The 72,089-nt window shown below is 42.7% G+C and overlaps 1 long non-coding RNA gene across 3 annotated transcripts; it reads right to left on the bottom strand.

Moving 5' to 3' along the window:
* Nucleotides 1-52,246: 52,246 nt before the first annotated feature.
* LOC310848422 lies at nucleotides 52,247-65,653 on the bottom strand. 3 transcript variants are annotated; one of them, XR_014566353.1, is made up of 3 exons: nucleotides 65,324-65,653; nucleotides 56,058-56,820; nucleotides 52,247-53,166 (listed from the first exon to the last, which is right to left on the bottom strand). It is a non-coding gene; the product is annotated as an uncharacterized lncRNA (long non-coding RNA). The 3 variants fall into 3 exon arrangements; XR_014566352.1 differs by having other exon boundaries at nucleotides 52,247-56,820; XR_014566354.1 differs by having other exon boundaries at nucleotides 52,247-56,817.
* Nucleotides 65,654-72,089: the final 6,436 nt, after the last annotated feature.

The following is a 72,089-nucleotide window of genomic DNA, read 5'->3' as shown; positions in this document are numbered from 1 at the left end:
TTTTGCCTACCTGGTAGCAATCATAACAGCTTTGTGAGGTTAGGCATTGTTTGCATGGAGGGGTGGTTGTAGCCTTCAACTGCGCCTCCTCAGTAAGGATATCCCATTAAAGGGATCTAGTGGTGTGGATTCTGTCTGAAGCCCAGACGTGGGCTAGGGCCATGTCACAACCCCTAAGGGGAACCTTCAGAGTGTCCCTTTTTGATTTAAGTCACAGGGCTCCCCCTATTGGTGGTTTACCCTTAGTTGGACTCCCTGCAGATGGTCTGGAGTCGTGATACAACCTGGCTTCACCCAATGCCTAAGCCAAATTGCTCATATCTGTAACCAATAAAGTTGTGGCCTATTTGAACCCATAAACCAGAATAACCGTGTCTGTGTGTTTATTGTCCATTAGGGAACTGTGGGTCATGGGGGCCTTGGCACGCAAGCGTGTCTTTAGGCTGGTGTGACTAATGCAATCTTCCCAATTGCTCTTACCTACAGGATGGCTTTTCCGCTCTGAAAATTCTCACCAGTGCGATTTTTTTCTAGAAAAAGAGGTGCCTGAACTTACCATGATCACCTCCCTTGCTCTCTTATAATGGTAATGGTGCCCACCTGAGGGGTGCAGGAAAGGAGTTCCGGTGAGTCCCAGCTGAAAAAAAGCCCTGCTTGTGAGAGAGGTGGAGATATTTCTCAGAAAATGCAAATTTAGATTTAATCCAATTACTGGTAGAGGATGCTTGCCAGAGGTTGCTTTATTGCTAGTTCCTTAGAATTAATTAATACTTGAACTGAGGTGTAAATGTTGATATTTGCATTAGATGTGGTGAGGGATCTGGGGACTAAGATACAAACAGTCATGTTATTGCTGTTGAAATGGGATAATTCCTGGCACTGCCCACTTTTATGCAGAAGATACACCGTGGCTTCCTCTAGTTCCTTGCAATGGTGCTGCATTAATTGCTCAGAGCATTTTGGAGCATGTGCAGAGTTCCTAGTGAACCAAGCTTCCCAGTAACAACTGTTCCGTAGCTTTTCCAGGTTGGGCAAGTGTCTCTGGGTGGTGATGACTGTTGAGAGAAGGTTTTAAGCGTGAGTTGGAAATAAAAGGACCATAGCTAGGCTGAGCTGGCTCTTCTTCCCACTAACATTTTGCTAGATTTTTCTCAGTGTTTTGTCAAATCGCAGTTTAAGAAACATCACTTTTGCCTTTGTCTTGAATAATGCTATGTTCAGTTACACCTGTCTGCACCACCTAAGCCAAGTCTTCTGCAAGGTGTTGAAAAGCTGTGAAGGTTCTTTTAAGAACACATCCCTAACAGCACATAGCATGGCTGAAAAGGTTGTGTAGATGGCAGTAGGAAGGCTGCAAACTTTTCTGGTCCTCTTCTGTTTCTTCAATGATTTGCTCAAGATCATGGACATTTACTTTCACTAAAATGAAAGAGCTGCCACTGGATTTCCTCTGCCACTGGAGAGTTTTTCCAGAGCTGCCACTGGATTTCATCTGAAACAAAATTTGGGGAGAATGTGGAGGCTCTTGCTCCAGCGAAATAGCTAAGGAAACCCTAGAAAGTTATTATTAGACTGGTGTCATATCTCAAAGGAGGTTTCATATGCCATGGTTTTGTTTTGGTAAAAGATGAGATGCTTCTACTCATACAGTGGTACCTCGGGTTAAGTACTTAATTCGTTCTGGAGGTCCGTACTGAACCTGAAAATGTTCTTAACCTGAAGCACCACTTTAGCTAATGGGGTCTCCTGCTGCTGCTGCGCCGCCGGAGCACGATTTCTGTTCTCATCCTGAAGCAAAGTTCTTAACCTGAAGCACTATTTCTGAGTTAGTGGAGTCGGTAACCTGAAGCGTATGTAACCTGAAGCATATGTAACCCAAGGTACCACTGTATATTGATAAAAATGTTGTGGGTTCCTGCACAAAAAGGCTCTCATGGACATGGGGGTGGGTGAAGAGGGGCTGACATTCCATACTAGTGAGAACCATGGCTTTTTTTCAGTCCAAACTCACTGGAACTCAGTTCTGGTACCTCTCAGGTAGGCCCCACTGCCATTATAAAAGAACAAAGGGGGGTGTTCATAGTGAGTTCCAGCACCTCTTTTTCTAGAAAAAATAGGACTGCTCACAAGAAACACCCTCATTCACCTGGCTTCTCATTTTGGTCACCTTATACTCTCCTTGCCACTCTGTGAAGGAAAACAGTACCTGTGTCCTTGTTATCATTTAATGCCTTTCCTTAACAAGATCATTCTTTGTGCTACAGTGAACACAGAACAGGAAAATTCTTTTCTATAATTTGGTACCTCTTAGCGAGTGGCGCCGTGGTCTAAACCACTGAGCCCCTTGGGCTTGCCGATAGGAAGGTCGGCAGTTTGAATCCCCATGATGGGGTGAGCTCCCATTGCTCTGTCCCAGCTCCTGCCAACCTAGCAGTTCAAAAGCATGCCAGTGTGAGTAGATAAATAGGTATCACTGCAGAGGGAAGGGAAACAAAATTTCTGTGCCCTCTGGTTTCCACCACGGTTTTCTGTCGCACCAGAAGTGGTTTAGTCCTGCTGGCCACATGACCCACAAATCTGTCTGTGGACAAATGCCGGCTCCCTCGGCTTGAAAGTGAGATGAGTGCCGCAACCCCATAGTCGCCTTTGACTAGACTTAACCACCCAGAGGACCTTTACCTTTTTACCTTTACCTCTCAGTATGGCTGAGACAAATCCCAGATTCTAAACCAAACTGAAATTGGTGCAGAGCAGGTCAATACAGCTCAGGTGTGAACATGGACCACTGGTACCAAATCATATGGGAAACATCCTTACTAGAATAGCTAACCAACAGACTGAAACTAACACAGGGACAAATTAAAGAGGATGACTTCACCCCAGTGTGGGTCCCATTCATTACAAACACAGCCCAACAAGACAACAAGAAGAACTTACCAAGAGCATATGAATCTATATGGCTTACTTGACCCAACAACCCCCTTCTCACATAAGCAAACAAAACTCGCTGCAGTCAACTATAGGCCCTGGGCACCCCAACCTCTTCCAATGCCAATGAAAACTACTACTACTACTACTACTACTACTACTACTACTAATAATAATAATAATAATAATTTATCTATACCCCGCCCATCTAGCTGAGTTTCCCCAGCCACTCTGGGCGGCTCCCAATCAAGTGTTAAAAACAGTACAGCATTAAATATTAAAAACTTCCCTGAGGGAGGGTGTTCCACAGGGTGGGCGTCACTACCAGGAAGGCCCTCTGCCTTGTTCCCTGTAACCTCACTTCTTGCAATGAGGGAACCGCCAGAAGGGCCTCGGCACTGGATCTCAGTGTCTGGGCTGAACGATAATAAATGAATAGAAAGAGAACCTACCTACATGAGGCTGACAGAGAAACCTCACACATATACCATGTAAAAGACTGAAAGTTCACTACCCACCTGTTCTCTCCCCACTCTTTCCCCATAACTCTCTTTTCCCCCAACCTCATTTTGTATACATGCCAAATAGAACTGATCTGTAGAAAGAACTTTATGATCCGCAAGTAGAGACGATGCGTGTACTTTTGTAACCCCACAAATTCTTTAATAAAAAAACCATTTAAAAAATACAGCTCTGGACCAGTCTGAAGTGGGTCACATCGATCTGGAGCTCAGAATACTTTCTGAGAAAGTCAGATGTCCTGTCAAACAGTGTTGTCACAGATCCACATTCCTATCCCAAAGCTAATATCCCCAGAGAAGAATTGACTGTTAAACCATGCTGTGAATTGTAGCTCTAGGAGAGGAATAGTTGTCTCCTAACAACTTTCAGCACCCTTAACAAACCACAGCTCCCAGAATTCTTTGTGGGAAGCGATGAATGTCTGAAGTGATGCTTTAAATGCATGGTGTTCATGAGCCCTAAATCTGGTAACACTCAAATGGAAAACTGATGATGATGAATCTAAAGGTGCATTAATATTCACTTGCTTTCATAATAAGGACAAAGGAGTTTTGAATTTCTTTATACATTTGCACAATCCGAGTTACTGCAAAGAGGCTCCAGCGATGAAAACCCCAGAACAATACCTGCCCATGATTACCACAAAAGAGACCTAATTGAATAAACACTAATGATTCTAATTAGTGCCACAGAGAGCTTTGACTTCATGCATGTTTAATTCCAAATGCAAGGGTTTAGAAATGCTGAGAGAGATTAGTAAATGCCAATACAGGGATATTTTAATGAATCTTGGCTAATCCTGGAGTAATCAGAACACACGAGCTCCAAAAAGTTAAAAGGGAAAGGGGGAGAACATCAGAAAGTAATAACAATGCATAGTTTGAACCAACCATAAATTAATCATAATTTTCAAAGCAAAGAAAATTCTTTTCAACCATCATCAAGAGATTTAATGCCATTGCTTTGGGATGTGCAAAAGGTTTGGGATTGAAGTCTCAAAGCTTTATTTCCTTCTTCTTAATTGTAAATAACATGTGATAAGTCATTGCATCTCTTAAACAGCAATCTGCTTTGCACAAACCAACTTGTTTTATAAATGCTGACAAACACAAATCATTCCTATGAAATTCCACAAATCATTCCTATGCTAAAAACACAAATATTATCTGTGAACATCTGGGTTCCCACACTCAAGTTGTAGACAGTAGACCGCAACTGTAGCATATGATATGCACATCAGAGACTGCTTCAAATTCCACTGTGTCTCCTAGTATAGTCAAATCTCTTCTTACGTCCGCCTCCGCTTGCATCCATTTCGCCCAACGTCCACAGCAAACCTAGAAGTAACTGGCAAGTTTTTCACCGCCTGCGCATGCACAGGAGTGGCAATAAACATCTGTGCAGAGCAGAAGTGGTATCGCTGCCCGCACCTACGCACAACGGCGCCTCTCCCAGTGACCCATTTGGACCTCTGGACGGACCTCCAGAATGGATATGGCTGCAGGTAGAGGTTCCACTGTATTTGCTTGGAGTTATGGAAAATGTATCTGCATTACCTGACCTATGATTTGTCTCTTGATCACACCAGACTGTGACAGAGAGGCAGAACCCCACCACTGTGATGTTATGTGACGATGGTATTGTTTTTACTCTGTTGAAAGTCTCACTCTTCCTAAAGAAAAAATAAATCAATACCAGGTATGCTCTGTGTCATTTATGTTTTGCCTGTGGAGCTCATTCTCTGCTGTCTGAATGCAGCTGCTACACCTTCCCTGGTCTGTCAGCACTGTAAGAAAACCTGTGGTGCTATCATCTCACAGAAGGAATTATTTTTGCCCTAGCTAGTGGATTGCTTTTTATGTAACTCAGTAGTCATTATCGTTTCCATTATACCCTTAAGTGAAAGAGGTACTTTACAATGAGAGAATGTGACCAGCAAGAGAAGTATCATTTTAGCAACTGGTTTTTGAGGAATATTAAATAATAAATGCCTTTTCAAAAGGTGGCTTCAGCATGTGTGCACAATGCGTGCACACATACTGGTGGAAAAAGTATCTGTATTAAGCAATTAATTTGTCTTCCTGTTGAAAGAAATATCATTTCAAGAGGCAAAAGGAAATGTTTACGCTGCAATATCTGGAGGGAATCGTAATATGCAGTGAGATTCATACATTGGCTCAGATCTAAGAAAATATGGGTTAATCCAGAAAAAGTCAGTGACAGCTAATCCCCACTGAAGTCAATCAGACATAAGCACACACTATGGTTCCACCCCAATCAATGCATGGTTATTAGAATGTAAGGTAAGGGTAAAAGGTAAAGGACCCTTGGACGGCTAAGTCCAGTAGGGTAGCGGTGGTCATCTCACTTTCAGGCCAAGGGAGCTGGCATTTGTCCACAGACAGCTTTCTGGGTCATGTGGCCAGCATGACTAAACTGCTTCTGGCACAACGGAACACCATGACGGAAACCAGAGGGCATGGAAATGCCATTTACCTTCCTGCTGCAGTGGTACCTATTTATCTCCTTGCACTGGCATGCTTTCAACCTGCTAGGTTGGCAGGAGGTGGGACAGAGCAACAGGAGCTCACCCCATCACAAAGCTTTGAACCGCCGACCTTCTGATATATAACTATGTTCACAGCAGTTCCCTGCATACATCAGGTTTGGGGAGCATCTTACTCTAAACAGAGCAGGGGCAAGAGGGGGCAATCCCCTTGGCTGGCACCTACACTAGCAGCGTGCCAGACACAAGGGAGGTAACATGGCCCACGTGCCTTCAGCTCTTTCAGGGAAAGCTCCACTGCTGCCCAACAGTCCCTCTCACTGTCGCTTTCTGTCCTGTGATTTCTGCCTCTGCCTCCTGCCTCCTCTCTCTTTTGTCTGTGCTCTGTGTTTCTTCTTTCCTTCGATCATTGCTCACTGCTCTCCCGTCATCTTTGCCACTCGTCTTTGTCACTCATCACTCGTCTTCTGTCTTCTGTGCTGCTGCTCCTGTTGCTCCTTGGCCAAATGTGGTGCTGAGGGCAGCACAGGTAGCTTTATATGGGGTAGGAGAAGACCAGAGTAAAGACTGCTGCACTCCGGTCGGCTCTCATGATCTCCATCCCCCAGGTCTGGCCAGATTGGCCCAAATTCATAAAGTGGTTGGTGGGAACTCCTGGTGTGCCCTGCGGCCGCCCCAGGAATTTACCAATGGCAGGCTACCTAATGGACATTGCTCTGAGGTATCATGGAGTCAGATGCGATGGGTTGCAACCACTGCCCATTATTCACCACACACACTCATTTTAGCCCTTTTGAACATTTGCTCCCCCCAAAAAAATATCTTAAATACAATACAGCTCAACAATATTACAGTGGTACGTCAGGTTACATACGCTTCAGGTTACATATGCTTCAGGTTACAGACTCTGCTAACCCAGAAATAATGCTTCAGGTTAAGTACTTTGCTTCAGGATGAGAACAGAAATCATGCTCTGGCGGTGCGGCAGCAGCAGGAGGCCCCATTAGCTAAAGTAGTGCTTCAGGTTAAATACAGTTTCAGGTTAAGTACGGACCTCCGGAACCAATTAAGTGCTTAATCTGAGGTACCACTGTATTCTCCTTTCAATCTATATCTTATCCAAATTAACCTCCCTCCACCCCTCTTCTGGCTTCTCTACATTGCTCTTACTTAAGCGTGATTACTATATATACATACTATAAATGTCTATAATTCCTTAATAAATTTTTGTATTATACTTTAGTCATACATTCCTTATTATATTACAGCATTACATCTTGTAGTCTAACCAAATGTTTACAATAAACGTTATGAGTTTTATTTCAGTCCTGTGAGTTTCTTTATTTATGTACAGTTTCCTCTAAGTATACCATAAATTTGGAGCATTCTTTTTGGAATTTCTCATCATCCTGCTGTCGGATTCTTCCAGTCAGCCTTGCTATTTCCACATACTCCAATACTTTCTGTTGCCATTCTTCAGTTGTCAGAATATCCTGTTGTTTTCATCTCTGTGTGAGGAGTAGCCAGTGTGGTGTAGTGGTTAAGAGCGGTAGCCTCGTAATCTGGAGAACCAGGTTCGAGTCTCCACTCCTCCACATGCAGCTGCTGGGTGACCTTGGGCCAGTCACACTTCTTTGAAGTCTCTCAGCCCCACTCACCTCACAGAGTGTTTGTTGTGGGGGAGGAAGGGAAAGGAGAATGTTAGCCGCTTTGAGACTCCTTAAAGGGAGTGAAAGGCGGGATATCAAATCCAAACTCTCTTCTTCTTCTTCTTCTTCTTCTTCTTCTTCTTCTTCTTCTTCTTCTTCTTCTGTTCCCTTTTGCAAAGGGTTTGACTTGCAACTAAGTTATAGTTTGTACCCCACTAGTATATCACTTCCGTAAGAAAAGCCTGCAGGATCAGGCCAATGGCCTGTCTAGTCCACCATCCACTCAGATACCTGTGGCAAACCCTGAAGTAGCACCTTCTTGTGGTTTTCAGCAACTGGTATTCTGGAACATTGCTGCCTCTGACAGTGGAGGCAGAACATCACAATGGCTAGCAACATTGTCTTCCAAGCATTTGTCCAATCCTTTTTTAAAGCCATCCAAGTTGGCAGCGATCACTACCTCCTGTCGGAGAAAGTTCCATAGTTTAATCATGGACTGCATGGAAAAGTACTTTCTTTTATCTGTCCCAAATCTTCCAGCGTTCAACTTTATTGGATTCCCACAAGTTCAAGCATTGTTGTTAGGGTTTCTTTATCCACTCTCTCTGTACTACGCATAATTTTCTAAACTAAGGTTACCAAGAATTGATGCTTTTGAATTATGGTGCTGGAGGAGACTCTTGAGAGTCCCATGGACTGCAAGAAGATCAAACCTGTCCATTCTTAAGGAAATCAGCCCTGAGTGCTCACTGGAAGGACAGATCCTGAAGCTGAGACTCCAATATTTTGGCCACCTCATGAGAAGAGAAGACTCCCTGGAAAAGACCCTGATGTTGGGATAGATTGAGGGCACAAGGAGAAGGGGACGACAAAGGACAAGATGGTTGGATAGTGTTCTCAGAGCTACCAGCATGAGTTTGACCAAACTGCAGGAGGCAGTGGAACACAGGAGTGCCTGGCGTGCTCTGGTCCATGGGGTCATGAAGACTCGGACACGACTAAACGACTAAACAACAACAAGGTTACCAGACGTCCCCGTTTCCCAGGGACAGTCCCCGGATTTATAAGTCAGTCCCCATACAAACTCCATTGTATGAAAAGTGTCCCCTCATTCATTGAAAATATCTGGTAACCTTATCCTAAACTTCTGTCATGTCACTTCTCACTTGCCTTTTCTCTAAACCAGAAGATCCCAAACACTGCAACCTTTCCCCAGAGGGAGTTGCTCTATCATTTTGGTTGCTCTTTTTCTGAGCTTTTTCCCAACTTTAAAAGATCTTCCCCCTGCCCACAAAGGGATGCCACCCTTTCTGTGAGCAGCAGATGCAAGACTGCTATCCCAACATTCAAATATTCAACCTTCAAAGTAATTGTTAGTGGGAGCTGTTTATGAAGTGCCTTTATGGGCTGCCCTGCAAAGCAGTTTTAGGCCTTTATTTATATCCATAGCTTTCACATACTATAAAATTACCTAATTATAAACTCCATCCTCAGTGCATGAATAACGGCATGTTTCACCTGAGGCTTGGCTGCTGCCAAATCTGATATAGTTTAATATAGCGCTTTTTTTTTTTTTACTGTCATATTTAGAAACTGCATGACCCTTCTATCTTATGGCTCCATTCTGCATGGCAGCTTCCACACAAATTGTACTCTTAATATGACTGCAAATAAATAAGGCAGGAAATGATCCTTCTCCCTTTTTTATCTCTGTGAAGAGTCTCATTAAAGCTAATTGAACTGTTTGCATGTGTGAGAGCTGGATAGGTGAGTGGGGACTGCCTGTCTAGGATGGCAATTTCAAAACCTGTGATTAAAAAAAAAAAAAAAAAAGCCCACAGGAGTAAATGCTTAATTAAGAGCCAGAAAGGCAAGGAGGTGAATGATCCTTTGGTTCTCTTTCCTTATTCACACAAATGACTCTTTAGTAAATCACCTGAACTCTATATTCCTTGTATCTTAATCCTGTAGGTATAACTGCTTTAGGTTCCTTTGGGGCTAAAAAGCAGCGTACAAATATATTCTTGCCCATGCAAAACAAGTAAATGCAAGAATGATGCAGCTTTTAAATACAGCTGTCCAAAATTAGTTTTGTTTTGTTTTTAAAGCCATTGGGTTTGTTTTTAAAAGAGATGCTGGTCACAAGCCAACACAAATTTGAATCCATTGGGTTGGCGTGAGTATAGTATGGGAAGAGGTTTTCTCCTGAGTCAGGCCATTCATTCGTCTAGTTCAGTGTTTCCCAAAGTGGGTGATACCATCTCCATCGGGGCACTGGAACAATCCATGGGTCTTAATAAGGTTACCAGATTTATTTTCAATGAATCCGGGGACACTTTTCAACTTCAATGGATTTTGTATGGGGAGTGATTTGTAAATCTGGGGACTGTCCCCAGGAAACGGGGACATCTGGTAACCTTATTTAGCCTTGGGTGCAATGGGGGGGGGGGGGCTTGAATAAAAATAAGTGGTGGTGGAAGCATAAAGAAAGGAAAAACGAGAAGGAAAATTTGAAAAAAAAACCCAAACCTGTTTATACATGTTTCATCTGTTGTGTAATGATGCTTACCGTCAGGTTGGGCACCATTGCGGGATGGTAACAACGCCTCTCCTGGATCCTGCAGTCATATTAGAGGCGAGGGGTTTTCCCCAGGCTTGGGTGAAGTTCTTCCTAAAGTTGAGTCAGAACCTCTTTTCTTGTAATATGAAATCATTGGTTTGAGCAGGATAAAGCAAGTTTGCTCCATCTTCCATGTGATAGCCCTTTAGATATTTGATTGCTATCAGAGCTCCTCTTATCCAGTCTAAATGTACCCAGATCCCTTAATCGTTCCTCATAAGGCTTGAGTCTAAGACCCTTGATAAACTTGGTCACCACCCTCTGCACACACTTCAGCTTGTCAATATGCTTCTTAAATTGGGGTGTCCATGCTCAAACAGTCTTGTCCTGGTGAGCACCTGGCCACTAAATTTTGCACTAGATACAGTTTCTAAACCATCTTCAAAGGCACACCCATTTACAATGCATTACAGTGATCTAATGGCATTGTTGCTTGTTCTGTAAGCAATGGCATTCTGCTTGAATGTTTGATCCTAGTACCACCTGCTAAACAGCAGCTATAAGAAAAGCCATGCCTACTTTAAAAAACTTTGTAAAAGTTAAGGATTTAATTCTGGCTATTGATAAAATGGAATCCAAATTAAAAATCAAATAAGTACCTGGTGACGAGAGCCAGTTTGGTTTAAGATCATTTTTCTTATGCTTTAATCGGCTGATCTATCATTAATGGGGCCTAGAGGGGACTTCTTCATATAGCTGCATCAAATTGTTATTAAAGCAGGAATTGTATAATTAAAGGTGACTGTTCTCCTTTTGCTCCTTACCTTTTACCAAAGGAATTCTATTTTCATTGGACTCATTGAATGATTAAATGCATTTATCAGAGCCATAAGAGGAGTTGAACACATGCCCAGACATGTTTTTCTTGGCAGAAAATGCATTAAATAAGGACCTTCTTGTTGGTTATAAGCAAAGGCACATTTACGGTAGCAAAAATGCATGGAAATTATTAACTGTTGATGTACCATTCTGCTTTTAAAATCTTTGCAAATTGTTACAGTGATGTGCTGAAATCACTAAAATGTGCATTATATGAAGGCCACCAAGGAGCTTCAGATGTTGCTGGGATGGAAAGAAGGGCATCTCCCAAAGATCTTAAAACCCGAGTAGGCTCTTATTAGATCATAGTGGACAGCTGACATAACCTGGTGCCAGGTTGTCCACTTTGAATTGTGCTTGGAAATACAGTGGAAGCCAGTAAAACTGTTGTGACATGACAGTCACATGCATCCTATCACTGGTCTTGGTGTCTTCAGAGTTCTGAACCTTTGAAAACTCTGCAGTGTAGAGTTGTAGAGTGAATTACAATAGTCCAAATGAGATGTAATGGTAATGATGTTGTGTGTCACCATGGGCAGATCTGACATTTCTAGGGACAAGTGCTCCTGGCTAGTGCTGAGCCTTGAACATTTAGTTTCTGTGCTAAATCCAGGAGCACATAAACCCAAACAGCAAACTTGAGTCATCATGGGGAATCCAAATTGAGCGTATCAGTGCCTGCCTGTACCATGTCATGTGTCAGGGACCGGGCAGAGGAGGAATGGTGGAGACCACCTGCCCAGCCTGACCCTTCCAGAGAAGAAGAAGACAGTTCAGAATTACAACAGGGGTTTGAGGGAGATCACAGCTCAGAGACAGATGAGGGGGAAAGCTGGGAAATAATGGGAGAGGAGGAGGAAGAAGAAGCACCAGGGGGCAACAGCTGATGGACACAGTGTCTTTACAAAGCATTCCAGACCCCCCCACTCTCCCAGACCCCAACAAGCATTGAAAGTAGGAGAGCAAGAGCTCAAAAGCAGAGGGCATTTTTCAGCACCCGTAACAATGACACATGAGGAAGTGGGAGAGACGGAGGATGTGGAGACTCACTCGGGACAACACCATTATTCCAAGAGGCTGTGTTCCAAGGCTCTCTCTGAATATTGAATACAAAGCAGTTGGTAAGGACTTTTCCTTGTCTTGTCCATTCCTGGCATCCTGCCTTGGGGGTTGGTTCCTCTGCCGCCTGACACATCCGCTGCTTGGCTCAGTAGTCTTCAGGCAAAGCTATGACAAGGTACAGGGGTTGTATACATATTTTGAGCCCACCATAGTGGCCCTCTGTCATACTTTAGGCTTTTCAAGCTGAAATATACTCAGACTCGCAAAGTGATTTCATGCTCTTTATTCAGCTCATAGTGGTGATGAGGAATGAATGAAAGTCCCCTCAAAGTATCTGCTTTATATACATTATTTACACAATGGGCTGCACATGATTGGCTAATTCCGGAATTCTACTGTAAGCCAATCAGGTTGTGGATTCACTTCTATCTGGAGCATGATTGGGTGGTTCCTGCTAACCAATCATACTGCTGCATTGTTCTAGGACCAATCAGACTACTGCATTCTGAATCCTATTGTTCTAGGACCAATCAGACTGCTGCCTTTTGGAGCCTATTGTTCTAGGACCAATCAGGCTGCTGCAGTTTGGATCCTATTCAACTCAGTACATAACACCCCTCCCCTCTAAGTTCCAGTCCTGCCCAGGAGGTCGCATTCATAGTCCTCAAGGTACGCCGGCGGCCTACGTGTGCGTTGCGGCCTGGGGTGTTCCCTGGTCCGGGGTTCAGGTTCTGGCTCGTGTTCCAAGGATGCTGGCTGTGATGGGGCTGTTTGGTCTGGCGCAACCGGCTCGCTCAGTCGTGGTTCTGGTTCCGGTGTCCTTTCGGCCTCATGGGTCCTCTCTGTATTTACTGATTCTGCCTCTCCTGCTTGCCCCTGCTGCTCTATGGGCCTCACTGCCCCACTGTTCCCTTGGGACTCCTCTGACCTGTCCTCCTCCTCCTGGTTTTCTCCTGGGAATCGTTGCCGTATCTGGTCGCAGTGGCGGCGCCAGCATTGCCCCCCATCTGTTAGCACCTCGTACGACACGGGGCCAGTGACCCTGGTGACTGTGGCGGGTACCCATGCAGGGCCTGCCCCAAAATTCTTTGCGTACACTGGGTCCTGGGCCTCGAAGGTCCGGGGGTTCCTGCCTCCCCCCCCCACTACCTCATCCTGAGCTCTGTCGGGGTGAAGGCGGTCCAATCTGATTGCAAGGTGCTGACCCATTAGTAGTTCAGCGGGGCTCCGGCCAGTCGTTGAGCTGGGGGTGCTGTGCTGTGCTAGAAGGAATGTGGCAAGGTGGTACTCCCAATCCCCTTGCGTCATGCGGCGAAGGGTGTCCTTGGTGGTCCGCATCATGCGTTCTGCTTGGCCATTGGTGGCCGGGTGGAATGGCGCCGAACGGATGTGGCGGATGGCGTTCTGCACTGTGAAGGTTTGAAATTCTCCTGATGTAAATGCAGTCCCGTTGTCTGAGACGAGAGTGTCAGGGAGCCCGTGGGTTGCAAACAGCCTGCGTAGTACCCGGATGGCTGCGGACGTAGAAGTGGACGGTACCAGTGCGACTTCCAGCCATTTGGTGTAGGAGTCCACCACTATGAAGAATGTTTTCCCCTGAAAGAGGCCAGCGAAGTCCACATGCAGGCGTGACCATGGTGCTCGGGCGGACTCCCAGGACTGGACTGGGGCCCTTGGGGGATCTGGGCGGGATTCTTGGCAGGCCTGGCAGTGTTTGACCCAGGCCTCTATCTCTCCGTCGATCCCCGGCCACCACACATAACTCCTGCCAAGGGTCTTCATTCTTACTACCCCTGGGTGTGTCTTGTGTAGGGCTGTGAAGACCCTTTTGCGGAGGGGCTGGGGAACAACGACCCTGCTTCCCCATAACAGGCACCCCTTGTGGGCCGACAGTTCATGTTTGCGGGTTGTGTAGCCGGCGAATTCTGGCCCGGGGCTGCTGCTGGGCCATCCCCTCCACACCCAGTCCAGGACCCGGGAGATGACCCTATCTTTCTTGGAATGGTGTGCAACTTCTTGTGCCTGAATGGGGTGGTCGGGAAGCAGCTCCAGGCTCATAACCTCTTGTGCAGGTGCTGGGTTGGGGCCTGTTTCTGGTAGTGGTAGCCTGCTGAGGGCGTCCGCCTTTCCAGGGCGGTGAATCAGTGCATACTGGTAGCTGGCAAGGAAAATTGACCACCTGAGGACGCGAGGAGACAGCACTTGGGGGGGTCTGCTTTTCGTGGGCAAACAAGCCAAGCAACGGCTTGTGGTCAGTCACCACGGTGAAGGGCCGCCCGTACAAGAAATCATGGAATTTTTTTACTCCCTTCACGATTGCCAGACCCTCCTTGTCGATTTGCGAGTAGTTCCGCTCGGTTTCGTTGTGTCTGGGAAAAGTATGCCACCGGTACCTCTCTTCCATCTGAGAGTTGGTGTCCCAGGACAGCGCCGATGCCATAGGGCAAGGCGTCGCATGCTAGCACCACCGGCAGCCTCTCGTCAAAGTGTGCCAAGACCGAGTTTGAGACAAGCAAGTCTTTGACTGCCTGGAATGCGGCCTCCTGGCGCTGGCCCCACACCCAAGGGGCCCGCTTGTCCAGGAGTCTGTGTAGGGGCTCCGCTACCGCCGCCTTGTGGGGAAGGAAGGAATGGTAAAAGTTCAATAGTCCCAAGAAGGCCTGAAGTTCAGTCTTGTTCTTGGGCGCTGGGGCATCACAAATGGCCCGTACCTTGTCCCCAGTCGCGTGGACCCCTTCTGCGTCCACCATAAATCCCAGAAAGTCCACTTTAGGCACTCCTAGTAGACATTTTTCCCGCTTCACCTTGAGACCCGCCATCTGGAAACGGTGCAGAACGGTGCGGAGGCAGTCCTCAAACTCCTCTGGTGTGGGCCCGGCAATCAACACATCATCGAAGAAGGGGGTGACACCAGGAATCCCTTTAAGGAGAGAGTCCATTAGATTCTGGAATATGCCTGGTGCCACGCTGACACCAAATTGCAGCCGCTTTACCCTGAACGCTCCTCTGTGCATCACAATCGTCTGTGCCTCTGCTGTGGCCTCATCTACTGGCAGCTGTTGATATGCTTGGGCCAAGTCCAGCTTGCCAAAAATTTTCGACCCAGCCAGGGTGGCAAGGACATGGCTGACCACTGGCACTGGGTATGCATGGGCCGTGAGGGCCTTGTTTCTGGTACATTTGTAGTCTGCGCAGATGCGGACTGAACCATTAGGCTTGACGGGTGTGACGATTGGGGTTTCCCAGGGGGCATTAGGCACCGGCTCCAGCACTCCTTGCTCCACGAGTCGGTCCAATTCCTCGTCTATACGGGGTTTCAGGGCGAACGGGACCCGGCGGGCCTTGAGCCTGACCAGTCGTACTGTGGGGTCAAGCTGTAGAGCAATGGGGGGGCCCGTATACTGTCCCAATTTCCCATCAAAAACCCACAGAAATTCCTTGCATATGGCGTCCACATCCACTTGTAAGCTCATGTGGTTCACCCCGGTGACGGCTAGCCCCAGTGGTCCAAACCATGCCAATCCCAGTAAGCTAATGTAGGGGCCCTTGACCAAAAGCAAGTCCAGTTGCCACGTTCGCCCTCGGTATTGCACCCTGAAGGTCCCCACCCCCATTGTGGGGACCTTACATTTCTGGAAGTCCCGGAGGGTGAATGGGGCCGGCCTGAGTTTGGGACCCCCAGTAGGACACAGTTTCCTTAAGGTCCTTGCCGAGATTATGGATAGAGTTGAACCCGTGTCAAGCTCCATGCGGCATGGGGCCCCCTCTATCTGTACCTCTACATAGAGATCAGGAGATTATCAAAAAGGCCCAGAAAGTTTTGAAGGACTATTTTGAGATAAATTTGAACACTACAGTGGAAAAAAGAACCGTCTGGGACGCAAGTAAAGCGGTTATGAGGGGGTTTCTGATACAACAGAACACTATAAAGAAAAGATCACAAAATGAGAAAAAAGATAAGATTTTGGAGAAAATTAAAGAATGTGAGAAGAAGTTAAGATCGAAACTGAAGTCAAAAGAGATTTTGAAAGAAATTAAATTTCATCAAGCACAATACTCCAAATTGATAAACCAGGAGGTGGAGTGGAAAGTTAAGTTAATGAAACAAAGATCATTTGATTCGGCAAATAAATGTGGAAAACTGCTAGCATGGCAGTTGAAAAAGAGGCAAAAATTAAACATGATCACCAACCTAGAGATTGAAGGAAGAAGTGTTCAGAGCCCTGTGGAGATAAGGAAGTGCTTCCAGAGATATTTTAAACAATTATACACTCAAGGGCTGCAAAATGAGGCTGAGATAGAACAATTTTTGATAAAAAATGGATTACCAAGATTGTCTCAAGAAAACAGATCAATCCTGAACTATAAAATAACACTACAAGAGATTGAAGTTGCCATTCAGAACATTGTTGTTGTTGTTTAGTCGTGTCCGACTCTTCATGACCCCATGGACCAGAGAACGCCAGGCACCTCTGTCCTCCACTGCCTCCCGCAGTTTGGTCAAACTCATGCTGGTAACCTCGAAAACACCATCCAACCATCTCGTCCTCTGCCTTCCCCTTCTCCTTGTGCCCTCCATCTTTCCCAACATCAGGGTCTTCTACAGGGAGTCTTCTCTTCTCATGAGGTGGCCAAAGTACTGGAGCCTCAGCTTCATAATCTGTCCTTCCAGTGAGCACTCAGGGTTGATTTCCTTCAGTATGGAGAGGTTTGATCTTCTTGCAGTCCATGGGACTCTCAAGAGTCTCCTCCAGCACCATAATTCAAAAGCATCAATTCTTCGGCGATCAGCCTTCTTTATGGTCCAGCTCTCACTTCCATACATCACTACTGGGAAAACCATAGCTTTAACTATACAAACCTTTGTTGGCAAGGTGATGTCTCTACTTCTCAAGATGCTGTCTAGGCCTGTCATTGCCCTTCTCCCAAGAAGCAGGCGTCTTTTAATTTCGTGGCTGCTGTCACCATCTGCAGTGATCATTGAGCCCAAGAAAGTAAAATCTCTCACTACCTCCATTTCTTCCCCTTCTATTTGCCAGGAGGTGATGGGACCAGTGGCCATGATCTTCGTTTTTTTGATGTTGAGCTTCAGACCATATTTTGCGCTCTCCTCTTTCACCCTCATTAAAAGGTTCTTCAATTCCTCCTCACTTTCTGCCATCAAGGTTGTGTCATCTGCATATCTGAGGTTGTTGATATTTCTTCCGGCAATCTTAATTCCGGCTAGGGATTCATCCAGCCCAGCCTTTCGCATGATGAATTCTGCATATAAGTTAAATAAGCAGGGAGACAAAATACAGCCTTGTCGTACTCCTTTCCCAATTTTGAACCAATCAGTTGTTCCATATCTAGTTCTAACTGTAGCTTCTTGTCCCACATAGAGATTTCTCAGGAGACAGATGAGGTGATCTGGCACTCCCATTTCTTTAAGAACTTGCCATAGTTTGCCGTGGTCGACACAGTCAAAGGCTTTTGCATAGTCAATGAAGCAGAAGTAGATGTCTTTCTGGAACTCTCTAGCTTTCTCCATAATCCAGCGCATGTTTGCAATTTGGTCTCTGGTTCCTCTGCCTCTTCTAAATCCAGCTTGCACTTCTGGGAGTTCTCGGTTCACATCCTGCTTGAGCCTTCCTTGTAGAATTTTAAGCATAACCTTGCTAGCGTGTGAAATGAGTGCAATTGTGCGGTAGTTGGAGCATTCTTTGGCACTGCCCTTCTTTGGGATTGGGATGTAGACTGATCTTCTCCAATCTTCTGGCCACTGCTGAGTTTTCCAAACTTGTTGGCATATTGAGTGTAGCACCTTAACAGCATCATCTTTTAAAATTTTAAATAGTTCAGCTGGAATACCATCACTTCCACTGGCCTTGTTATTTGCAGTGCTTTCTAAGGCCCATTTGACTTCACTTTCCAGGATGTCTGGCTCAAGGTCAGCAACCACACTACCTGGGGTATACGAGACATCCATTTCTTTCTGGTATAATTCCTCTGTGTATTCTTGCCACCTCTTCTTGATGTCTTCTGCTTCTGTTAGGTCCTTTCCACTTTTGTCCTTTATTATGGAAATCTTTGTACCCCTTCATGGATCACTGCCTTGCCGTGGCGACGGGGCTTGAAGAACTCAGAGAAGCTATGAACTATGCCGAGCAGGGCACCCAAGATGAACAGGTCATAGTGGAGAGTTTTGACCAAACGTGATCCACCTGGAGGAGGAACCGGCAAGCCACTCCAGTATCCCTGCCAAGAAAACTCCATGGACAAAGACAACAGGCATTCAGAACATGCAATTAGGCAAATCCCCAGGGCCTGATGGGCTTACCTCCAAATATTATAAGACACTGAAAGATCACTTGATACACCCACTAATGGAGGTTTGCAATGAGATTATGGAGGGGAAGAGGGCAGCGGAAACGTGGAAAGAAGCTTTCATCACATTGATACCTAAATCATAATTGGAAAAGACACAACTTAAGAATTACCGCCCCATTTCCCTTCTCAATGTGGATTACAAAATTTTTGCAGACATTTTAGCAAATAGGTTTAAAAAGGTTTTAAATGATGTGATTCACAAAGATCAGGCAGGCTTTCTCCCAGGAAGACATTTGTTTGCTAACACAATAAACATTATCGACATCTTGGAACTTCTGCAAACAAATATTAACACAAGAGCAGTGCTAATATTTATAGATGCGGAGAAGGCCTTTGACAACATTTCTTGGAAGTTTATGAAGAAAAACCTGGAAGGGATGGGAGTGGGACGGGGATTTGAAAATGGGATTGATGCAATTTATTCAGATCAAAAGGCTAAATTGATAGTTAACAATATGGTGACAGAAGAGTTTAAAATTGAAAAAGGAACACGACAAGGTTGCCCTATTTCCCCTCTGTTATTTATTTCGGTCCTGGAGGTGCTCCTAAATATGATTCGAGGGGACCGGTTGGTGGAAGGAATTCAGGTCGGAGCGAAACAGTACAAACTTAAAGCTTTTGCAGATGACCTAGTTCTGACCCTACAGGAGCCAGAATCCAGTATGAAAAGGGCATTACAACTGATTCAAGAGTTTGGTCGGGTGGCGGGATTCAAATTAAACAAACAAAAAACTAAAGTTTTGGGGGGGGGAAATTGACGATTTCAGAGTCAGAGAGGTTTCAGAAAGAGACAGAGTTAAATGTGGTGAAAAAAGTTAAATACCTAGGGGTGAACATAACAGCAAAAAATCTGAGTCTATTTAAGGATAATTATGAAAAGTGTTGGCTAGAAATTAAGAGAGACTTAGAAAGTTGGTCAAGATTGAAACTTTCCTTGTTGGGCCGAATCGCTGCTATAAAAATGAATGTATTGCCAAGGATGCTGTTTCTTTTTCAGACTTTACAGATTGTGGACAAAATGGAATGTTTCGGGAGGTGGCAAAGAGATATTTCTAAATTTGTCTGGCAGGGCAAAAAGCCCAGAATTAAGTTTAAAATACTAACTGATGCCAAAGAAAGAGGGGGGGTTTGCCCTGCCAGACTTAAGGTTGTATTATGAATCAGCAGCTTTCTGCTGGCTGAAAGATTGGCTGCTTCTTGAAAACGCTGATGTTTTAGATTTGGAAGGATTTATTAATGCTTTTGGTTGGCATGCATATCTGTGGTATGACAAGGTTAAGATCCATAAGAACTTCAAGAACCATGTTGTCAGGAAAGCAGTGTTCAATGTCTGGACAAAATATAAAGACTTATTAGAAAACAAGACTCCGAGGTGGTTATCACCTATGGAAGCGAAAGCAGTGAAAAGACCCAATATGGAGGTCAGATGGCCAAAGTATTGGGAAATATTAGAAAGAGATGGAGACAACTGGAGACTGCAGAGTTTGGAGAGACTAAAAGATAAAGTGCGAGATTGGCTACACTATGCTCAGATTAAAGAGGTTTTTAAATTGGATAAAAAGTTAGGATTCCAGGTGGAAAAATCGAAATTGGAAACAGAATTGTTAGAACCTAAGACTAAATTACTTTCACGAATGTATAACTTGCTGCTGAGGTGGAATACACAGGATGAAATGGTTAAATCAGCTATGATAAAGTGGGCACAGGACATTGGGTATAATATTATGTTTGTTGACTGGGAAAAGTTATGGACCACCGGTATGAAGTTTACGGCATGTACAGTGGTGCCTCGCAAGACGAAATTAATTCGTTCCGCAAGTCTTTTCGTCTTGCGAGTTTTTCGTCTTGCGAAGCACGGTTTCCCATAGGAACGCATTAAAAATCAATTAATGCGTTCCTATGGAAACCGCCTTCAGACCAGGTCCGGGGACAGTCTGTCCCCCGACCTCCTCTGAAGGTTGGCGGGGGGCGAAAGTCTTTGCTTCCCCCCCTGCCTTCCCGGGACAGCGGAGACTTCTCCGCTGTCCCGGGGCGATCTTAAAATGCTGGCAGGCGGCAGCGAAGGCTTCGCTGCCGCCCGCCAGCATTTTAAAAACCCCGGGACAGCGGAGGACTTCTCTGCTGTCCGGGGCGATCGTAAAATGCTGGCGGGCGGCAGCGAAGCCTTCGCTGCCGCCCGCCAGCATTTTAAAAACCCCGGGACAGCGGAGGACTTCTCTGCTGTCCGGGGCGATCGTAAAATGCTGGCAGGCGGCAGCGCTGCTGCCCGACAGCATTTTAAAATCGCCCCGGGACAGCGGAGGAATTTTCCGCTGTCCCGGGGCGATTTAAAAGCCCCCAGGAAGGCAGGCAGGGGGCACAAAGACTTTTGCTCCCCCCGCCTGCCTTCAAAAGCCATCCGGGATAGCGGGAAGCGCTTCCCTGCTATCCCGGACTGCTTTTAAAATGCTGGTGGTGGGGAGCAAAGCCTTTCGACCCCCGCCGGCCTTCCTGGACCTCTTCTGAAGGCCGGAGGGGGGGGAAAGGCTTTGCTCCCCACCGCCAGCATTTAAAAGAGGTCCCCGGAGATTTCCCTATGGGCTTTCTTCTTGCGAAGCAAGCCCATAGGGAAATTCGTTTTGCGAAGCGCCTCCAAAAACGGAAAACCCTTTCGTCTAGCGGGTTTTTCGTCTTGCAAGGCATTCGTCTTGCGGGGCACCACTGTAATGCCTTGAAAGAAAATATTATGAAAATGATATATAGGTGGTACTTGACCCCAGTCAAGTTAGCAAAAATATATCACCTGTCAGACAATAAGTGTTGGAAATGTAAGGAAACTGAAGGAACGCTCTTCCACCTCTGGTGGACCTGCCCCAAGGTTAAGGCCTTCTGGGAAATGATATATAATGAGCTGAAAAAGGTATTTAGGTATACCTTTCCCAAGAAACCAGAGGCCTTCCTTTTGGGCATTGTCGACCAGAGGGTGTTAAAGAATGATCGAACATTATTTATGTATGCAACAGCAGCAGCAAGGATACTCGTCGCTAAGTATTGGAAAACTCAAGATTTGCCCACGCTGGAAGAATGGCAGATGCAACTGATGGACTATATGGAACTTGCAGAAATGACTGGCAGAATCCGAGACCTGGGAGAGCAAGACGTGGAAGAGGACTGGAAGAAATTTAAGGACTATTTACAAAAACATTGTAAACTATATGAGTGCTAAGAAGGATGAGAGATTTGAAAACAACAGGATCCATAAAGTTAGTTGATAAGACTATGAGAATGAGTGAATTTTATGAGAAAAATAAATTTGGAATAAATATTGTGTTAAAATTAGGTTTTAAGACCTAGATAAAAATATTCAAAGTTAGGGACAAAATATTGGAAATGTGTATAATAAGAATTGAAACAAGGTGATAAATTGCTGGCTAAAGTTTTTATGAATGTGGAACGTAAGAGCGGGAGGGGTGAGGAAGTCCAAAGGATGAAGAAAAGATGGATACTACAGGATGTTAAATTTTATGTTTGCTTTTTTTCTGTCTATTATCTGTTTACTCTGTCTTTTTTCTATTGTATTAAAAAACTCTTAATAAAAAAAATTATATAAAAAAATATATATATATCTGTACCTCTACATAAATTTTCTCTGCGTTGGGGTGGGGCAACTGGTATACCTGGAAGTCCGTGAGCTCCGTCGAGTTGCCTTGGTGCGTTGGGCCCCGGGACCTGGGGCTCTTGAATTGGTCATCTGATGCCTGGCGTCGGGTGGGCCGAGCCCGACACACCCGGGCGATGTGTCCCAATTTTCTGCACTGCCTGCAATCTGCGTTGCGGAAACCGCAGGTCCTCCTCCCGTGACTTTCTCCACAGCTTGCGCAGTTCCCTCCTTCTCGTCGAGGCAGCTGTGGTATGTGGGCTTCTTGAGTGCGCTGCTGTACTCGGTGCACCTCCTCCCTGTTGGATCCTGAGTCGTCGGTGAGGTCTTTGGTTGACCCTCGGTTGGGACGGCTGGCTCGGCCGTGCCTCTTGCGTCGACCTCTCGGCAGCTTCCGTTGCCAGGGCCTCCTCCAGAGCGACCTGGAACGTTAGGTTCTTCTTAGCGTAGAGGCGTCGTTGCAGCTTCTCATCCTTCAGGCCACCGACAAGGCGGTCACGAAGCATGTTTTCCTGCTCTGAGAAGTTGCAGAACTGGGCAGCTTGGCGGAGAGAGGTCACAAACCCAGTTATGGTTTCCCCAGGGGCTTGCCGCTTTGCGTAGAAGGCATTTCGACGAGCCACCACTGAGGGCTGTGGCGAAAAGTGCCCCTTCAGCTGTTCCATTATTGTTTTGTATGGAACAGTAGCGATGTCTTCAGGTGCAATGAGAGCCCGGGCGATTTCAAACTTCTCCTCTCCTCAGACGCTGAAGAATATTGCCCTCTTCTTGGCGTCTTCTTCATCGGTGATCCCTTTGGCTTCTAGGAGGAAGGTGAAACGGGAGGCGTACGCTTCCCAGTCTCCAGATGCTGGGTTGAACGGCGAGAAGCTGCTGTCGGTTGCCATTCTGAGTTCCTTGTGTCCCGGAGCTGAAGCTTGGATACACAGTGTGAGGCAGCGGTGCGGCAGGTGGCGGTGCTGCGGTGCTGTGTGTGGCAGTCAGCTCAGCGGGATCCCACCTTCGTCGCCAGTGAAATATACTCAGAGTCGCAAAGTGATTTCATGCTCTTTATTCAGCTAATAGTGGTGAGGAAGAATGAATGAAAGTCCCCTCAAAGTATCTGCTTTATATACATTATTTACACAATGGGCTGCACATGATTGGCTAATTCAGGAATTCTACTGTAAGCCAATCAGGTTGTGGATTCACTTCTATCTGGAGCATGATTGGGTGGTTCCTGCTAACCAATCATACTGCTGCATTGTTCTAGGACCAATCAGACTGCTGCATTCTGAATCCTATTGTTCTAGGACCAATCAGACTGCTGCCTTTTGGAGCCTATTGTTCTAGGACCAATCAGACTGCTGCAGTTTGGATCCTATTCAACTCAGTACATAACACAAGCATAGCCACCACAGTTGTCACTTTTGAATTACGTCCATTCTCCTTTCAAAGTGCCCTGTTTCCCCCATATTTATCTCCAATATACTGCTCGGCTTCACACTTTTGCTTGGTAGTGGTCAGACTAATGTACTAATATTTTATATATATGCAACAACACAATAATTTCTGAGGCCTCTGTGGGAATTAGCTGCTGCTCAACCATTCAAGTTAATGGAAGTTGCATGTCAGCTCCACATGCGTTACACTGAGTGTTTACTCCTATAATTGCACCTGCTATCAACATTATTACACCACTTAGTGTTTTGTGACTCAAAGTGCTAGACTAAACTGGGTGATATATTTAGGGCTCTGACATATCTTTCTCTGACTGATGCCCAAGTAGTGAAAACAGGCAATTATCTACCAAGAAGAGAAGCTTCATGAGATTGAATTAAACTACTTACTCTTGTTGCTGGAGAAATAGCTGGGTTAAACTTTGACAAAGCAGCATAGGCAATTTTGGATAACAGTTCTCTCAGCTGCTAAGGCACAACTCTGAACTTTGCTCTGTTCAAAACATCATTTTCATAACAACCATACTGCCTTACAGAGTGACCTTTCCAGATGTATTCAAGCAACCACACAGAACTCCAGGTGTTTAGGAGTGCTGAAACTTTTAATATTTATTTAGAAACCTTCTGAATTAATGCCTTTTTCATGGAAAGAAAATGGTACTGATGCACCTGCACACATGCTTACCGGTGACCTGCTGGACATGTAGCTATTGCAAAGTTCTCACTCAGAAGCCTTTGGGTCTCTGTTTGGGTGCCCCATATGAATTGTTGCAGCCTGAATGGTCACTGGATCCTGCAGGATGGGAAGGACTGGGGGGGGGAAGGAGGGGGGTCCTGATCCAGTCAAGCTTTGCTCAAGAATTCTGTTCTTCCTAAGCTCTGGTTTTCCTGTATCCTTGAATTTTCTTCTGTCCTTACTTGCTTCTCACCCAGTGGAGGATGGTGTCCATTAGGACTGGCAGGGAGGGCAACAGTAGATGGAACCAGAGGTAATGACTGGTGGAGCTAGAGCTAACGATTGAGGGAACCATCTAATTGTAGTTTTGTCCCCATCCTCCTTCCCACTGAGTTCCATAAAGGCAACATTGAGACTGGCTAACAGCCAGTGATACCCCCTAGACTTGTCATAGGTCAGGAGGTAGGCAGGTGGGGGCTGGCTCAGGGCAGTTTGGTGGGGCAGCATCTCACTTGCCTTAATGTACTAGTATCTACTGTATTCAATCTTGCCTATTGTATGTCCTTCAGTTCTGACTTGCCATTCAGTCCTGAGTACTGACGTTGCCCCACCCAGCTCCTGGTTCAGAACTCCTGACTCACCTCAGACAGCTATGCACAGCCAGTAGTATAAGCTTGTGTATCCCCCACAGATAAATGACAGTAGCAATAGTGATATATTTCGTATAAGAAGACTCTTCTTAGATTAGAATCTATCTAGCCCTCTTTTCCTCAGTGCCCAACCAGATATGTCCAGGCAGCCTACACAGAACATGAAGGTGATAGCCTTCCCCTGTTTCTTGACCCAGAAGAACCAGTATGCAGATGATAAATGTTCCATATGGCCATCATAATGAATAGGCCTATCCTCCATAAATTGATCTCATCCCCTTTGGAAATCATCTACACCGCTGGCCAATTCCATATCTTGTAGTCTCAACAGGGAGGAAGATGGGGATGAAACCACAATTAGTTGATTGTATCTATTATTGGTCCTGGTTCTGCCTGCATCAGTCATTGACTGGGGCTCCTCCTACTGTCCTGCTCCTTTGGTACTACCCTATGAATCCCAACTGCCACCAGCTTCTGCCACTATGTTGTCTGCCTTATTTTTTGCCTCATCACTATAAATAGCCAAAAAATGCAACCAGGGCTGCATTTTAAGGGTTTAGCTGCCTCCAAGGCATTTGTAAATTCAACTTTAATATAAAGTCAGCATTAAAAAAAAAAAATCTAGTTGCCCATTTATCTGAGATATGCATTACTTTGTTGCAAAGGGAAAGAAATAACACACGCACACGCACAAACACACACACACACCCTTGCAAATAAATGGCTTGAGAATTTATAGAAACTTATCCCTATGAATAAGTAATACTAATAAAAACTAAGCATTTAAACTGAAGCTCACACTGCCAGATCTTACTGTGAAAACAGGAGGAAAAGATTTTCTTTTCTTCCAGAATCTTCAGCACAAATTCAGATCATGTGGAATGTGGATCAATGCTGTGGTTAAACAAGCTCTGAGCCCTTTTCCTTGTGATGAGCAAAGGTTGCTTATAAATGCCTATATTCCCCGTACATCGTGGGTAGCCTCAGAAATCTACAGAGGTGTGTGTGTGTGGGGGGTCAATAGCAAGTACAAATCTCTAGTCTTCTTCCTTGTATTTGTAGCTCAAGTTTGTCAGTTCTCCCACTGCAAGATGTATTTACCCCAACACCATGTGAGAACATATTGAGCTTGGAAGATCGCCTGAGATTCAGCACCTGAACCTTGGACTTCATTTCATTCAGAAATGAAATGAAATGAACATTCCCTGTGTCAATTTCCTTTGCTTTGGCTGCAGTCTACATGGAATGAGGGGTAGAGGTTGCCTGAATGAAATTATTAGGTCTACCAAAGCAACACTATTGATCAAATGGATTCATGTGGAAGCAGCCAATGCCCCATGATGAAGCATTTTTGTAACTAATTGATTGCATGTGCTGCAGAGGATTCATTCAGCCAGACTTCCATAAAGCTGTTCAACTGAGAGTGGAGTCATATTGGCTCCTCAGTGTGAGCTGTCAGTGGATGGGCAATCCTATATACATTTACCCGGGACTTACTTCTGAGTCAACACAATATAGGATTGCATTATGAAACAGTATTGCATGCTGAAAGGCAAGAAGGAAGGATAAGCCTTTGAAGAAACTTGAAAATCCCTGCAGGGACATGTAATTGTCTTTTGAAAGCTCTTCCACCATGTAAGCCCTCTTCTGCATCATATTTGAGTGCATATGTGTTTGTGTAGGGTATGCAGCAAGAACACACTAGTTCTGCACCCTCATTGACATTTCCATTGGCCTCTAATACAGATAGGCTGACCTTCTGGTTTTGTACTCACAGAAGGTGGTTTTCCAGGATTCTAAAATGCATGAAAAGCTTCTACAATGATTGAAGAATGCCATCTTCACACAGTCAACATCCATGAATTGGAAGGTGATGGGAAGGTTGATGAGTGACAGTGGACACTCATCCCTGCTTGCCACACCTGTGTTTTCTGAGCACTTAAAAGTAATGCATGAAAAGTGCCTGACTGATTCAATCAGTGGTGTTATCTTTTCTAGGGTTTTCCATTTGAGCCCTTCCAGGAACATAGGAAACTATGTAGGGAGGCCTGAGGAATTTGTTTCTGTGAATTCCAATGTAAACTGAGCAGATCAGTTTAGCGCAGAATGGAAATGTAATTATCTTCCAGACCGACAATGTGCCTCTAAAAATGTTGTGATGTAGTTCTTGGCTAAAAAAAAACACAACCCCCCCACAGACAAAATGTCTTCAGATTTCTACTTTAGGATAAAATATATTTAGAAATCTGCACATTGAAATAAAGTATGGATTTAAATGAGGAGTTGTGATGAAATAGAAATTTAAAGATAAAATGTGCGAGCATATATATCACAAAGAAAGCTAGAAAAAGGAACTAATGAGTGGACAAAAGTGTCATTGTCACAGACCAGAAACAGACTGATCTCTGATCTCCTAAGGTTATGGCAGGTCAGCCTGTTTGTCCATCTGGTCTAGGGAAGGGAGAGTGGAGGAAATCCCATTGCAGAAGTGGTAATCCTTGTTCTGATGGGATGTGCACACTCTTTGAAAACACTTTAAAATCTTCATCATAGCAAACAATATTTGGTTGGCATGAACTTCTGCCTGTTCCCTAATCCAATTTAAACTCTATTGGCTGATCATTGAAGAATTGATGCTTTTGAATTATGGTGCTGGAGGAGACTCTTGAGAGTCCCATGGACTGCAAGAAGATCAAACCTATCCATTCTGAAGGAAATCAGCCCTGAGTGCTCACTGGAAGGACAGATCCTGAAGCTGAGGCTCCAATACTTTGGCCACCTCATGAGAAGAGAAGACTCCCTGGGAAAGACCCTGATGTTGGGAAAGATGGAGGGCACAAGGAGAAGGGGATGACGGAGGACGAGAAGGTTGGACAGTGTTCTCGAAGCTACCAGCATGAGTTTGACCAAACTGCAGGAGGCAGTGGAAGACAAGAGTGCCTGGTGTGCTCTGGTCCATGGGGTCATGAAGAGTCGGACACGACTGAATAACTAAACAACAACAAATTATTATTCTCTGTGGTCACAGTACAGCAAAAGTTTGTCATGAATCAGACACGTTGGAGACAACAGGATGAAGGTTAGTCACAAAAAGCTCAAGTGTTATTTCCTGCAACAGGACAGAGTTGCCACCACCTTCTGTCGGATTACACTGTGTGTATCTAATACAACCATTTTCGTGCCACATGCCTTTCAGGGGCGACAATTTAGTTTTCCTTGCCTTTTCCCTCTAATGTCCAGGATTGTGATGGAGCACTGATGATACACAGATTGGTTGCTGCAATAATTTGCTGCACAAATTGTTATTACTCGATACATATCCTTTAAATGTATCCAAATGCACACATTTATAATCATAGAACTCTCAACCTTTCATGTTAACAGGCCATTTGTATTCTCCCAAGACATTGCTTTTGTATGGAATTTACTATCAGGCAGTACGTATCAAAGAGCAATGCAATCATGATGAAAACCTACATATACAGTCAAAAGTGGGACCTTGTGAATTGCTATCCGCTATTTTGTGCTGAATTTCAAAAGGGTACTATATTTTCCTTCTAGGGTTCATTACCTTTTCGCTGATATGGAGTGGCAGGGGAAGTAGATTGGTTTAAAAATTGTTCAAAGGTCATAGAAAGGGTATTCATACAAACAGTATGGCCTTTTTTCTCCATTGCTTTCCTATTCTGTTTTTTCTCTCTTTCTTCCTCTCAGTTATACTGGGATAATGATTTATGTTACATGTATGTGGCAACCTGGGATTTTTGAGGGTTGTGAGGTATTGCTGGGGCTTTGTGTGGATGTTCTTTTGCTTGCTTGCTTTAGAAATGCTTTCACTTCAACCCTTCAATTTATGTTCCATTGTGTCCTGCAGAAATTATTTCTTATTGTACTCATTCCCCAGATCAGCTACTTTTATTATTATGCCCTTTCCAATTCACTAAGGATATTTTTACATTCTGAGAACAGGCATCTTTAAAGTAGAAAAATGGCCTACATCTTGCAAATACAATATTGTTATATATATATATATATATATATATATATATATATATATATATATATTTCATGATCCCTGTAAGATCATCTTTAAGCTTCAAATACCTGAAATTGCTGTAAAAATGATTTTCCAGTCAAGAGAGTAATACTGCTCATGGCACATTAAATACTGTATTTGTATATATTCTACACACTGAAAATAAAGTTTGTTGGTCACAATCGAATTCCTACCAGTGGTTTGTAGAAGGGAGGGTGCAGAAGCCCTTTATTCAAGAAGCTCAACATGAACAGATAGTATTTTAAACATTTTTTACCAGTTCTGTTGGCTAATGAATCCTGAGGTCACATATTGCTAACATGAGAACAAATTACTTCATTTGGTTTGCCAAAACACTCCTTCTTCTTAGCCTTCTAAGATTTGTGAATGGTATAATGTGAATTATGTCACAGGCCTAATATACCTGAACCATGGCCAACCCTACCATTAGCTAGTGTCATGCAGCTGCCTCAACCAGTAGATGCTGGGAGTGGCTGTGAGATGTTGAAGAACTGTGTGCCACACAGCTCGACCCTGCCCCACCTAAGGTAGCCTGCTGCCCTCAAATGTGGTGGAGGATGCAGTCCCATCACCATCCCATCCTACTTTCTCGAGGAGAGTCCTCTGTTTAGACCTCATTTAATCAATAGGAGTTAATTCCAAGCCAACACTCAAGCTGTTAATCTGTGGGGACCGGTAAGGGGGGAGAACGGCCCAGTGCAAAGCAGGACAGGGCTCCTATACCTTTTAAGAACTGCAGAGTGTGTTGTGGGCTGTTTTTTGTTTGTTTGTTTTTGCTTCTTCTTCTTCTTTTTTTTTTTTTTTTGCTGGTTCAGGTTGTGAAGCAGAATAAAGAAAGCAAGGCTTGCAGATCCTCCAAGCATCCCTATTTTCCAGAGATAGTCACAGATTTACAGAAGCCATCCCAGTTTCTAATGTGATCCTGGAATGTCCCACTTTTCCTTAGGACGTCCCTGTTTTCATTGGATACATTTTGGAGGGTATGGAATAAATTGTTCCTAGGACTCCCCGCCCCCCACAGCTGGAATTCACCAGAACTCAGTTCCGGCACCTCTCAGGTAGGCCACCATTGCCATTCTAAGAGAATGAGAGAGGTGTTCATGGTGAGTTCTGGCACTTCTTTTTTTCTAGAAAAAAATAGCACTGGGCACCCCTATTTTCATCAGAGAAATGTTGGAGGGTATGGGCTTGTTTCCTCCAAGTTGGAGTTGAACATTTACATGCCATTTAGGGTGGATGGATGCAAAAGAGGACAAGGCTTCTGTACTCTTACTAGTTGTGTGGAAGAGCAAATCCTTCTTTATACAACTATTAAAAGTACTGGAGCCCTATCCTCCTTACATCTGGCCACTCCAGTGTAGTGCCTTATAGTTTCTTGACTACTGTTTAATTGGATCCATGGTATTCCACCCCCCCAGGGGGATTTTTGCGTGTATACTTTGATCAAAGTCTGTCTTCCTGTTCATTTAGAGCTTCAGATGTGCATAGTCCAAGCCTCTGGGATATAAGAGACTATGGTGATAATTTTATTATGTCTATGGTTTTGTTGGTCTGAAGTTTTGAGATTCCTTGAGTGAGGCTTTATATATCTACTCATAAGTAAACCCCATTGAGATCCATGGGGCCTGTTTCCAAGTAAGTGTGTATCAAATTGCAGCCTTAGCTGTCAAAAAAGTAGAAACGGCATCTTAATTAATATTTTATCAAAGAAAAAGCTGGTTCCCATCCCTGCTTAATTGCTCCTCTCCCAATTGGACATATATTAAATATGTTATGCAAACGGAGAACTTTGGAGGAACAGGCAATTAAAGTTAATATTTAATGGCATTATAGCAGATGTACCAGAAATTGTTTATCGCAGGTGAAAATGGAATATCATTTCGTTCTGCAGCCATCCTTCAGTAGTGAATTTAATGAAGAATGATAGCTGCGTAGTTCCTCTTTGCCAACCTCCTAAAGGCCATTCGTTAAAAATGTGGGGAGAAAAACAACAACAGGAAATTGTGTGTGTGGTTGGTAAAAAGGACCTAGCTTCTGCCAATTCCTCATTTTATTTCATTTTTGGTCCAGTGGATTAATCTAAAAAGCTTCAGGTAAAGGCATAAAGAATAACTAACAACTCCAAGCCATAACTTTTTAAAAAATAAAAGCAAGATCACATCCAGGTTGACATAAGGCCTGTGGGGGCCAGAAAACTTTAATTAATAAGCAAGACCAATCTTCAAGCAGGACATAAATAACCATGATGCTCTACTGAAAAGAATCTGAGTTATGAGAAGGGCATTAATAAAGTATTATGTTGTACTTTTGCCATTCATTTCATCAGGGCTTGAACAGGAAACCATCCTGATGGATAAAGTACTATCAGTGTGGTTGTCTTTTTTGTGTGGACAGGCGGAGACCCCCAACTCTGGGAGACACCGACATGGAATAATGACTCAAAACAATGTGTTACGGGATTAAAATTTGGCCACAACTTTATTAAAACTTCAGGTGTGGGTAGACCTTGGCTCAAGCATTGGGCGTTTATCCCTCCCAGTCCCCAGCCAGGGATCTGGGGAACATCAGGGTTATCCAGAATGTGTGGGGATTGGACTGGCTCTGGAGAATGTCTGTTCAAGCAGAGAGCCCGTCCCTCATTACGCCACCATCACAGGGGAGAGCAATGACAACCTAATGGCATACAGCCAATGCCTCTCCTCAAAACAACCCCTTTAATGGAGAATCCTGGGATTGCCGCCGCAGGGGGGGGGACACCACTTCACCCCCCCCATTTAGGGAAGATTGTGCCCAAGGCCTGAAACCGCCAAAGTTGTGACATTTTGCTAGGGGGAAGGCAAAACCTGCCAATGCAGAAAAAATCCTTTCTGGCTCCTCAACAGCAACCATAATGTAGTAGCACCCATGTACCTGTGAAGAAGAGGTTAACCTGCAAAAGAAGGCTTAACTGAGGGAGGGGGAGGGTGGGAGAAGCTCTGAAGCCGACTGAGAACTCCCAGGTAAGTTCCACCCACTATTGTGTGGGCTGGGAGATCTCTCCTCTTACCTGGCCAACTCTCTCTTGGCAACGCTTTCCCAGCTGGGATTGGGTAACTGGCAGAGGTAGGCAGCTGCCTCCAGGTGTCCAGCCTGGGGGGGGTGTGTGAATCCAGGCTGTACTGCCAGGAGCTGCATGGGATCTGGGGGGGGGCTGTGCACGACTGCGCAAAAGGTGCCCCCCATTTGATGTGGGGAGCGGTTATGCCACTGCTGAGCATTTCCCGTGGCTTTTTTTTCAGCTGGAACTCACTGGAACTCAGTTTTGGCACTTTTCAGGTAGGCACTATTACCATTATAAGAGAACAAGGGAGGTATTCATGGTGAATTCCAGCACCTCTTTTTCTAGACAAAATAGCACTGGCATTTCCAACAGGGAAACCTTTATGCTAGTGCAGTCACTTCAGAAATCCTGTGGAGCAGAGCAGTCTTTTTAAAAATCCATTTTGGGGTGGCCTGTTACACTAAGGGTCAAGCCGATGTAAATTTACACTTGATCTAAACCCCATTCAGCAGCAGGGCTGTTGCTCTGCCTAATTCTGACAGAGGGAAAACATTACTTTCAGGTGAGTCAACTCTTTGGCCCCTAAATATTCATTTTACAGGGGGGGGGGTCCCCTCCATCTTGAGGCAGCCTTACACCTGTCCAGAGTGCTTAGCCTCTTCTGTCACATGTGCTTTGTTTGTGTGACATCACAAACATGTGATTCACTTGTGTGACATCACAAACATATGCTTCACTCGTGTGACATCACAGAGGCCTCAGCTTAGTGTATTTTTGGTTTCTATGGAAGCCGCCCAGAGTGGCTGGGGAAACCCAGCCAGATGGGCGGGGTACAAATACTAAATAATAATAATAATAATAATTATTATTATTATTATTATTATTATTATTATTATTATTATTATTAGCCAGCATTGGCTCAGCCATATAAGCCCCAGCTGAGCTGGAGTGAGCAAGTTATGCCAGCATATCATCTTCACTTGAGCTGGGTTGGGGACTTAACACTGGCTGAGACTGGCTGAAATGGAGATCTCCTGAATCATATGCTGCTTGTTCCAGTGGATCCTGCCATAGTGTAGCCCTCTAAAGAGAAGAATGTTATAATGAAGGAGAAAAAAAAATTGACAAAACTGAAATGCTAAGATAAGTGGTTTTAACTGTTTAGGTTGGAGGATATTAGTGGACTCAGCTGGGAGACATTAAAAAAATGAAAGTAAGTAGAATGGGACTGTAACTTTTGAGGTTTTCTTAAAATGGCATTAAGATTCTAAGAGAAGGGGAGAAAAATGATTGTAGTATCTGTTTCCCTGCTGGCACAACTCATTGCCATTGTTGGCATTGCTCTGACACAGAACTTAATAAATCCACCCTAAGCCCTTTTTTGTTGGCAATTTTAAATTGTCTCATTAAAGCACAACAATTCTTATTTGGCAGCACCAGAAACAGCAACACATTGGGGAGATCTCCTTAAATTGTGCAGATGGTTGGGGCCAATCAATGTACACGTGTGCTTTGAAAATGTACTGCAAAGCAACTTTGTCGTGATCATCAGCATTTTTTAGTACAGTGTTTTAAGGGAGTAAGGCCTCCATTCCTGCTACTTGTATCAATCTGAACAAAGCCTTTTTCTGCTTTTCCGATCTCCATCCAATTTGGACTTTCTTTTTCTGTTTGGCTTTCCAGATCTTTATCTTGTTGCTTTCCTTGACTTCCTGTCACAGACTTGATAAGCAAATTTGATCCCTTATTGCGGTACAGTGGTACCTTGGGTTAAATACTTAATTTGTTCCAGAGGTCCATACTTAACCTGAAGCTGTTCTTAATCTGAAGCACCACTTTAGCTAATGGGGCCTCCTGCTGCTGCCGTGCCGCCGGAGCACGATTTCTGTTCTCATCCTGAAGCAAAGTTCTTAACCCGAGGTAATATTTCTGGGTTAGCAGAGTCTGTAACCTGTAGCGTATGTAACCTGAAGTGTATGCAACCCGAGGTACCACTGTACACTGACTTGTGTATTTAAAACTCTTCCCTAAGTGTGCTCAATGGCCTAAGCTTTGCTTAAACTTATTCTGTCCTAATTGCTGCTGTCCACAGGCCTGTGTTAATCTCATTATTCTATGTCCCCATAATTTCGAGTCCCCTCGATTAATCAGAAAATGATAAATTACCTCTATAAATATATGTCTGCGAGTATGTGCATCAGAAAAAGAATAAATGGTTGCTGGAAGTAAAACGCTCTCTCCCCGCCCCCCCTTCAAAATCACAAAATGCACATCTGTACTATACCTATCATAAATACTAACTGTAACTAGCAGAACTGCTCCTTTGAATTGTGTGCGCGCATCTGCTGTACGAAAATACAGTGTGACAGGATAATGTGCATTGTGTTTGTTCAGCCCCTTTCAGCAGCAATCACTTTAATTCAACTTTAATGTCTGTCCGTCCACGGAAACCTGTAATCTTGTTAAAGCACGTATAACAACATAAAAGAGACACTTTGTGTCATTCTGCTTCGGTTTACGCCATAAGGAATGAGTAGCAGGTAGCTTTGTTGGAAACATCGGAAGATGAATTGCTGGTTCATGCGCTGTACACACTCAGACATCTGGTGGTTTGTTTATCTTTATTTACAAACCGCCTCTCCTCTAAGGAGCTTAAGGTACGGTTCACCCTTCTATCCTGTGAATTTGCCCTCTGTGGGGAATCGGGTTGAAGTCAGTTGCAACGGAGTCAACCATCTTAGGTCATATATAGATACACCCCAACTCCTACCTTCTAACTGGAATATGCAGTTTGGAATAGTAGGAGGGCTCCTTTGAGATTTCTGTACATTTCTGTAGGCAAAAAATATTAAAACCCCTCATGGGCTAAAATGTGGTATAGATACATATACAGGGCTCAGCAATAAAATGTTAGGAAGTGAAGTGACAAGTGGTCAGGATTCCAGGCTTTCCATTCTTCTGCAACAGCCAGCCAGAATTCTGTCCACATGTAACATGCTCAGTCCTTATTGGTGTTTGGGGGTATTTTCCATGGTCTTGGGAGGGGGGGTTGGACACATGCACCCAATCCCTGTTAACATTCTTCAATTTCTCCACTGACATCTCTTTTCTGGACCCCCTTTTAAAAAAATAATAATAGCTAGTCATTGTGAACTAAGGACTGACCAATCCAAACACTCAGATGGATCTGTCTGCCTCTATCATTCGTATTTTGAGAGGGTTAGAGTGTTGGACAGGGACCTGGGAAACTAAGGGAGGTTCAAATCCTCCCTCAGCTATGAAGCTTATTGAGTGAACTTGGGCCAGTGACCGTATCTCAGCCTAGGCTACCTTGTGTACTTGTGTACTAGGCTAAAATGCAGAAGAGAGAACTATGGGGAGAACCATGTCTGCCACCTTGAGCTCTTTAGAGGAAATATAAATATAAATATAAATGTAATACTCTACCTACCTATGTTTATCTGTCCTCCTGCTCCAACCTCTCCATTCAATTTCTCTTCTATTTATTTGTCAGGTCCCCCCCCCCCCACTTTCAATCTCTCCGTATCCCTGGCTGTTGGGTTACTATGAGGCCAAGTGTTGTTGCTGTTTTAGGGGGTGGGAAGACACAAATAGATATTAATATGTATACATGTGGTAGATCTACAACTAGCAGTAGTCATCCCATCAGGCTCTAGAGAGAGAGGAAGTTGACTGTAGTTAAAATACTAACAACATATGGTTTCTTTTGTCCTTGGACTCTTTGAATTCTAGCTAGCTCTTATAAGTACTCTGCAACTAAGAACTCACGACCAAACTACTGCCATTTCACACTAACTTTCATTCACATCAATGGGTGTGGTGTGACACAACTGCAGGTGTCATCAGACATGCCACCCCCTCCAACCCTTTTTGTCTGTGCATTTCTGCGCCCACATGATTTACCCATGAATTTGAAGGGAAAGAAGTGTATGCTGGGATATCCCCCCCTCATTTTGTTTTGTATTTGTATTTTTTGTGTGATTGTTTAACAAGGCTTCAAACCTATTTTTCCTGGAATCAATTAACATGGGAATCAGCACTAAACTTCCAGTAGATTCCACGAGATTCTGAGAAGGCTTTTTTTTTTGGTCATGTGAAAGATCACATAAAATGCTGAAATGATTGGGTAAATAAATATTGGAGAGCTGGAATAAAGTATTGTCTGAATGCAGCCTTGCCACTCATGAGCCAATAAAAATGGAGCAACCTCGTTACTGGGTCTGATATTTAAGCCGAACTATTTCTTTTTTAAAAGGTGTGTCTTCTGATTTCAGCCATGGGAGTCTAGAAGTAAAATGTTGGAAGGAGGTGGTTCAGCTTGAAAAATGTGCACTTGCTTTGCCTCTGCAGAGCAGGCAATGAAAAAGCTAAGCTTCTAGCTGGCTATTAAGTACAATGGCTGTCTATCAAGCCCAGTTAAAACTTGTGGACCTCTGCTCACTAAACTGATGACCCTTGATAGGTGGATAGCTTGTGCCCAAACCATAATCCAGGTTTCTGTTAATTTCAGGTTTGTATTATACACAGTGCTTTAAGGGGAATTTCCTTTTCAAATCTTTTTTTCTGTTCAAACACTGAATGAGAGGGCCTGAGAGTGCACACGTACAATTCGCAATGAAAGTAACTCATATCAGAACCTCTAGCAACTAATCTCATCCCTCCCAAACTTCCAGGTTTTTAATGGGTACTGACTTGCAACAACACATCTTCTTTCCATTATGAATTGAGCATATAATTGAAAGCAACTACTGCTGTTCGGTAATATTTAGATGCCCTTTAGGAAGAAAGAGTGGGTGGGAGAGGATTTATTGATCAGTTTGCTTTTCTGAGTGGGGGAAAAATGTAATAGGAGAGCTTTGAAGAAATTGTTCTATTTCCATCTTGCATGAGGATCTCAGTATTTCCTACAGGCTAGCTTGCCTTGTGTTCCTTTCAGAGAGCACCAGCTCAGAATGAGATGCATAGCAGGAGCTGCAAATTGGGCACAGCTACTGGAAGCTCAGCTGAATTTGCTGAAAGGTTCATGAACTTTGCTGAACCTGGGCTCATTGTGAGAAAGAAGCTGAAAAGCAAGCGAGTTCTTCCAGCATGGAGTTTTATTATAAACGCTTCACATGCCACCCAAAAGGGTTTCACCAATTGGGACTGATCCTTCATTTCAGCTCTCTTCGCCTCCCTCCCCTCCTCAAATGCTCCTGACAGGTCCAGGAAGTGTGACAGCATTCAAGTAGATATCATCTAATTTGAGGACAGAAGTCACTTACTGATAGAAAAAATATTCAGCTTATCAAGCAGTTGCTCAGGGAAGCTGGCATCAAGGAATAATGATGCCTGGACTGCAGAGGAAAATCACAACATTTGCGGAGGGTGGGGAGCTAACCTTTTTACTTGGAAAACAGGACAAAGTAACACCAACAACCCAAAATGTGTCTTCCCACCAAAGAAAGGAGAAATAAATTATTCAAACTGGAGATTGTTAGGAACTCTAAAGTGCAATGGAACTGTGCTGGGAATCTTGGTCCTGGGGGTGGGTGCAAAACAAGCAAACAAGAAAAGGAAACCAAAGTTTGTTTTTTATCTAGTGATGTCCAAAGAATGCTTATATTTCAGAATAAATCACAATACAGACAGCTTATATATTCACCTGGATGCTTCCCCCCACTTTGAGTGGTGAAGGGGCAGCTGCACATGAATTAATGAATATCCTTGTTGGGTGGCAGCAAAGGTCGATCTAGTTGAGTATTCTGTTTCCAACAGTGGTCAGATTCTTCTGGGAAGCTCAGTAGCAGAGCGTAGGGGCAAAATCCCTCTTCTGATGCCCTTCCCCAAGTATCTGATATTTAGAAACATACCGCTTCTAAGCACAAGAACCATGGCTATGTTCTGCCTCCATCGTTGGAGGGAGCATAATTCGGAATACCAATTGCTATAATTCATAAGTGGGGAGAGTGCTGTTTGTGGACAGGACCTGCTTGTGGACTTCTCATGGCACCTGTTTATCCACTACATGTCCCGGCACATATTGCCTGCAGCACGGTGAGGGGCTAACCATAGAATATAGGTTTTGGCCAACGCATTGGCTATGTGTACGCTATCAAATAACCCAACTGCTGGTTGATAAGGAAGGTGGAGTTGGCCCTTGGTTTGGGGGTTTCCCCTGACATGCACCAGGTGATACAATCACACCTGGGCCGCCGTTGGGAAGGGTGCTATGGCCCATCATACCCTGTGTGAACTCTTGGACACAGATATGCCTTCTGGATCCCTTTCACAAGGTTCAGCTAAGGATCCATCCCAATGCCTTATATGCCAAAGTTGTGGCATTTGATATGAGGCAGGCAAAAAAACCAGCAGATTGGCCAGTTTTTCATTGGAAAACAATCCTCCTTAACCCTAAATACACCAATCAAATAAACCATATCAAGGTTCTAATACAATGGTACCTCCGGTTACATATGCTTCAGGTTACAGACGCTTCAGGTTACAGACTCCGCTAACCCAGAAATAGTACCTCGGGTTAAGAACTTTGCTTCAGGATGAGAACAGAAATCGTGCGGCGGCGGCGTGGCAGCAGCAGGAGGCCCCATTAGCTAAAGTGGTAACTCAGGTTAAGAACAGTTTCAGGTTAAGAACGGACCTCCGCAATGAATTAAGTACGTAACCAGAGGTACCACTGTACCAGCCTGCCAATGAGAAAGAGAAGGTGGAAACAAAATATCAGTTAGGGAAACATAAGGAAAGCGGAACAAACTGTTGTATGAATGCAGCCTTGCGCTATTCTCTGCTATATCCTGGAAAGTGCCTTCGAAATTTTCTGTTGCTGTTTCAAAACTCAAGATCTGTCACTTTATTTCAGAAAGCAATATAAATATTACCTTGAGATTCAAATAAATGCTGGCATTCATTTGCCTCCCAAATATTCAAGACAGATTAAGCATAAATATTTCATCACGAGATTTTGGAATCATCCCCAGTTTTTCACAGCAAATGGAATTTGTAGCCAATCACAGCAAATATGATTCAATTGGTCTTGCACTGAGGAGACTAATTAAGACCCTTGTGGGTGAACTGGGTAGCCTTGGTCAAACTTCACTTTTTCACAGAAAATGGGGACATGAAAGGTCTGTCATAGATGCTGATTATGAGTGTGAAATTCATTTACAATTAATCTATTGCTGTACACTTACCCAGGTTGACTTTGTACATTTAGCTATTTGAATTCTTCCAGACTCTGGGACTGGTGAAAAATTGTTAAGGCCCATCCAATACTGAGTACCTACTGAAGGAATGGTAGCAGCAAACAGAAGTTTGTTCTCCAGGAAATGTCATAAAAATATTAAGAAAATATCTTTGAGAAAATGAGGAGGAAAATGGTGGTGGTGGTAGTGGGGTTTTTTAATTTCCTCAGGAAGGAGCAGATGCTATGAAAGGAATTCAACATATTTCTCAGCTGGCAAAAATCACATTATAAATGGGTTGAATGCTCAGAGGCAGTTATCATTCTCTGAAACACATTATCTGGCAAAAATGCATTGACTAAAAGGATTTATTAAAATAGATGTTTACTTCCCTTTTAGTAAAATGATAGATATTCCCACAGATAGAAACTAAACTATTAAGCTCCTTGGTATTTTCTCCCCATTTTAATTTGAAAGCTAGCTAAGAATTATTCTTATTTAAATGAAATTGGCAAGGGAGCTTCCAATTCCACAAAGGCCAATTTCTTAAGTCAGTGACCTCTTGTTTTCTAATTAGTCTTTCCTCACATCTATACGCTTTCTTTTCTTTTTAAAAAAGGGGGGGGGGGAGCTGAATGTCTCCTTTTAGATTTTTTATTTTTTATTTTAACTTCAAGACTAGAGCTGGGATGCTACTGAGTTCTGCATTCCAGGAGCTAATTGAACATTGGTTTGAATCCTAAGGTAACGTTTCTTAAGGAGTTCCATCAAAGTTTCTGGTCCTTTCCTCCCCTATAGCTGCCTAAGGACCTGCTGCAAAAATGTGATGATGCACGCTGACTGGGGAGAGAACCTGAAATTGACAGATATTTCCATCCCTGGTATACAGTGGTACCTCGGGTTAAGTACTTAATTCGTTCCAGAGGTCCATACTTAACCTGAAACTGTTCTTAACCTGAAGCACCACTTTAGCTAATGGGGCCTCCTGCTGCTGCTGCGCCGCTGGAGCACGATTTCTGTTCTCATCCTGAAGCAAAGTACTTAACCTGAAGCATTATTTCTGGGTTAGCAGAGTCTGTAACCTGAAGCGTATGTAACCTGAAGTGTATGTAACCTGAGGTACCACTGTAATATTGTTAAGCTGTATTGTATTTAAGATATTGGGGGGGATTGGGGGGGAGCAAATGTTCAAAAGGGCTAAAATGAGTGTGTGTGGTGAATAATGGGCAGTGGTTGCAAAGTTCTTAACCTGAAGCACTATTTCTGGGTTAGCGGAGTCTGTAACCTGAAGCATATGTAACCCGAGGTACCACTGTACATTTAATCTCCCACTGACTGTAGTTTCTGCCTTCGTTGGAAAGCTGAACTGGACTGCTTTTGACTGAAACAGAGTTTAATGTCCCCCCTCCAGTTCAAGAATCTGGAGAATTCAAGAATCTGGTGCCTCGTATTGGAGGGTGAGCAAGCGAATGATGAGAGCTGAAAGCTTTAGGAAAAGGGCGACAGTTAACTAATCTTCCTCATTGAACCCGAGGGGAAATGTGAAGAACTGCCTTATTTAAACATGGAAGCTTTAAAGCCTTTTTGTATGACTTCATGCATGAAATGGCATCAGAACAACAGAGTATGCATCATTTCTGAATGGTTCTGAGCTGGAGAGTCTTTTCTCAGTTTCCAGAGCGGGCGCACCTGGGCAGCCCGGGAGACAGGGCACAGAAGGCAACGTGAGGAGGACACAGCAAGGGAACCATGCACCCTTCCAATCAGCCCAGGGGAGTTGCCCTCATCTGCCATAGCCCAGCAGAAGAGAAGGGTTAGACAAACATCTAGGAGACCCAACAATGAAGACTGTTGTGCTTGTCCACACTTCCTTTTCCAGGTCCAGGTGTGTCAGGGACTAGGCAGAGAAGGAACGGTGGAGACTGCCTCCCCAGCCTGACCCTTCCAGAGAAGAAGACAATTCAGAGTTACAACAGGGGTTTAAAGGCAATCACAGCTCAAAGGCAGATGAGGGGGAAAGCTGGGAAATAATGCGACAGGAGGAAGAAGAAGCACCGGGGGACGGGGGCTGGCGGACACCATGGGACCGCCTCTCCCAGAACCCAGCAAGCATTGAAAGTAGGAGAGCAGAGAGCTCAAAGGCAGAGGGCACTTCTCAGCACCTGTAGCGATGATGCATGAAGGGGGAGAGGGAGGGGGTGGAGACTCACTCGGGGCAATGCCATTATTCCAAGAGGCTGCATTTCCAAGACAGTCTCTGTGAGTATTGAATACAAAGCAGTTGGTAAGAACTTTTCCTTGTCTTATCTATTCCTGGCGACCTGCTGTGGGGGTTGGATCCACTACCGCTTGACAAGGTGTGAGCAGCGGTTTCTTTTTTTGACCCAATCCTTTCCTCAGGAAAATCCATGTTCTACCGCTGAATTGGAGCAAACAGCATGGATGAGCTCTCAGAGTCCCTTTGAAGTATACTGACTGGCGTTGATGGCAGCTTGGAGACCAAAGGTATCTGGAGGGCAACAGGTTGTCCACTGTGCTCTATGAAATCATCTTTAAAACATCAGAAATGTGCAGAAATGTGCTGCAACCAGCTGGGGGGTGGCTCAGCACATAGGAAAGTGATACAGTTCAGAAACAAAGTGATTTGTGCGCCCCTCAAGAGCCCATCCTGCTGGTGGGACTTTTCCTCCAAATCCTTTCAGGGGAGAAGGAGTCCTCCTGAGCGGTTTGGTTATTCAGAGCCTTTGCATCTAAGAATAAAATAGAGTTTTGAAGATTGCTGTACAACAAATACTGATTCATTTGCTCACGAACAGCAGCACTATTCTGTGAGTTGGTCACACAACCCATAGGGAGGAAGAGACCTCTTTGCCAACGAGCAAATGTTTCGGTATGCAGCCTCACTGAAAGCAGAGCAATAATTCATTCCAAACATGACATTGCGAGGCAGGATTATAAAAATGGCAAGGTAAACACTAGAATATTAAAAACCCATTATCAAAATCACAGTTGAGTGTGATTTCTCATTTCCTATAATAGTTTACTTGGCTTCATTGTTTTTGTAATAAGAAAGAGAGAGAGAGAGAGAGAGAGAGAGAGAGAGAGAGAGAGAGGCTTGCTTTTCATTTAATGGCATTGCTTTCTGTTAGAACTCTGTATTACCAGCTTATCTGCATGTGAAATGTGGGGTGGAGAAAGATTTAAATTATTCAAAATTCCAAATAAGCTGCCAGCAATAATTCACTCTAAGTTCTTGATCAGTAACTGGAAAGCAGGCAAGAAAAGAAAAGCCATCCTCTTGCTGAATATTTTACATTCCATCTGCATAGATATTGGTAAAATAAAATGAAATAAAGGCACACAAAAAACTTTCATCTAGTAACGATAAAATATGCCACCATCCTTTTTGATTAACATGACAGATTCTCCAGAATGCTACAGAAGGTCTTATACAACCAAAAGAACAACTCACTCATCTTGGTGATTTGGGTTTTTGTTTAAGTACATCCAGACCAAATATATATATATATGTAGTTATCAAGGAATAAATATTCAGGGAGACTCCTTCTTGGCATCTGTCTGTCTCGAGAGACAATGCTATAGGCTACAACAGCAGCCCAGATCCTGTTAGCCCAAAGATGGAAAGAAGAACAGTTACCAAAAATAGAAGAATGGCAAATATAATTTATGGACTATACAGAAATGGCAAAACTGATGGCAAAACCCAGTGACTCTGACAATGAGAAGTTTAAAAAAGAATGGGGGAAATGTATTGTGTATGTGCAGAAATACTGTAAACAAATTGGCACATTGGCAGGTTTAGGCACTTGTAAGTAGTAAGGAAATTGAGAATGTAAAGGCGGATAAAAATAATTTTTAAAAATGCAGAGAATGATTCAGGTAGGTAGCCGTGTTGATCTGACACTGTCAATATATATATATATGTGTGTGTCCAGTAGCACCTCAGAGACCAACTAAGTTTGTTCTGGGTACTGTGGTACCTCTGGTTACGTACTTAATTCGTTTCAGAGGTCCGTTCTTAACCTGAAACTGTTCTTAACCTGAAGCACCACTTTAGCTAATGGGGCTTCCCGCTGCCGCCACGCAATTTCTGTTCTCATCCCGAAGCAAAGTTCTTAACCCAAGGTACTATTTCTGGGTTAGCAGAGTCTGTAACCTGAAGCGTATGTAACCTGAACCATATGCTTAAAGTGGTACCTCAGGTTAAGAACAGTTTCAGGTTAAGAACAGAGTTCCAGAACAAATTAAGTTCTTAACCCAAGGTACCACTGTACTTGGGCCATTTTCTTTAATCAGAACAAGTTCAGTGTTCATTGTCTGATCATTTTCACAAAGTAACACTTGCTTATTCATTTCACTGTGCTCCTCAGGTCTCCAGATTCAAAGTATAATGTCACTCCTAACAACTCTGACACATTGTAATCCTTTCAAATGTCAAATGCCTTTTTAAAAAAAAATACCCCAGGAACTTGACTAATGTGGAATGGCTTTTTTCGTAAATGCTATACCTTATTGCCCTTTGAAGGTACAAGATTTATTCATTTCCTCTCTGTGCCAGAATGCAAATCTTTCTTCTTAATTGCAATAGGATTTTGGTTTCAGATACCTTGGCTAACTCTCAGTGTTTTCTATACAGTGCTGCCTTGGGTTAAGTACTTAATTCGTTCCGGAGGTCCGTACTTAATCTGAAACTGTTCTTAACCTGAAGCAGCACTTTAGCTAATGGAGCCTTCTGCTGCTGCCGCACCACTGGAGCACGATTTCTGTTCTCATCCTGAAGCAAAGTTCTTAACCTGAAGCACTATTTCTCGGTTAGCGGAGTCTGTAACCTGAAGTGTATGTAACCTGAAGTGTATGTAACCCGAGGTACCACTGTATCTGCCAAATGCCCCATCCAGCCACACACTCACACAAAATCAGTAGTCTCAGTATAGATTCTCATGCAAAATCTTATGTACATGGTGAGTTGTAGTGATATTCCTTTTTTACAACAACAAGCAAAATGATGTATTCAAAGGACTCACTGAATTTGATGGGGTGCTGCTGATGGTTGTGTTCACTGATGCAATCCTCTGTCAAGTTTCAAAGATTTGGATTGAATCCAAGGAAATAATTACACAAGCAGAACATGTTCCACTTACACAATAGAACTTCCCTTCTCTCTTCTCCCTCAAATATTTTCTTTGGGGTTTTGCCCAACCCACTGGAACAGATTTGGGACTGGCAGGGAAATGTGAGGGAAGAGAAGTTCCATTATGTGTGTGGAAATTGTTCTACCTGTACAATTTCATTAAGCCTGTCAGAGTTAACCTAAGTAAAGGTAAAGGTAAAAGACCCCTGACAGTTAAGTCCAGTCGCAGACGACTCTGGGGTTGTGGCGCTCATCTCGCTTTACAGGCCGAGAGAGCTAGCATTTGTCCGCCGACAGTTTTTCCGGGTCATGTGGCCAGCATGACTAAGCCACTTCTGGCGCAACAGAACACCGAAACCAGAGCAGTGCATGGAAACGCCATTTGCCTTCCCACCACAGCAGTACCAGTTTATCTACTTGCACTTTTTGGTGAGCTTTCAAACTGCCAGGTTGACAGGAGCTGGGACCGAGCAATGGGAGCTCGCCCCATTGCAGGGATTCGAACTACCAACCTTCTGATCAGCAAGCCCAAGAGGCTCAGTGGTTTAGACCACAGCACCACCCGCGTCCCACTAGGGTTAACCTAGGCTTTACCCTAAATAAGTGGTCGTCACCCCAAGTTCTCCCACAGTCACTAAATGGAAACTATGTGAATAGCTCTCTGTTCCTCTTCATGTTGCACTGCTTTCACTCATCCCACTCAGTGAGTGTACATTGGGGCATGATTGACAAGGCAAAATCAGAGTGGAGCATGACAGGTACGGCCAGTCACCCTTCTTCTGCACATTTATTTTATTTCCAAGGCATGTGAGAAAGGAGCTTATGGTTTCCAAAATCCTGGTCAGGTTCTACTGAACATGATGAAGATAGAGGCACTAGATAGGCAGGCCCTGTTTTTGGTTTGGTTTTGGTTTTTAGGGAACAGCCATGTCTGGTTTGGCCCAAAGAAATGGGATGAAAGATTAGAGGCAGCACTCCAGTTTGGGGTTGATAACTCATGTATAGGAGTTAAAAATTAAATGCTTTCCACATTCAAAGCACAAACAGGAGTTCACTTGTGCTGCCTGAAGGTAACCTCATTATTTCCCCTTCCACACTAGCCAAGGCTGTTGTCAATTTTTTAATCACAAAGCATTCTTCAATTTATAATGGAGTGGCTTCATAGGGGCTGGGATCAAAAGGCTTCAGGCCCTCTTTCTACCACATCCCAATATAACCCCCTAATGTATTTTGAATGTCAAGGAACTATCCAGAGCTGCATGCAATTCACTGTAAGAGTACAAATTTTGAAGTTGAAAAATACCAAAGTCACATGAGCAAACTCCTCTAGATGTGAATACCTGAGTCTTTTGAAATGCAAGTGGAATTCAGAGAGGGCTATGGTTCAGTAATAAATCACCTCCTTTGTATGCAAAAGTCCCAGGTTTAATCCCTGGCATTTCCAGGCAGATCCGGGGTGGATTCCTGTCTCAATCTCTGTCAATCAGTGTTTGCAATACTGAGGTAGATGGCCCAACAGACTTTCAGTAAGACAGCCGTCTGTGTTCCTAACCCGGTTTAACAGGAGTCAAACATTATCAGAATATCTTCTGTGTAGCAATTTGGTTCCACTTTTTCTTCTATGCAAAGCATCCTTTAGGTCAGGGGTCAACAACCTTTTTCAGCCATGGGGGCCGGACGATTTTTTTTTTGGGGGGGGGGATGAACAAATTCCTATGCCCCACAAATAACCCAGAGATGCATTTTAAATAAAAGCACACATTCTACACATGTAAAAACACCAGGCAGGCCGCACAAATAACCCAGAGATGCATTTTAAATAAAAGGACACATTCTACTCATGTAAAAACACACTGATTCCCGGACCGTCCATGGGCCGGATTGAGAAGGCAATTGGGCTGCATCCGGCCCACAGGCCTTAGGTTGCCTACCCCTGCTTCAGGAAGACAAGCAAGAGGGACAAGTTGAATGGGGAAATGAAACCTGCAACCCCCCCCCCACTCTCTGTGTGTGTAACTCTTGGATTTTCCATTCCGAACATGTAATTTGGGTGTGTGTGTCAGATAAATAAATAAATAATAGCACACTCTGCCCTTTATAATCACACTGAAAATGAAACAATTGTTGAATATGTCGTTACAAATGTTGTGATCAAATCATCATGGAAAAGAAATCTGTGGCCCTCCCGATGTGGTTGCATTCTGACTCCCACTCATGCAAATCTTTGTGGATGATGGGAGCTGTACTTCATCAGCTATCTGGAGGACCACAGGTTCTGTATCCCTGTTATACAGTACATCAAACAACAGTCTTTTCTTTATCACCCACCTAATCTCGCCAGCTTGGTTACAATCCAGCCAAAGTAAAGCACTTCTAGGACCCATTATCTCAGGGGAAGAGTTAGTCTGGCCTCTTTATACCAGAAGGACCTTAAAGTGCTCGGCTTGGCCTGCTTCCTGCCTATAAAGTCTAATGATTAGATACAGGGGTACCAACTTGAATAAAATATTGGGGGGTCCAGGTAAGCCCCACCCCACATAATTGATCCCATGATGTGGTGCACGCACAACATTTGAATGACAATGCCTATCAACTGGGATGGGGGGCTCAAATATTTTAGAGGGGGTGAAGACCCATTGGCCCCTAGGAGTTGGCTCCTATGATTAGGTAAGTTCACTAGCTGGTGAGTTAACATAGGAACTTAGACATGCAAAGCATGTGTTTTATCATCAAGCTATGGAACCACCCAGTTTCATCACAACAAACAAATGCAGCTCAGGAAAAAAAACACACTTGGAAATGCATTGCAATTGATTTTGGCAGAGGCCTCGGGCTATACACACAGGAGACATGCAACCATTTGACAAAATAAATAGTAAGTAGTTCCAAAACTAGCAGCCTTAGAAGTCTGCAGGTTGGCCTTTTTAGTAGCTGGAAGAACTTGTAGTTCTTTTGACTCAGACACCATATGCAAGGCTTCCTGTAACACTGGGACCCTTCCTGGGACACTGGCAAGCTGCTGGGTGCATTTACAGATTTAGTTGACAGCCCACTGGCCCTGACAAAAGAGAAGTTTTAGTTTGGACAATGGTGGACAACGCGACGATGCAGGATATGCTGTGCTTCCTTCTAACATCGTAGCTTTCTTGCCCAATAGGTATCAGTCCACCCGACATGTGTCATTCTTTGGTTGAAGTGAGAGCAGCAGCCAGAGAAGTCTCCAGGCTATTGGAAACTATATGGCTAGGAAAGGAGGGCTGGAAAATCAAGTTGTTCAGAAGATAGAGAGGAAGGACAAAGCGGGGATATGAAAGAGGTGAAGTGGGAGAGGAAATGAGTTAGAGAAGAGGTAGTCAATGTGGTGCCATCCAGATGATGGTCAGCTACAGTTCCAATAATCCATGAACATTGTCTCTGCTAGCTGGGGCTGATGGGAATTGCAGTCCAGCATCATCTTGAGGGCATCACATTGGTTAGAGAGAAGGGATCTGTATTGTCAAGAGCTAAGGAACCAATATTGCAGGGGTGGGAACTTGTGTCCTTCCAGATGAACTCCAACTGCTATCAGCTCCAGCCAATATAGCCCCCACCCAATGATGAGAGAAGAGAAGAAGAGTTTGGATTTGATATCCTGCTTTATCACTACCAGAAGGAGTCTCAAAGCGGCTAACATTCTCCTTTCCCTTCCTCCCCCACAACAAACACTCTGTGAGGTGAGTGGGGCTGAGAGACTTCAAATAAGTGTGACTAGCCCAAGGTCACCCAGCAGCTGCATGTGGAGGAGCGGAGACGCGAACCCAGTTCCCCAGATTACAAGTCTATTGCTCTTAACCACTACACCACACTGGCTCTCAAGGGTTGTAGGTCCATAACATCTGTGGAATTGAGGGTCCCCCATCCCTAATGTATTGCTTTCAAATATTTCTTTGGCTGCAGGCCTCTAGATTTAACTGAATTTCAGAGCAAAACAAGAGGGACGCCAAACAATGTGCCATGGGACACACACACTGCTCCAGCAGTGCTTTATTTATAAGCCAAAGGAAAGGTTACCGGTATCTTTTAATTAATTCCTCACTCTTTTAGAACCACCATAGTCCAAGTTTGCTTTCTGTGCCTTCCCATCCCTGACTTTCTCCTCCTACTGCTCTACCATTTCTTGGCTCCTGTTCGACTTCTTCCCCAGTTCTGCACATTTAATTATCAGCAGGACTGATGGGGTTTTACAAATAGTATCTTTCTTGACAGTGCTCCATATCTTCTTGGGTCAGTCAGGTCACTCCTAATTCATTGCTGGCTTTAAAAAAAGAAGAAGAAATGATTTACTTGTCTCCAGCTGAAAGCTTTCTAGAAATCTAATCAAAAGGCCACAGTCTCAAGAGCTTCATACGATGCTGTAGCTTTAAAATCCCAAACTCCCTTTCCAATAGGCTAACTAAAGTGAGCCATATAAATGCTGTGTAACTGTATTTAGGCTGGATCTTATTGCTCTTGGTCCTCATAATATCTGCTAAAGTGCTTTCAGTAGAGGCGAGTTGAAAAATCATAGCAATTTCTAAATTTAGGAACCAAAGAAATTTTTGAAATTTCTCTGCATTAGAAGAGGGGCTTCCTCTTCATTGGGACATGGGTGGTGCTGTGGGTTAAACCACAGAGCCTAGGACCTGCTGATCAGAAGGTCAGCGGTTTGAATCTCCGTGACGGGGTGAGCTCCCGTTGCTCGGTCCCTGCTCCTGCCAACCTAGCAGTTCTAAAGCACGTCAAAGTGCAAGTAGAGAAATAGGTACCACTCCGACGGGAAGGTAAACGGCGTTTCCGTGTGCTGCTCTGGTTTGCCAGAAGTGGCTTAGTCCTGCTGGCCACATGACCCGGAAGCTGTACACCGGCTTCCTCGGCCAATAAAGCGAGATGAGCGCTGCAACCCCATAGTCGGCCACGACTGGACCTAATGGTCAGGGGTCCCTTTACCTTTACCTTCCTCTTCATTAGAAATTGTGAATTGCCTGTAGTATGTGCCTATGAGTCTATAGTTTGTTGTTTGAGGTTCGTGTGTTGCATCAGCACCTATCATAGTTGGACAACTGGCCTACTGAAATCGACGCCAGCCTTCCCATCTTTAAAAAGTTCGTTTTAAAAATAAATAAATGACCCAGAACTAAGTATGTCCCATCATTCCCAAAGGGACTTGCTGTATGTGCACTCAGAGCACACAGTGGTAAGAATCCTAATCTTAATCCTAATAATCCTAATTTATTTATATAATGCCCCAGCCACTCTGGGCAGCTCCTAACAAACAAACAACAACAGTAAAAACACAACACAACATCACACTAAAGACTTCCCTGAATGGGACTGCCTTCAAATGTCTTTTAAAAAACCAAACAAACTGTTTATCTAGTTGGCATCTGCTGGGAGGACATTCCACAGGGTGGGTGCAACTACCGAAAAGGCCCTCTGCCTGGTTTCCAGCAACCTCACCTCTCACAATAAGGGAACCACCAGAAAGCCCTCCGAGTTGAATCTCAGTGTCCAGGCTGGACGATGGAGGTGGAGATGCTCCACTTTTGAGAAATGGAGGTAGCACACAACTCTCGGAAGTGAATCCATAATCCAATCTGCTTCATGAGTTGCCCAGAACAAATCAGGCAAATAAGCTTTGATTTTGAGAAACTCTTCCCCCATTCCTGGGCCTGTGGCGATCTGACAGGGTCCCCGGATGTTTCACCGTCTATTGATCCCTGTGCTACCACTTGATTTCTCGCTGCCATCACCCAGGCCCTACCTGGTACAATCCTGAGTCCAGTCAGGTTTAAATTGGAACATAAACTTCTGTTTATTTATTGCAGTTTAACAAGCGTGTGGTTTCATAAACGGTATCGGTCAATTACAATCATAGGGTGCCTATCCAGATCTATAACTTCCATTACCTGCTCTCTCTCACTAAACCACCTCTCAGATATTTACTTGTCTTCCTAGCTCCTAACTGTTCCTGACTCAGCTTATTTTGCTACACTAACTCAACCTACCCACAGACTCTATCTCAATTCACACCCACTCCAACCAACCACCCAACTCCCAACGAACTCCTCTTCGCCCCTCCCAGAGCTGGTTTTAGAGTCCCTCTGACTCCACCCCCCTGGGTCCTGATTGGGTGACCTGTTTAACTATTTCACCTCCAGCACTCTCATATGTTAATGTCCAAGGGGCCCACAAGGTTCCTCACAGTGGTAGATTTGGGGCAGTACAAGCAATCTGTTCATACCAGATCCAAACTTTGCTCAGCAGTACAGCTTCTGTTTTTCTGCCTAATCCTGATAGAGGGAAAACTAGCCTTTAAAACAGTCTTCTATGCTGGGTTGCTCTGACACATGACTGAGCTGAACAGGCTCAGGATTCAGCCTAAGTTCACCTTCTCTGGCCCAGCCATGCATGGTCCTGGAATGCCATTTTTTCATACTTACATTGGCTTTGGCCAGCTGAGCTCCAGTTAAGACAGGATGAGCAAGTTATGCTAGGGCTGCCATTTTCCCAGACATTACCGGGATTTCAAAGGTGAATTTTTTGTAAACAATTGCTTTTTGAAATATGGCAACCCTAAGTTATGTCTGTGTATCTTTGGCAAGCTGAGAATCAGCCATCTGAGCTCTAGATCTACTGTATCTTAAGCTCTCATCCTTTCAAATCTTGCCATAGGATTTCCCCATATTGGATTGAATTTTATTAGTAAGCTGTGGAATGGTTATATATTGCACTATGTTTGTATATTTTGTCTGTTTTTATTTATGCTCATGAATAATCGGCTTGAATTTAGAAAAAGGAGCATGCAAAATTCATAAATAATAAGCAAGATGCTCCTTCCAGGAGTATTATGGGGTTGCTGTTGTTTTTTAAAAAAGAAAAATAATGCTATCTTGCACTTAACAGGAAACAATCTGTTCTGATTAAACTTTAAAATGATCACAGAGTACAATATGTCATCAGCCAATTCAAATTGAAGCCATTTTAAAATTACCATGGCAATTAGATTCTTGGAGCCTCCAATACCACTCTTTTAAGTAGAAGGTCACTCAGAGCTTCCACTGTAAGCCTTGGTTTTTGCGCTTTATTATTCAATTGTTAAAGGTGGGGAGGAGTGTATCTGTGGAACTGACACACTAGGTTACACTCTGAGTCCTTGATTAATCTTTTAATGAGGTATAAAGGAAGACTGCCTGATTCTGATTGCACAAGAAGATATTGTGTGCGGAGTTCAGTCACCTCACATTATTACAACTTAAGAGAGACAGGCTTCCAGAGGCATAATGGAAGCATTTGCCAATAGTATTTCATAGTAAAATATAAGTACCTATATCAATAGATCAGTGAGGCTGGACAATTGTTCTCAAAATGACCATAGCAGATTCATGGGGTGTGTAATGAGAGATGGTAGAAATAAATGGGGAGCACAATAGGAAATAAAACTTGGGGATCAGAATGCTTGTGTAGAGGGAGCAGGGAATGCACCCACCTTGGACTGTCTCATCTCCAATAAGATCCTACACTGAGTATGATAAGATTTACTCCTATTTATTTAGTTCATTCGTAATTTGTCATTCTTCAATCATAGAATTCATGGTAGCATACATGCATTTCCCTAGGAGTCTACCATACAGGCAGGGACCAGATTGAGACCTGCTAGCTTCAGCAAGGTTACACCATTGGTGTCTTCAGACCATGCTCTGGGACCAACAGTTTTGTTTACTATTGTAGCTTAATTATCTACAAATTGGTTCAAAGCTAGCCCCATGATGTTGCAAAGGGCAATACAACCATGACAACTAAAGGCAGTGCCAATTTCTACTGGCAGCCCCCCATGTGCAGGAGGAGGTATAATAACCTCCCTCTGGGCTGCAGCAGAGTAGCAGGAGGTAGCAGACTGTTCAGATATGTGGCATTCTGAATTTCTTTATTATTTACAGTGAATTAAAACAACCAAACATGGGTAGTGTGAGCTGAGTGTCTCACACACATCTTCTCTGTCCGAGAGTGGAGACCAAGAGAAGAAAGAATGGACGTTACAGAAGTTCACTTCCATTCCCAGACATAACAGTACAGAAATGTAAACATCTATATCATGTTACATCAGCAATGGGAGAATGAAAATACTGACACTTTCATCTTGAGCTTCCAATGACTTTTGTGTCTGCCCTGCGTTGGGGACACTAAGGGCTTAGGTTGCAACCAAGGCCTAACCATGTGTGTAAAACTGTTTCCCCAACATTACAGGAGGGAAGGTCCATAGGAAAGCCATAGTTATGGGACTACCAAACAGTCTTGCAGGATTGGGCTACAGCCAAAGCAAATAAATTCTCTATATATTCATAAAAGGCATTTTACTGTCTCCAATGGAGACAAGCAGTCTGCTAAGATACAAAAGGACATTTGCTCTCAAGAAAATCAATAAAGCTTACTTTTTTCAGTTGACATGAACCACACTGAGTGATATCGGAGTTCATTAAAAGACCTGGTCCACAAGGAACTGTTTCCTCTAATAGACAATTTCATGTTCATTGTGTTTTTACTTTAAAAGAAAATTCAGCTCCCTGAAGCTTGTTTTATTCCTCGCTGAGTTTTTTTTTCTGGCCTAGACACTTTGGAACATGTTTTTCTCCAGCAATCACACATACACCCTCTACCTCCATCCTACCACAGAGATCAAACTCTAACACCAACATGGAGAGGTCATGTCCTTATTTGCAGGGAGTAGCCTACACAGTTAACAGCAGAGCATCTTGAATCAGAGCTGTTTTCTTCAAGATGGTCATTGTAATGCAGGGTCATAAGTTCAGGGCTTGGGTGAGGGACCTGAACAGCAAAAGAGCAGGAACAAATAACAACATTAATTAAAGCCAACATATAGGATGTTAGGGAAACGGGGAGTCTTATGCCAAAGACTAACCTCTGAATGTAAGACAGGCACATGAAGCTACCGTAAGTGAGAAGTGTACATATAAAGACACATTAGTGCTTTATTTTTAAGAGGGATGTGGGTGGCACTGTGATCTAAACCACTGAGCTTCCTGTGCTTACAGATCAGAAGGTTGGCAGTTCGAATCCATGCAATGGGGTGAGATCCCATTGCTCTGTCACAGCTTCTGCCAACCTAGCAGTTCGAAAGCAGATAAATAGGTACTGCTGCATGAGGAAGGTAAACGGCGTTTTCATGCGCTCTGGCTTCTGTCATGGTGTTCCAATGCAGTTTAGAAGCAGTTTAGTCATGCTGGCCACATGAACCAGAAAGCTGTCTGTGGACAAATGCCTGCTCCCTTGGCCTGAAAGTGAGATGAGTGCCACAACCCCATAGTTGCCTTTGACTGGACTTAACTATCCAGGGGTCCTTTATCTTTACCTTCACCTATCTAGTGAAGGAGAGACTCCATTTTATGTGAAGCAATGTGACTCTATTTTGGAATCCACTGTGAACACTGCTAATGTTGAATAGAGTGTTGGAGGGCTTCTTCTCTGCTTGAAAGAAAGAGAGCAAAGCTGCAGGAGAAGGTAAAGGTGGAAATCTCTCATAGGAGCTCCAAGGCATGGCCTGAGATACAGAAGGCTGAAAGTGCTGAGCTCTGGAAAGGGAGGAAAATACATTTGTTTGGAAGAGACTGTAAGCCCATGCTGAGAGAAGCATGGGACTGTAAATATTATGCAAGTAAAGCTTTTGAATGTTAAAGCTGGGGCATTAATTTCCAAAAAAGGGTGTTGGGTTTTTTTATACATGATTTGAGCTTCTTAGTTGTGATTTCCCTACTCTTACTTCAACAGATCAATGGTCTGACAGGGATTGTCCATACTTCTGTTTGTCTCATGCCTAGAAAGCATGGGCCTAAAGGGTTTTCTCCTGCCTCTTTAGCATTAAACTGGAATAAATAGCAAACCTGATTTTCTGAAAGGTCCAGATAGTTACAGAAGCAGGCAGGCAGAGAACACTCTTCTGCTTCAGGGCACCAAAACCTGAAGCAGATTTGATGAGCAAAGAATATGCAACACTGTTGCACATTTGTATTGTCATTTCCTAAGCTTTATTTTGCATATTGTCAGCAGTAGAATTAATGTAGACATCTCAAGAATAATCAGAATGCATTGCTTTGGAGCATAAAATCTACAAAATGCAGATCATAAGGACTGAAGCACTCCATAAGATCCAAGTGACAGGGGGAGGAATGTACACCAAGTGTTCTTTGAGTTCTAATTTATCTCCTCAGTTCTAAAAGGAAAGCACTCTATGCACACAACCCATATTCAGCATCCTCTTGAAGCAATTATTGCTAAGATGCTTACCATTTTAACACTCATTTGTAGTAGTGTTTCTAATTATTCTATTTTGCTGGCTTCAGCTCCTTCACAAAATCTGTCCCATCATCCTATTTACTAAATTCTTCATGCCACTAATGATCTTTTTTTCTTAGTCTCTTTACAGTTTGGCTTAATCACACTGGCTTCTCTTGTGCTGTTTTAATGCTTACATTTTACTGATCGGCAAATCTCATTCTTCATGCATCATATCCTTGATAAGTAATTTCTTTTTCTATGGGGATCCTCCATTCATATAATGGACTCAAAATATATAGACATTTGCTAGGCTTAAGATGCAAAGTTCCCCTACACTATGAAAATTTGCTGCAGCAGCAAACAAGAGCTTTATACATAGCATACCAAGGAATATAGAAACTGTGATGTGGCATTGGCACTGCATGTAGCCGTGAAGGTCAGATTGAGGGTGCTCAAAAAGTACTATTCATGTTTAATACATAAATTTGCATCTTTTCTTAAATAGACCAGCCTTCCCTCATCTGATACCTTCCAAATGCCTTGAACCACAACTCCTACTCTCCCTGACCATTCACTATGATGGATAGGACTCATAGGAGTTGTAGTCCCAAACATTAGGAGGTCATCCGTTTGGAGAAGGCTGGCTTAAACCATCCAATATATGTTTTGCATGGAAGGCAGAGGAGAGCACATGCATAGCATAAAGAAGATTCCAGGTTTCGACTTCCGCCACAGCCGCCATGGCGAACTGCCAATCCCATGGTAGCAGATGCCAGCCGTGCAGTCAATTGAGGATAATTTGGGAGTAAATTTTAAAAAGAAAAAATTGTCCAGTAGCACCTTAGAGATCAACTAAGTTTGTTCTTGATATAAGCTTTATTGTGCATGCACACGTCTTCAAATACACTGATACAGACCCTTGTATATAGCGGGAGGGTGGGGTAGGGTTTTTCTCAGAAGGGTAGTAGGAGATGGGTGATTGACTCAGTGGGTATGGAAAACCTGTTGATGACTGTAAACGACTGCAATTAGTCCTACAGGAAAAAGCAAGGGATAGTATGCATATAAGGTAGCTTCCTATGTACTGTCAATGGAGAAAAAACTTCAACGTTCTGTTGTGTTATGCCCATGCCCAAATGGCAACATTCTGATGGGCTGTTTCAATGTGGCAGTTTTCAGCTTGGGGGAAAGGAAGTACTTCCCCCGCAGTTCATAAAGATTACCCTACTAGTCAAAGTAGGAGTCCCAGGCCATTCCCCGAGAAACTATTTACATTGCTACACGCCACCTCAATCTCCATGTGGCATGAGATTCCAGGGCTACAAGGCATGTTTACCAAGGACTGTATTCCCTTTTGGACAATGAGGTACAGCAGAGTCTGTCGTGTCTTTATGATATGTGGCTTATTTACAGATATGTACAACCTGAATCCAATGGAGGGATCTCCAGCATTAAATTCCAAGAGGTTCTGGATTCTCCCATAGACACAGCTTTGCCTTCAAAACAGAGAGCAGCATTTTCTGATCCTGCTTCTTCCTTAGTTTACATGTTGTTGTCCTCTCTTCAGCTCACTGCTTAGTAACTCTTTTGCTTAACTCCTAGTTGGCATTCTAAACTTCCCCTAAAATATTGCCATTTATTGTTGTTTTCTTGAAAAAAAATTAAAGATTTTCTTGTGTTAGAAAAGTTAATGCATTGTCTCTTCTTTCAGCTCATACTTTTCTACAGATCAGTTACATTCTATGTAAAACAACACTGTTGTATACAGTGTTACCCTCGTTCTTGTTTAAATCCCATAAAACTATTAAACAAAGGGCCTAAAATTACTTTGCCAAATCACAGGGGTTTTTAGTTGAATTTAGAATTATATGGTCAAAAGCCTGCTCTCTTCTCCACTGCAGTTCTGGTAATGAAAGTGTATTTTATTTTTTAAAGGATTGCTTGTACATAATACTGCTGCAGTAACATTTCTATAACTCCCCAGGAATATCCCTACCTTGCAGATCAATGAGATAGTGTGGGAAACTGTCCAAAATTTGTTCTCAGCATAGGAAAGAAAAAACAGCAGCACATGGGAAAGCCGTGATTCTAAAACAGTTAAATTGGTTTCTGTGTTTTAGAGTCCTGCAACATTTAGCACTCCATTATCTTAGCTCCTGTATATATGAATACTTATCTGAGCTTCTTCTATGATCAAATACAAGTTCAGGAGTCCAGTGATGCAAGTTCAGGAGCAAAAAAAAAGTAGAAAAAGAATTAATGAAGTAAATCTCACATTTCTTTCTTTTTTAATGTTACCCCATAGTCACCCCTAAAGACTTTCTGTACGTTCCTTTCTGGGAATGGGGTGAAGAGTGTTTTTGAATGACATTGGAACTTCCATTAATTCATGTTAATGGCTTTCTGCAGCAAATGTTAAAAGCAAGGTCACTGATACAATAGCTTAAGTTGAAGGACACCATTCACATAATTCTCTTTTTAAAATACTCTTCACCAAACACATCCTGCATTAATTATGCTACAGGATACTTTAAGTTGAACTTTCTAATGTGCATTTGTCATCCCTGTTATATATGATGGCTGATCTGCCACTTTGCTAATTTTGAAAATTATCTATTCCACAGTGGCCAAATATAGTTCAACTAAAGCATTGTGTTCATTTATTTTTCAATACGTTTTTCTAAACAATGGGTTTAAGCAAGGCAGGTTCAACTGCTAGATCAAACCCAGTTCCTAGCAGAAATCATCTTATCATTTGATCTTTAAACACAGGACGATTCACAGCTGAATAGGAATAATTGTAATAATCAACTCTGTTGAAAAGCATTGTTTTTTGAGTGGATACAAAAGACAATGGATGGTGATGATTGCTTTGTAATGTATTCACACACGCTAACCATCATGGGATGAAATTTTGTTTGGTTTGGATTCTAATGCAAACCTACCCAATTCACCTCCTGGCAAATAGAAGGGGAAGAAATGGAGGCAGTGAGAGATTTAACTTTCTTGGGCTCCATGATCACTGCAGATGGTAACAGCAGTCACAAAAATAAAAGATGCCTGCTTCTTGGGAAAAAAGCAATGACAAACCTAGACAGCATCTTAAAAAGCAGAGACATCACCTTATCGACAAAGGTCTGTATAGTTAAAGCTGTGGCTTTCCCAGTAGTGATGTATGGAAGTGAAAGCTGGACCATGTAGAAGGCTGGTTGCCGAAGAATTGATGCTTTTGAATTATGGTGCTGGAGGAGACTCTTGAGAGTCCCATGGACTGCAAGAAGAACAAACCTACCCATTCTGAACGAAATCAGCCCTGAGTGCTCACTGGAAGGACAGATCCTGAAGCTGAGGCTGCAATACTTTGGCCACCTCATGAGAAGAGAAGACTCTCTGGAAAAGACCCTGATGTTGGGAAAGATTGAGGGCACAAGGAGAAGGAGATGACAGAGGACGAGATGGTTGGACAGTGTTCTCGAAGCTACTAACATGAGTTTGACCAAACTGTGGGAGGCGGTGGAAGACAGGAGTGCCTGGCATACTCTGGTCCATGGGGTCACGAAGAGTTGGACACGACTAAACGACTAAACAACAAACAACAACAACCCAATTCACACTTCCCAAAACAATATGCAAACTCAAACACAAATTGGGCTGCAGATTTTTGCAATGTGTACAAAAATGCATATATTAGGGGAAATAACATAAAATCCATTTTATTAGGGAAACGGCTTTCAAAAAAGCATACATTAGGCAAAATTGCATACAAAATACGTACATCGGGAGAAATTTTCACTAAAATGCAGGTGACACTTTTTATTTGAAAACAAATGAAACAAACTGATGCAGAGATGTGGAGACTTGAGCTAAAGATGGGGGGGGGGGGGAGAGAAATCGAATATGACAGATGTGTCCAGCCCTATCATGAACTGACCATTGTTTCCAACATTTAGTTGTCATTTAGCTATCCCAGGGCTTGTAGCCCTCAAAGTCCAAATAACCCCCACAGAGAGCTAGATTTCCCTGAGTAGTGAGGACTGGCTATTAAACAACTTTTGATCTACAGTGTTGCAATGTCCTTAGATCAGAAGGTAGCCAATGTGGTGCCTTGTGGATGTTGTGGACTCCAACTCCCATCAGTTCCAACCAGCATTGGAATGGTCAGGGTTGCAGCAGTTGTCATTCACAACTTCTGGAGGGCACCTATTTACGAACTCTACCTTAGACTATGCATGGGTTCAAATTACGAGACGCCAGATGCTGAAGAGGACAGGGATGATGCAACCTTGTAAAGAAGAAGGAATTTAAGCAGATACGATTTGCCATGAAAGAAGCAGCTTCTGAAGTTTCCTGATGTAAACAAATATCAAAGGCACCAGAGCCTTTGTTTTTGACTCAAGGCACTCTGCCATGGTCAATTTTTCAACAATGCCCATTTTTGCTTTCTTATTTGAGCAGCAAAACCAGGAAATCTACATAGCCACTGATGGATCACTATACGCGAGTAATGAGCTGCATAATTTTGAGGTCCGATTTCGGGGTGTGTTTTCCCTATGGAAGTTGAAGCTGATTATAAACCAATATTAATCTGTAATCCTATACATCTTTACCTGCAAATAGCTCCCACAAAGGCAGGCGGCTTATTTCTGAGTAGGATCATGCAGTTAATATCTTACAACCCAATACTATTCATATTTACTCAGAAATAAGTCACATTAGGTTCAACAGAGCATGTTCTCAAACATGTGTGCATCATACTACAATCTTAAAGCAATTGTGGCTATTTGGGAGCTAAAAGGTCCATGTTGCTTTAGAGGACATTAACCGATTCCTACTGATGCAGAAAATTCATTTAGCTATAACTCACATATTATTTAGTGTCTATAGGCAACAAGCCAACCTTCACCATAAAGTAATTGTTTGTCAGTTGTATGAAAAAGAGGATAAAGTCTTATAGAAGCTGTGCAGAAGATCAAGTCAGCTATGTTTCTCAGTGGTGTAACTTCTTGTGATAAATGTTTGTTATGGGATGCAATAGAGAAAGTAACTCATGAGTACTTCATAGTTGCAGACAATTGGTTTGTCTAATCTTGCAGAAGCAGATTTAGGGGAGCGCTACAACTATGATGTAGAATGGAAGATGAGAGGCAGGGTTGCCAAATTTTGGCACTGCACAGGATCCCGCTGAAATTTCAGGTCTGCCGCTGAATCCTGTCTTCGTAGAAAGCACTTTTGCAAGCTACCAAATATGGAACTGGTTCCTAACTATTTAGCATCTTTTAACACTGTTTTAATTATGAAACTCTATAAGCCATTCAGTAGATGCTCTAACAGCTGTGAAATATGATCTTATGTTCATGGAATCTCATTTTGCAAAGCTTCCAGACTGTACACAGCTGATCATTTTTAAGCCACTATGCTTGAGCTATCAAGGTTATGTTACTGTGCAATTTATTTGGCGTTGTTAAAGAATGCATGTGGCCAAATCATTAGGCAATTCATCAAGCATCTGCTGTTGCAGGGGAAATGAGACATGCTTTATAAATGTCAGTGCTTTCAGCAACATTTCTAAATGGAAATAGATGGTGGAATAATGATGGCTTTTAGTTTTGGGAACGTAAATCGGATTCTGCATCCACCCAATCCTGAGAAAAAGAAATGACCACTGTGTGTTTTTCTGTTTGTTTGTGCCATTCCCCCCCACCCAGTTGCCTCATGTAAAGAGCCCATAGGCAACATACAGTATGGTATAAAACATTAATTGATGTGAATGCAGGTTTTATCAGCTGACAGTGTAAGGGTAGGAAACGCCAGCTTAACCAGACTGATACTGAACATATCCAGGTAGGTAATGGGATTACAGGATCACCAATCTGTTATAAGTGGTTTTGTGTATGCATAGAAAAATAAAAGGTCTTTACAGGCATTATTTATGTACAGTGAATGTTTGTGAATTAGAATGAGCCAAAATGCCTCAGAAAATGATTTTCTGACTTAAAAAAATACAAACAAAACTTATTTCACCAAGCTCCTCCTGAATTGTTGGAGAATTTCCAAGAATTGAAAAGAATATTCAGTGATATGACCTTCTCCGTTTTACCACCTATTTGTTTTCAGGCACAACTGTTTACTATATATTTTTCAATATGGATTTCTTTTTGTTGAAGGAAGCTCCTTCCACTCTCCAGCCTTTATTGCTTCCCTCTTCCAAAAACACAAACTAACAATAGAGTTCCATTCATCATCAAGTGAATTAAAAAAATTCAGAGGAGAATTTCGAAGATGAACTCTGTAGAGGCATTTCAATTTCTCCACCAAAGAAGCATAACCCATGACTTCCTTCAATAATTATATTGGGACGGAAACATCAGTACAACTGAAGTTCACCATTTTATTTGTGTGTGGGGTGTGTGCGAACTTCAACAATTGGTGGGAACTCAAAAACTAAATTCTTAGAAAGTGTATCAGAAAATTCTTTTCTGAAAGTTTCTCCTGAGTGGGATAGCTTCATCCCTGTCCTTTAAAAAATATATGAATTGCCCCATGAATTATTCTTTCTTTATTTCATGTCAACAATTGTTCTGTTTTTCCACCCTTCTTTTAAGTCTGCCTATGTTATGCAATTCCACCCCTTTTTAAAAGTCTTCTGATCCTTTGACCTTCTCTCATCCAGCATCTCATCCCACTCCTTCACTTTCTTTCTAAAGTGCTTGGCCAGATTCTTTTCTACCAGTATTTTATACTTTCTTCTCTCCCTGTTATCTTATTGGTCTTTTCTGATTTGGTTCTCACACTTCTTATTCTGAAGTGTTCTTGGGTCTTTGATGCTCTTCCTTTCTTTTCATGATTCCCTTGCTTTTTCAGGTACTGTTTCTGCAGTGGTTTCAGTCATATCTCTCCTTTAAGAAATCTTTCTGTAGATCCCTTTCTTCATCTTTCTCCTTTGTACAGGAGTTCCTCAGTGATCAGTATTAAAACATCTTACACTTGGTCCCACAATAAGTGTATTTGATCTTCACCCCACTGCTGAGCCAATGAAGTACTATTCTACTGATGTTTCCCTCTCATATCTTGCCCAAATACCTGCTGATTTCTCTAAACTCATTGGACGAATGCCCTTTTTATTTTTTTTCAGACTTAATACTGCTAGCTTTCAGTCTTTCCTACTGCTTTTCATTCCTTTTGCAAAATCACTTTCTCTTGTTCTCGACAATGTGGTTGCTTTCTGTTCTCCAAGCAATAAATCTTGGAATTCTTTTTGATTTTTCTCTTTCATTTTCTCCCTATAGCCTGGCTCTTGCCAATTCTTCTCATTTTCAGTCAACATACCCAAAGTCTGCTTTTTCCTTTCTATCGTCAGTATCAATTCTTTAGTTCCTTCTCCTATTATTTTCTGCACTGATTATTCTAAGATTATTTTTGTTGGTTTTCCAGTTTCTACTTTTTCTCTCTTTGCCCCGTTCCAAATTATCTTGCTCCAAATACACATCTTGTATTAACCTGAAATTTTATGCCCTTAATTGCAAGTGCCCCCACTGTCTTATTTTTTCATATCTATCTTCTCCTCCTCTGTATGTTCCTCATTGCATCTTTTAATCTACAGGCACCAGTCTTCTTGTTCGGCCTAAATTGCCCTCTGAATTGCACATCTGCATACTATTTGCTGATCAGCACCCTATCATAGAAATGCTTTGGAATGTGACATTCAACTCTCTTGTGTTTTCACATTTCAGTGCTTTCTTAAAACATCTTTATTCCCCCCCCCCTGCTTTATTTTTTCCTCCTACGTTTTAATTTCTTTTGCTTCATCGATAATCTAGATAAGGCCTCTACAGCTCTTATCCTTTTTGTACCCCCCTAGAAAATTTAAGCTTGCTTTTGTTGTTTTGTAACAAACTGAATAAAAATGCAGTACGCGGCTGATTAATTCCTAACATTTTATGGCCTGCATGTTTGGGATGGAGGGAAAAAAATTGTTTGCTTCATATTTACTTATTTATTTAAAACATTTCTATCATGCTTTTCCTTCAGGAAGGTGAAGATGGCAGACAAAGTTCTCATCTACTCCATTTCATCCTCACAACAACTATGTGAGCTAGGGTAGGCTGAGAGCAACTAACAGAAGGTCACCCAGAGAGCTTCATGGCCAAGTGGGAACTTGAACCCAGGTCCTTTTTACAGCATTCTAACCACTACTGCCAAATGTGACCCTACCCAAGTCACACTTCTCAAAACAGTATGAATGAATGAATGAAGTTTATTACAGTCACAGACCAGGATAAAAATCAACAAAATATAAATAAAATAGCAGTTAGGAATTTTTTTTAGCTAATAAATGTTGGAGCAAATAAGGACAAAGAAACAAGCATAGGGTAAAACATCTGAATAAAATACAAGATTAAACACAGATAATGGATGGATAAAAACTGATATTTAAAACAGATAAGAACTAAAAAACAAATAAAAACATGCAGTTAAAACAACTGTAAGAGCGTAAGATCTAAAAGACTCGCAGTTAAAACAACTATAAGAGACTGCAGAGTAGAAGCCTCTGAAATAGATGACAGGCACAGCATTAGAGACTGATGTGCAAATATGGTTAAAACAGACAATTAAAACAATGTACAACAATAAATTTAGAAACAATGTGCAACAATAAGCTATCACAGGGAGTTGACTCAGAGTCACCCATGGAAACGAGTTTGGGGATTTTCATGCCGGACTATTTTGAGTTGGGCGATGGTCTGCGCCTACAGATTTGTACACAGAATCTGGTGACCATCCAGGTCTTCTGATCTCTGCCTAACAGCAAAAGGTTAAATTTTTGCTTTTGCGGGAGGTTGGCTCAAAACAGTATGCTAACCAAAGTATATTGAGGCTCAAAACAGTATGCTAACCAAAACATATTGCAATAGTGAAAATAACATGCAGAAATGCATTGTATTAGAGGAAACGGCTTGCAAAAATCTGCATATTAGGCAAAAAATGTATATATTAGCAAAACATACACTATAACAATTCCCCTCCTATGGGATGCAATGAAAGCAGTCATCAATGGAGCTTGAACAAAAGAGAAAAAATCCCTTAAAAAACAATCCTCAAAAATTAGCAAAATAGAACAAGACCACGGCCCTCTCATCATGCTACAAACAGGAGCTTTAAAAACTTCTTAAACTTATAGAACAAAAAAGGAGGGAACTAGATTCCCTAGAAATCAGCAAAACAATGCTCAACATTCTATACTCTAAACAATGGTTCTACGAGTATGGAGGGAAAAACTCCAGACTGTTAGCAAACATGTGTGTGTGGGGGGGGATCACTCAAAAAAGAGAGAAAACATTGTATCACCAAAAAAGAGGGCAGCATAACATTCTCCCCCAAAGAAAAAAACCTCAGAATTTGCAGATTTTTACTCTAACCCATTGTGGCGATCACACAGGGTCCCTGGACATTTGACGGTCTATTGATCCCTGTGCCACCACTGTGATTGCTTTCCCGCTGCCACCAACCGGTTTCTCTCGGGTACACACGGAGTCCAGACAGTTGTTAACATTAACAAATAATCAAGTTTATTATAAGCATGAACAAGTTTATGGTTTCAGTTAATTTTTCTCGTCAGTTTCTTAATCTTAGTTTCTTTACTGACCTATACGTTCCTAAGAACTTCAAACTGATTATCTCAACTATATATCTGACTCCTCCTATCAGTTTCTCTCACTCTCTCACAACACAACTCGACCAACCCACAGATTTATCCTCCCTCTTCCTTCTCCAACTCCCAACTCTCAACTAACTTCCAAACAACACCAACTCTAACTCTACTCCTCCCCTTGGGTTCCCACTGGCCAATCACTTCACACTCATTTAACCCTTTCCTTATGACCCAACTAGGAGGGCAAACACCACACCCAGATTAGCAAAATATGCTCTAAAATGCTGGCAAAATTTTGTGAGGATTTGAAAAGCAAAGCAAGACGAAACTCAAACTGATGCAAAAATGTGGTGAACTTAAGCATGGAAAGATGAAAAACTGAAATCAACAGATTTGTCTATTCATAGTATCCATTTAATCTCCCATTGATGGTAGACTCTGCCTTCTATGGACAGCTGAGCTGGACTGCCAAGACACCAGCCTTAGTTATCCACTGGAGTGGACTTTCCTATTCTCCTTACATTCTAGAATCTGGAGAATTCAAGAAACTGGTGCCCAGTATGGGAGGGGGAGTGAAAGAATCCCGAGAGCTGACAGTTAAAGGAGGAGGATGGCAGTTAAGTAAACTTCCCTAAATTGCACCCAAGAGGAAACATAAAGACTTGCCTTATTTAAACATGGAAACTTTAAACCCTCCTACATGTGTCAAATGGTGTCAGAGTAACAGGCTGGGCATTTCCTTTGAATGCTTCTTAAATCCTTCATCTGACTGAAATAAGGAGGGAAGTTTTCCTGTGCCGTCATTAACAAGGAAATCACCCTTCCCTGCTGCAGTTTCAGCAATCAATTCACACATGTTCGGGTTTAGCAGTTCTTCAAATGCCAAAATATCCAACTTCTTCCCTTGATTCAGTACTGTTCTTTCTGCCTCTATCATTAAAGGTAAAGGTAAAAGCATCATTTCTTGCTCACTTATTAATCCCTCACCCCCAGCAGCTTTGTACAATCAATTCTCCCTTCCTCCCCTAACAACTTTCCTACCTTTCCCATCACCTCTCGGCCAGTTTAGCTTCCTCAGTCATCAACCTATTTAAATGTACTTGGTGCCCTGCCGAACCGAGGCCCTTATCTTCTTCCTCATACTTGAGTGTGACCTTCCATTTCTGAAGGACAAAGAGAACCCAGCAATACATCTCTTATGTCCAGCCTCAAGCTCCTGCTAACTCCATCTGAGCCTGGAGGTCTGTGGAGCATACTTTATACATTTCTGTCCCTATAGAAACCAGAACCTAAACACTGTGACATAGGAAGCAGGATCCTCTTGTTCATTCCTAAGGAAACCTGTCTCCTATGTCACAATGTTTGGGTTCTAGCTTAGTAGTTTTGTTGCTAGGGGCAGTTGTCAAGACAACAAAAGGGTCTTGCTTGTGGAGACAGAACAAAACAATACAAGTATAGCAAGTGGGTTCCATGATCACTGCAGATGGTGACAGCAGTCACGAAATTAAAAGACGCCTGCTTCTTGGGAGAAAAGCAATGACAAACCTAGACAGCATCTTAAAAAGCAGAGACATCACCTTGCTGGGTAGAGTAGAGTTTTTATTCAAAGCCATTCATTCAGATTTTCTTGATCACATATCAAAGCTCTCCTTTTCTCATTCCAGTATTTGTATTATAAACAGTCCTCTGTATTTCTGTGTGTAACCATGTGCATGTGCACATTTCTGGAACTAAGGTCAAGATTTTGGCTTCAGATTGGTATACTGCTACTTACTTTCAAAGTTTTGCAAATTTGCACAAAGTAGAAAACATAAATGTTGGAACCTGCAGGCCAGAAAGCTGATTAGCAGGTGTAATCTGGAGCTGGGAAATAGCAGGTAGGGTGGGGTTAACCCAGGGGTCAGCAAACTCTTTCAGCAGGGGGCTGCTCCCCTGTCCCTCAGACTTGGGGGGGGGAGACTATATTTTGACAAAAAAATAGTGAACTATGCCCCACAAATAACCCAGAGATGCATTTTAAATAAAAGGACACATTCTACTCATGTAAAAACACACTGATTCCTGGACCGTCCACAGGACAGATTTAGAAGGCAATTGGGCCGGATCGGGCCCCCGGGCCTTAGTTTGCCTACCCAAGGGTTAACCTCAAATACACCACCATTGCTTCTTTGATACAGAACACCATTTTGAAAGCCACTTCTGTTTAAAGGGCCATCCAAAAAATGCTATAGCTATGTGTCTGTTACTGCTCCTTTGTCCCTCTCAGAGCAGCAGATTACTTCTATGGTGATATCCTTCCCCCCCCCTTTCTTTTTTGCAGTTGTCATTTTTATCTTGTGCATCGGAAATTGGAATGGGCTTTGCAATAACAGCTGTAGGAACACATTTGCCACTATTGTACATTAGCTTTCTGAATGCGTAATTGTTCATCAGATGTGTTGATACCTCTGAAGGAAACGGGCTTCACATTCAAACATTTCTTTAAATGGACTGTACTTCGTTAATGAAAGAGGCTTGGGGCTAAGCATGAATTAAATTAGATAAATCACTTCCTTCCTTCTCATCCTTTCGTGTTGGCAAGCATTCTCAGTGTCCTGATATGACAGTGAATAATGTTACACAAGGCATTTTTCTCTCTCAAAGAGGAACACAAAATTCCTTCCAGGGTTTTTCTTACTAATACGTTTTGGGGAGGCGGGGCTATTTTTTTGACAGGAAGACTACAAGCACCTCCTGTGGTTTTTAGCAACCGACATTCAGAGGCATACTGCCTCAATGGTAAAGGTACATAGCCATTCCCTCCCCTCCCCCCCCCAGCTTTTCAACATTACGTTTGAATAATTTTGTTTGGAATGATATAATGAAGGTCTTTAAGAGTTGAGCACTGAGCAGAAACAGGATGAGCACTGAACAAAGAGATTTCAAGTTCAATGCTATATTATTATAATTGCTGGAAACACAAATTGTAGGATATGTTATGCCTTTAAACTCAGACATGACGAAGAGAAAGAAAGACCTTAGACACGTGTACTCCTCCCCCCCCCCAAAGAAGATGACCACAAATTAAGAGGCAGAGCTTTGCCTAATGTAAATGTAAGACATCCAAAGATTGATACACCATTTCCCCACTAATGTGGATTTATTTATATGTTTGGGCTTGCAGTCTTTGAAGGAATAGCATGCCACATTTCTATTATTATTATTATTGTTATTGTTATTGTTATTGTTATGAAACCTTATACCCAGAGGTCTAAGGGTGGTTTACATAGCAAACAAATATTCAGAATGTACAATAATAGCTAAAGATGCTCACACTAAACATCTCCAGACAAATATCAATGTTCCAGTGCTTTGGTGTATTAAAAAGATTTTAGATGAAAATATGTTAGACTTGGGGCCAAGTGCATCTCCCAGCTCTAACAAAGATGGGGGGGGCAATACAAAAGGGGCCACCCTCCACAACTAATTTAAAGGGAGCACTTGTAGAAGGATCTCTGAAGATGAGCTGAGGGTTCAGATAGGTTCATACTGTGGGGGGGGGGGGGACACTCCATGAGGTAATGGTGTCCCAAGCCATATAAAGTGTTATAAGTTTAAACCAGCAATTTGAATTTGTTCTGTAAATCAAAGGCGAGGTAAATGGACCAGAGAGAGAGAGAGAGAGAGAGAGAGAGAGAGAGAGAGAGAGAGAGAGAATGAGATCCCTTCTGGCCCGTTATAAGTTTGGCTACCAAATTCTACTGCCTTTTTGAATTGTCTTCAAAGGGAGCTTACTTTGGTGAAGTAAATCCTAGTGAAGACAGTACAAATTTAGGACAGGGAATACCTGGGTTCAACCCTATACTCAGCCATGAATCTCATGCTCAACCTAAGCTTTACTGATCACCAAAGAGAAAAAATGTTCACTAAAGCTTTAAAATCCACCAGTCCATCAGAAATAATGCCAACTTTTGTACTACATGCATGACTCCTTATTCCAATTAAAAGAGGGATGAACTGAGATGTGGAATGTGATGTTAATTCCAAGCAAGTTCATCATTCCCTCCTTTAAATGTTTAATAAAGCGGTATCTAAAGTGAATTCGAGAGGTTGTTGTTCCCAGATAACCAGGTTCTTGACGTAACATTTGTTCATTTGAGCTACATCACATTGTATCTGATATTCCTTTAAAAAAAAGAAAGAATTCCAGGGCTCTTGCATTTTTTCATTTCTCTTTTTTTCCAATCATATCCTTATGAAAATTGATCAGCATTTTACTATGAATTTCTTAATGCTATACATAATTTTGTATCCATTTTTTGCTTAATGTGCTCATTTTGCAAAGCAGTTTTCAGATACATTAAACATATGCAGCTAATATATGTGTTTTGATATGCACCTTACACAAGTATATGCATTTTTGATTGGTTGGAGAACTCATTACAAAATTCAGATAAGTCTGAATTTTGATGGCTGTCTGTGTTTCATTTCACATATTGCTTTGGAAAGTTAGGTTTGCCTTTAAATGTGAACTGAATCAAATGTTTCTCCTATAACTAGATAGACATCAAGATAAAATATGTATATAAATTCATTTTGTTCATAAACATTTAAATATACCTTTAAAATGTGTATTTAAATGTAGATACTATGTCAAATGATTTTTTTTTTAAAAAAATGCAGACTATACAATTGACTTACGCTATAGAGTAGACTTACAGATGAAAACATATGAAATTGACATGGGCCAGAAAGAGATTGATTCATCCATCTCTACTTTAATTGTCCTGTGCACAGAGCCTTTGAAAGTTCTGAGTTTTGCACAGAAAAGGAACTGTTTAAATACAAAATATTATTTAATGGTGATTATGTATTATTGCTGAACACACTCCCCCCCCCCTTATTTTTCTAGCTCTTTAGCAAATTGCATAGTGTGTTTTTGTTTTTTCGGCGTGAAGAGAACATTGAAGGAAAAAAGATGAATTACCTTTTAGTATTTCTATCTGAATCATTGATTGCTTCGTTACCTAAAAATAGAGGCATGATTATCGTGCATAATAAGTGCAGTAGCTAGCTGTGCACCGACAGGATAATAACTGCTCTGACAAGAGAAAATAAAATACTTTAGAGTATTTACATGTTCTCTTGCTTTCATAAATGGTTTTTAAAGCATTACCGAAGGCTACAGGGGGCTTATTAATCTCCTAGAAGAATGGGGAGAAAATCCAAAAGCATTTTTCGAGTGTTAAAACTATGCCTAGTGCTTCAAAGACAATGACTTGTGAAACAGATGGAGAGTGTCAGAGAAGCAGGAAGAACTTTGCAAATCTGGGAATTTCAGTGCTATCAGTTAGAAACATTTCAGTTTGCAATTATTTGTAAGTGTATCTGTCTAAAAGTTTCAGTTTCCATTGTCACACTACTTTAGGTTAGTTCAATAGCTGTTGTGGATGTGGTGAAAAACCCTATGGCTGAAAGACAAACCAGCTCCTCTGTAAAAATGTGAGGTACCATCCCTAAAAAAATTATGACGGAAATAACTGTTGTGTAACAGAGATATTAATTGATTATCAGTATTACTGTTTATACATTTTCTTAGGTGCTGCAGAAAGATGATAAATGATACAGCCTCTACCCTCAAGATTATAGTCAAACACATATCACAAAAGGAAAAATGCATGGGAAGGAGGAGAAAAACATGCAAACTCAGGTACGAACAATTTCCAGTTGCTTAATGACAAAGCAGAATGGCCACAGTTCTGGAAAGAGGAGGAACCCACCATTCTTTCTCTAGTTTCATACATAGAAATGCTAAACAAGGGGTTTGCAAGAGGTGTCCCATCCAAGCACTGTCCAGGTATGGTAAGACAGCTGTTGACATCCTTCTCTTCACCAGTTTGGGGCTATGGTGAGCCTAGGGCTTATGCCGAAGTCCTCAGCATTGGTGGCAGTTGCTCATTGGGATTGGTAGGGGTGAAAAGGCAGGGAGACCAATGGGAAGTGAAGACAGAGCCGATGGCAGGCAAGGTCAGCCCTCATTGACTGCAAGTAAGAAAGCCAGCAGGTGAGACGAGGCTAAGGTTGGTAGGACACAGCCAGCATACTGTCTTATTTAAACTGGTGACTGGGAGTGACTGCCGAGACCATATAACACTGGCCCTGAAAACCTACATTGACTCCCAGCACGTTTCCAAGCACAATTCAAAGTGTTGGTACTGACCTTTAAATAAAACCCTAAATCGCCTCGGCCCAGTATACCTGAAGGAACATCTCCACCCCCATCGTTCAGTCCGGAAACTGAAGTCCAACTCTGAAATCCTTCTGGCGGTTCCCTTCCCGTGAGAAAGTGAGGTTACAGGGAACCAGGTAGAGGGCCTTCTCAGAAGTGGCACCCACCCTGTGGAATGCCCTCCCATCATATGTCAAGGAAATAAACACCTACCTGGCTTTTAGAAGACATCTGAAGGCAACTCTGTTTAGGGGAGTTTTTAATGTTTGGTGTTTTATTGTGTTTTTAATATTCTGTTGGGAGCCACCCAGAGTGGCTGGGGAAACCCAGCCAGATGGGCAGTGTATAAATAATAAATTGTTGTTGTTGTTGTTGTTAAACAAGCTTAGCGAGATGTTTAGAAAAGTTGCATGTGTTTTAATTTGTTTCAGCCTATTCTACTGTGGCTTTAACTTTTTGTATATTTTAAATTATGGTTGTAAATTGTTTAGAAATTTTGGGATACAGATGAAATAGCTAAATTCAGAGGATACAGAGGCAGAAAGGCCAACACTAGCAGGACAGTCAGCCGTCCCTTATTTGAAGCATACAGTTTCAGCCCCACATGAAGGCACTGTGGTTTGCTGGTTCAGTGATCGGACGCAAACTGATGGTGGGGCTATAAAATACAAAAGAGTGGTTTTGGAGAAAGGAACAAGTGAGCTCCTACCTCACTTGCTTCTAATATCTCTCCTTTCCTTCAAGGGAAAGGAGCAGAGTCTTCCTTTCCTGTGTTAAAGTCAAATGAGTGAGCAAGACAGGAAAGTGTGAACAGCTCGTAATTCAAAATGCTCAAGCCATCTGGTTGTTTGAATGAAGCCAGGATGGGGAAACACAAAAATGAGATATTTTAAAGAAAATGAATGCTAATACTTTTTTTTTTTTTAAGTCTGTTAATGTTCCATAGTAAGATATCTGGATTTCAGAGCCCTTTCTTCATACACCAATATATTTTCTGCCTATATAGGAAGGAGAACATTGAATGGTGCAGTACTATGAGAATTCACTGCAGTCACTTAATTCTCTCTGTGGATTTGGCAGGTTTTTTCCAGCACTTGCTACAGTGATTATACAAAGTTATTATGTGGTCGTAATGCAAACAAGAGAAACATCATTTTCCATCCTTTTTTTTTGGGGGGGGGGGTTAAGGAAACCTATATACATTCAGTAGTAATTTCATTTCTATGCAACATTAAAAACTGTGCTGACAACAAAAGAGTTCTTCTTAATTCTTTCTTTCTTTCTTTCTTTCTTTCTTTCTTTCTTTCTTTCTTTCTTTCTTTTTAAGCTGGGTAGTGAAGAATATGTTAATATTTTCTTAACAGAGGCATGCTATGGGCGTTCTGTAATTTTAGCAGAAGTTCAGGCAAGTGCTCCCAAACTCAGTACAATGTTTAGAACAGGTATAGGCAAACTCCGGCCCTCCAGATGTTTGGGACTACAGTTCCCATCATCCCTAGCTAACAGGACCAGTGGTCAGGGATGATGGGAATCATAGTCCCAAACATCTGGAGTTCGCCTATGCCTGGTTTAGAGTAAAAGTCTGTGTTTCATGTTGGA

This window comes from Podarcis gaigeae (assembly GCF_964106915.1).
Source record: "Podarcis gaigeae genome assembly, chromosome: 7".
NCBI lineage: Eukaryota > Metazoa > Chordata > Lepidosauria > Squamata > Lacertidae > Podarcis > Podarcis gaigeae.
Note: the sequence above shows the minus strand (reverse complement) of the source record. Positions and strands in the feature narration are given on the sequence as shown.